The sequence below is a fragment of the Capsicum annuum genome, chromosome 6 (genome assembly GCF_002878395.1).
Source record: "Capsicum annuum cultivar UCD-10X-F1 chromosome 6, UCD10Xv1.1, whole genome shotgun sequence".
NCBI classification, from domain to species: Eukaryota; Viridiplantae; Streptophyta; class Magnoliopsida; order Solanales; family Solanaceae; genus Capsicum; species Capsicum annuum.
In genome coordinates this window covers 83009518-83081606 of record NC_061116.1, presented here as the reverse complement: position 1 = coordinate 83081606, position 72089 = coordinate 83009518, and the positions used below count along the sequence as shown (strand labels likewise).

At 37.7% G+C, this 72089-nt stretch overlaps 2 protein-coding genes and 1 long non-coding RNA gene across 13 annotated transcripts; 2 read left to right on the top strand and 1 right to left on the bottom strand.

Moving 5' to 3' along the window:
- Window positions 1-1792: 1792 nt before the first annotated feature.
- LOC107873306 lies at window positions 1793-11704 on the top strand. Of its 11 annotated transcripts, none has more exons than XR_007057082.1 (12): window positions 1793-2396; window positions 3089-3148; window positions 8932-9059; window positions 9154-9250; window positions 9362-9409; window positions 9496-9566; window positions 9730-9795; window positions 9948-10115; window positions 10241-10669; window positions 10776-10803; window positions 10880-11072; window positions 11372-11704. It is a non-coding gene; the product is annotated as an uncharacterized LOC107873306 (long non-coding RNA). The 11 variants fall into 11 exon arrangements; XR_007057079.1 differs by having other exon boundaries at window positions 1845-2002; XR_007057080.1 differs by lacking the exon at window positions 8932-9059 and having other exon boundaries at window positions 1846-2002.
- Window positions 11705-15594: 3890 nt separating this feature from the next.
- LOC107874266 lies at window positions 15595-27498 on the bottom strand. Its single transcript, XM_047414400.1, has 3 exons — window positions 27344-27498; window positions 26890-27172; window positions 15595-15927 (listed from the first exon to the last, which is right to left on the bottom strand). Exons 1-3 carry the CDS (start codon window positions 27496-27498, stop codon window positions 15595-15597), a joined length of 771 nt encoding a protein of 256 aa, XP_047270356.1.
- A 4443-nt stretch (window positions 27499-31941) lies between these two features.
- On the top strand, window positions 31942-61558 carry LOC107874267 (tRNA (guanine(26)-N(2))-dimethyltransferase). Its single transcript, XM_047414399.1, is given in 8 exon segments — window positions 31942-31957; window positions 36168-36762; window positions 37298-37498; window positions 37583-37640; window positions 42628-42825; window positions 42987-43049; window positions 60281-60531; window positions 61052-61558. Coding segments are annotated over 6 exon segments (1131 nt in total). The 3' UTR covers window positions 60281-60531; window positions 61052-61558.
- Window positions 61559-72089: the final 10531 nt, after the last annotated feature.

The following is a 72089-nucleotide window of genomic DNA, read 5'->3' as shown; positions in this document are numbered from 1 at the left end:
TAATGGGTATTCCACCAGCTATATGTAGTCACAAGATACAGCTTGCACCGAAATGTATTCCCAGCATTGAACATCAGTGACAGTTGAATCCTCTACTGCAGGAGGTAGTGAAGAAATAAATCATAAAGTGGATTGATGCTAGAGTGGTTTACCCTCACTGTAGATAACAAGTGGGTTAGCCTAGTTCAATGCATACCAAAGAAAGGTGGAATCACAGTTATCCCTAATGAAAAAATAAACCTGTGCCCATGAAACCAGTGACCGATTGGAGAGTGTACATGGATTATAGGAAGCTAAACACTTAGTCATAAAAAGACCACTTTCCCATGTCTTTCATGGATCAGACATTGGATAGATTAGTAGGCCGGGCTTGGTACTATTTTCTTGATGGTTACTCGAGCTACAATAAAATTACCATTGCTCCCAAGGACCTAGAAAACATAACATTTACCTACCCCTATGTGACTTTTTATTTCAAGAGGATGCCATTTGGGTTATGCAATACTTCTGCCATCTTCCAGCAATGCTTGATGTTTATATTCTTCCAACATGGCGGAGGATACAATCGAGGTCTTCATGGATGACTTCTCAGTTGTTGGAGGCTCCTTTATAGATTGTTTGCCCATTTAGCCATTGCACTGCAGAGATGTAAAAAGTGCAACTTGGTGCTAAATTTGAAAAAATTTCATTTTATGGGTAAAGAAGGTATCGTTATCGGGCATAAGATTTCAAAATATGGCATTGAGGTAGACAAGGCAAAGATTGAAGTTACTGAAAAGCTACCACCACCATTTCATCAAAGGTCATTCAAAGCTTTATAGGCCATGTTGGGTTTTAAAGACGATTCATTAAGGATTTGCCTCTATGCAAGCTACTTAAGAAAGACGTGAAGTTTTATTTTGATGAAGCATGTCTTATGTTTTTCAAATAACTAAAGGAGAGGCTGGTGTTAGCCCCTATATTGTATTGCCTGATTAGTTTGCTCTATTTGAGGTTATGTGTTATGAGAGTGGAGTATCTTTGGATGTTGTTTTGGGCCAGAGAAGAGAGAAAATCTTGTGTCTAATCTATTATGCTAGTAAGACACCAAACCCCACACAACAAAATTATACTATTATAGAATAAGAATTACTTATGGTGGTTTTTGCCTTCGAAAAATTCTAGACCTATCTGATTAGGAATAAGGTCATAGTTCACACAGATCACGCAACTTTAAGATATTTGTTGGTGAAGAAAGATACAAAATTGATATTGATTTGTTGGGTTCTATTGCTGCAAGTATTTGATTTTAAAGTGAAGGACTGAAAGGGTACTGAAAACCAAGTTGCTGACCATTTGTCTAGGTTGGAAAAAGAAGCAATGCAGAAATTAGGGGGTAGGCTTAAAATAGATGATACTTTTCTGGACGAGTAGGTGTTGGCAGCATCTCAAGACCTAATCCCCTGGTTTGCTGATTTTGCCAACTATTTGGCAAGTGATGTTGTCCCAGAAGACTTATCCTTCCACTAGTCACTATCAGAAATTGGGCCTACGACAACAGACTTTTTGGCGACGGTTGCAAATTCATTGCGATAGATATTCTATAGCAACTCTTTAAATCGTTGCCAAAAATAATAATTCTATTAGCACTATGATCATCGCTACTGAAAATGAACCGTTGCAATAGTTATATGTATAGCAACGTTTTTTAAAATTATTACAATAGAAGCACCTATTGCAACACTTAATAGAGAAAAATTATCTATTGCATCGCTTATTAATTCCCTCCACAATATTTCACGTCTGACAAAAAACATTTATTTTCTTTGTCAATAAAAAATATCAAACCCCCCCCCCCCCCCCCTCTTTCTTTCTCATCAAAAACGTAACCTGTCTCTTTCATATCAATGAAAAACCCCATTTCTCATCAATTAAAAACCCAGATAAATTAAATTTTAGGGGTGAATTTGTAGCTCCAATTGTCTTGGGAATTTTGGGGGTGTAAGGGAGATGCTCCAAATCTGTGAGTAGTTTCTCTAAAATCCTTCACGGTTGGATATGCATAGAATGCTAACACTGACACCATCTCCAACAATTTGGATATGCATGAACTTATTAGTTAGTCATTTTATGCACCTGTTGCTATTTTGATGCTGTATCATTATAAGTATCCTAAATATTTTTCTCATCTACAGCGCTGATAGATTACATTTACAAAAGAAATTAGATCTTGAATTCTAACCTGAAGAGGAAAAGATATCTTTTTAAACGTACTTCCATCTGGATGAGGGATGCTATATTGTTAACAAGGTCTATGGTAGATAATATCTCTCGAACTCAACACTTATTTTATTGTTAACCGGTGAATTAACAATCGCCGAAAAGGAGACAGAAAAGTTAACGGCTATCGGAGCTCAGTAAGTCGGCATTTCAGCATTTTTAAGCATTCTTGTTTCAAAAATCTTTGTTGTTTAGAGCTAATCACTTGAATTTAGGGATTTTAAGGTTAGTGTATTTTTCTAATTGACGATTTTGACCTAATTTTTTCTGTTTTAATATTGGAATATTCCCTCGACATAAGCTTTGTACTGAGTATGATTTCATCCTAATTTCTTCAATTTCGGTAATATTATAAAGATTAATAATGTTATCAGTGCAATTTGAAGGATTAGTAACAATTTTGGTGTTGTCATTTGTGCTATGCAATTTGAAGGATTGTGTTTGTATTTATGATTTAAAATTAGAGATCTATCAAATCATTTAAGTTCTATGGTCCTTCTAATGTAGAGAGCTATCCTTATCATTTGATTTTGCATCTCTATGGTTCATGTTTCTTGTTCTTAACCCCTTTCCTGGGACCTTTTGATCGTGTAAATCCTACACAATCCTACCTCTGACCATTGTTTTCTTCTCTGGAATTGATATTGCAAGAATTGATTTGTTCTTATGAGTGCACCTATTTATATTTTATGCAAATTTGTGTATTTGAAGACAATTATAAACCTTTGAGTGGTTTTGGGTTGATACTCTTTCCATTGTATTTGATGGAAGACACTTATAAACCTTTAAGTGGTTTTGGGTTGATACTCTTTCCATTGTATTTGTGCAGAGTTAACCAATATGCAAGCAGCTGTAACACAAATATCCCTATCATCCCCTGGGTAAAAAGGTAAAAAATAACAACACTATTGAGGCTGCCAAACTGACTAATAGCAAAAAGAGTAAGACAATTTGTCATGTTACAAGAACTATATCAGTAACTTCACAAGGAAATGTCAATGTTACAACATTATCTCTTATCTTTTGTAGGCATACTCACTGCCAGAGAAAGCAAAACACTAACTGGAAGTGAAAAACTTTGAATAAAAAAAAATTAATTTTTTTCCAAGAATATCACTTCTCTCTAATAGAGTTTGCTCTTTTCCTACTTTGGTGTCTTATGGATATTGGATAGTGAAGGATCTTAAACAGTGGTTGTCCCTCACTTGAGATTTGATTAGGATGCAAATGTAAATAATCACTTCTAGGCTGCCAACTAACTATAGCAAGTAAGCAAGTAATGGAAGAAACACAGAAAAAAGAACAATGTTCTGACAATTTATGGCTTGAAGTAAATTGTTGCTTTTAATAAATTGTCATGAGAATTAGTCGAGGCGCATGCAAGTTAACTTGAATGCCACGGTTATAAAAAATGTGCATTACTTTCTGTAACTGATCCACAGTTGAGTGTAAAAATAAAGAAGTAGTGATTGGAGTGTAGGATGTGTTTGCATCTGGATTCTGAGGTAAGACAACCAAATTCTTATCTTTTGGATGAACAAGTCGTTAATTGTGCCTTCATCATGTCATGTAATGTATAAAGAGTTAAGAATTTGTATTAAGTAATCAGAAAATTCCACTTATGCTCATTGTCAGGGGCGTGTGTATTTTTCTACATTCCTGCTTGAAGCATTGAACATTATTTTGGCAATACATGAAAAAAGAATCAAAATTTCTTTTAAGTGAAAATTGCTGTTATATAAGTAAATAATAATCACTGACTTTTTTTTTAGAATGGTAACATATTATTTATTAGCGCACATATTGTTAAATTATCTCTAGTTTTATCTGAATTATAGCTTCTTTTACTCCTTTTCATTCCCTATTAAAACACATACCAATTTTTATTTTTTGGTAAATAAATTTTTTTATAATATTTACTTAACTAGGCAGAGTTGACCAACTGTCTCTCAATGAAATGTAAAACTAATAGAAAGATCAGCAGGACTCACGCTAACATTCCTATGGAGTCGCTACTCTATGTTTTTTAACAATAGAATAGCTATTCTAAGTATCTAATAGAATAAAAAATGCAACTAGTCAAGGCACAGAATTTAGTTGCGTTAAGCATGTAGTCCATTTCTTGTGCTGGATTCCACGGATATGTATGTGCACAGCTATCTCCTTGCAGACTTTATTAGGCATGAAGCTTCCTTGCTTCCTTGCTGGAATCTAATTTGGTTTCTTTCTCTCCATACTATACTGATAATCATAGAAAACATACAACATAGGATAACACCTTTCCCTGAACTTCCTTTTGCCCATCTAATAATCCAGTCTACTACTTGCTCCCAGGTCCCTATGACTCTATGAATTCCCATCTATGAAAGTAATCTGCACCACAGCCCCCTTGTAATTGGAAAGTCAAAAGACAAGTGATCATGTGTTTCTATAGTATTATGACAGAATGTGCAAGCCATATCAACATTAATCCCAAACTTTGCTAGTTGATCAACTGTAGCCAATCTTTTTAAAGTGCAAGCCATGGGATGAAGTTGTGCCTCGGGTGGATGCTTGAGTGAAGTACTATGCTCTTCCAAGAAAATTTTGGCATATCAAGTAGCATAGCTAGGTACAACTTTTTGATGGAAAATTTGCCCTTCCCAATCCGTTGACTTAGTCTTGCTTGAAGATTACCTTGCAATCTAGGTGCTAGCGTGATAGCCTTCCTTGATTCAATCACTTTTCTCATAACTCAAGTACCATTCCTTGGGCTGCAACAATCCTCCACTATATCATCTTTGATATAGTAGGCATGTACCCACCTTATCCACATACTGTCAGCTTTTGTAGCTAGGGCCCATAGTTGTTTTGCAACAACTACTTTATTCCAGTTGCAAATATGCAGGATATTTTTCCCTCCTGCTACCTTTGGCATACAAAGCTTTTCCCAAGAGACTAGTGCTCTTTTTGAAGGGCAAGTTTTACCTGTCCATAAGAAGATTCTACAATGAGAGTTTATGAGCTTCATAATCTTCTTTGGGAGAATAATGATTTGAGCCATTAAGTCTGAATGCCAAAAATAACAGATGTAATCAGCTGAAGCCTGCCTGCATAAGATACCAGTTTTGTTGACCAATATTTCATCCTTTCAAGAATTTTATCTATTAAGGGGTAGCACTGGTCAACAGTTAGTTTCTTGGAAGACAGGGGTACTCCCAAGTATTTGAAAGGTAAGGACCCTTTAGTGTAGCCCAGAGTCTGCAATATTTGTTATTTCTCAGTGTCTTTGACACTTGACATATAAATGAAACTCTTGTCTTGGTTGGCTTGGAGTCATGAAGCTGTAGAGAACTTATTAAAAGCTTATTGTAGTAGTGCTATGGATGCAGTGTTTGCTTTTCAAAAAAATCAATAGATCATCTACAAAGAAGATATGTACAAGACCAAGCTTTTTGCACCTAGGATGAAATTGGAAGTTGGGATGTGAGGTGGCCAAGGCTAATTCTCTGCGTAAATACTCCAGAGCAATCACATAAAGGTAAGGTGACGTAGGGTCACCTTTCCTTATTCCTCTTTTACCTTGAAAAGGCTTAGTAAGTCCACCATTTAACACTAGAGAATAGGACACAATTGTAACACATTCCATAACCTATCTAATAAATTTCTGGGGAAATCCCAATTTTGCAAGCATGCTTTTAAGGAAACACCATTCAACACCTTCATAGGCTTTCCTTAAGTTAACTTTCAATACACATCTAGGAGATAGTCCTTTTCTTGTATACCATTTCAATAATTCATGGCTAAAGATCACATTATCAATGATGGATCTTCCTTCTATAAAAGCTGACTGGGAGGGGATTATAATGGTGTTCATTACTCCCTTCATCCTATTTGTTAACACCTTAGTAATGATCTTGTAGAATGTAGTACAATATGCTATGGGCCTGTAGTCTTTAACTAATGTGGGTGCAGGTACCTTTGGCATAAGTGTTACTGAAGTGCAGCTAAAAGTTTTAAGCACTTTACCTGTGGTAAAGAACTTTTGAACAGCCAGTAATACATCTGATTTCACTATGTTCCATTAACTGGTGTAGAATTCAATAGGGACACCATCCACTCCTGGTGATTTCTCAATTGCCATGTCCTTTATAGTATTCATAACCTCCTCCTCTATAACCTATTGTATAAGTGACATCTTTTGTGGATTAGATAAACAAGGACCTCTTCTGACGACCTATGAGTTTGGTAAGGTCAACTCATCAGCAGCAGTTCCTAGTAGGTTGGTAAAGAAGGATACAAATTCCTGTTCCACTAAGACTGGATCTACAATCTTTAGTCCTTGATCAATATAGATTGATGTAATAGCATTTCTACTTGCCCTGATCCTACATTGTACATGAAAAAATTATAATTAGAGTCCCCACAGGTAATCCAAGTAGCCCTGGATTTTTGTCTTAGTGCTTGCTCTTCCACTAGACTCCATTGGTGCAGTTTCTAAACATAATTCTCTCCTCCTCTATCAAAGTTTGATTTAACAAATCATTGGTCAACTTGTCTGGATTAACTGCTAGCTGTTGTCTGGTAGTATGCAAGTGGATCTCATATAAAGCTAGATAGGATTTTAGCCCCTTTAGGTTTGTCTTTAGTTCTTTCAACTTCTGAGCCAACTGATATATTTTAGTCCCAGTGTATCTTTGACTCCAGGTACTTGCAGCAATTTCTAGGAACTTGTGATGTTGTATGACTGTAGTGTATAACTTGAAAGGCTTTGGTCTACTATTCACTGTAGGATTGCACTATAATAAGATGGAGAATGATTAGAAATGCCTGGTAGTAGGTATTCAGCCTCTACTGCTCCATAGCTTTATAACTATTTATAATTTCCTATAGCCCAGTCAATTCTTGAATATACTCTGTGGTTCTGCTCCTTCTTATTGCAGAAAGAATAATAGCAGCCTCTAGATCTCAGTAGGTGTAATAGGGGAGCCCAACCTGTCATCAAAACTAAATATAGCATCGAAGTCTCCACCCAAGATCCAAATCCAAGGTTCCTGAATGTTTGTACTCAATCCCCTCAGGGCAGACCATAATGTTATTCTTTCAACAGTAGTATTTTTTGCATATATAACAGTAACATAAGCAGCAAAGTACTGGACTCTCCACATAACAATGTATAAACTGTTTATGAGAGATTAATACCTACACCTGCACATGGTTTCTCCATAGTAACCAAATTCGACCATTTGGAGCCATCGGGTAATTGCAACTAGTACTCCAACCTTGTGCAACCTTTGCCAGTATGTTGAGATTTTTGTGCTGATTCACTCTCATTTTTAGACATCTCATTATTTCTATCTTATGTTTCACTATAAAGAGCTTAAACTCTTTCTGCTTAAGGGTTGGTTCAATCCCCTCAAGTTCCAAGTTGCAAAAATCATGTTATGTTGGGTGGTTTGCCAACATCACCTGTCACACCTTCATGATCACCCATACTTTCCAAAGTTGAGAACCTGTTGTCACTCCTAGAAGTGCCTACCCCTCCTTCTAGTGAGGTCTCACCAGTCCCAGTTGCATGTTGGATACTCTACACTTGTAGTTCCTGGTCATTTTCCAAGTTATAGGTCTGCAGATGGTCATCTAGTGGTGGAGGGGTGGTAGTTTCCTTACTTGTAGCATTCCTTGTTTCTTTTTCTTGCCATTCTTCACATGCAGGTTTTCTCTTTCTTTTATTCCTCCTTATTCTTTTTAGTTTCTCTTGGAAGTCCTTCTCCTGATCCTCTACTTTGTCATGTAGTCGGTAATCATCAGTAGAGTGCCCAAAACGTAGACAATGGCTACAAAATTTGGGTTTACAATCATACTCAATAGTCTAATAGAATGTTCCTGATGGAGTCACCATTTCAATGGATTCAATTAAAGGTTGGGATGCATACACTTTAACGCCTACACGAGCATAAGATATACGTTCCATGCTAGCGGTATAATGGTCTGTGCGAAGAGGACGACCAATTTCACTCACTATTTTACTCAATGCATCACCTGACCAGTACACAACAGGAGTACACAACAGGTAGTCCTGGAAGTGTAATCCATAGTGGAATAGTTGTTATGCAATTTGGATCAAATTCAAAGTCAATAACCATGGTTGAACTATGAATGGTTTGTTGTGAAATTTGTAAAGGCCACCTAGAAGTACCTTATCCTTATCAGCAGCTGAGTTGAATCAGAAGATGTAATATCTAGCTGCATGACCCAGAGTTTGGGGTTTTTCAACAAAATTCCATACATTTTCAACAAAATACTCCATAGATTTTTGGTAGGGAGTATCCCCCACCACAAAACTTATTAGGGAATTTTTCCAGTAGTGTGATTGGTCTTTTAAATCATCTTCGACAATAGTGACAACAATTTTCCCATCTAGAGTAACCGGAGGAACGTAGTTCAGGGTCTTTCCAGTACCAGCTTTGCGATTTTCAGTATATTCCTTCTTCACTGGCTGCTGAGGAGATGGTGCTTGCTCTGAGAATTGCAACCCCTTTTTCAGTATAGATACTATGCTTCAAAGATGAATCGATGTCGGCGAATCCGAGTCTGAGTTGGGTTCCTTAACCTCCTCAGGGATAGAACACCTGAGGGGTAGAAAGCTTCCAAACGTTATGGATGCAGTGAATAGCTAATTCCGTCTTGCAGGGTAACCAATTTTGTCGGTGACACCATAGTTTTCGGTAGAAATCATGAGGAATTATAAAGAGTGCACGTTAGCAACCTTGCTAATATGCGCCGGGAGCAGCATTCCTCTTCTGTCAGAACACATACCAGTTGGTAGCTTGTCGATTGAGATTTTTCAAGTCTTTACATATCTCATTAGACGCTGAATGTTCAATAACAAATCTATATAATTTGTTATGGCAGGAACGATGCAGACGAAGCTTTACAGAAGTTGAATGGAACTGCTATTGGCAAGCAAATAGTGCGTCTTTCTTGGGGACGAAACCCAGCAAATTAACACGTATTATCTCTTTCTTTCTCCCATCACCTTTTTATCTGTTCGTTGTTGCTTCTTTAAAGTTCGTCTTTGGAAAAACTCTCAAAGTTATATATTCCTTTATCTGACCTGCAGGGCTTAAAAACTCTCAAAGTCACTTTTTATCATGCTGCCAAGGATGAAGTGAGTGCTGAAAGGCATTCTTTATGTTTTTATGACACATTTTTACCACATCATTCTGTAATATAATCTTGGACTGACATTTTCAGGTGACTATCCGTACTATCAAATTGCAAAAACAAAGTACCATAGGAGATGTTCTTAATGACTTGAAAAAAAGGTACTTTGGAGTTTTCGTGTGCTTTAGAACTGGATGCCTTTGAACTTTATCCCCATATCCACAAATAAGTATTAAGTCTATAAAATATGTTGTGGGAGAGATGTGAAAACTAACCTTGTCTGTTTATTGCAAGATACTCATCTTATCTTATGTTATGATGCAGGTTGGAGTGCCACTTCTAGATACTGAACTAATATTTCTGGATGTGTTTAACCACAAGATATATAAGGTACTATGGTGTTGCGTAACTTTCTTTTATACCGTGGTTTTGCGTCTGCTAAGATGCTTCTCACTTCTCAGTACTCAGATCAGTTCACTGGTTGTAAATTTAATCTCTTTTTACTTATTTTTTTGAAATGACAATGTTATATGGTGCTGAAGATGGTAGAGGATAACCCAAAAAAAATTAGCCTAAGAAAGTGGAGTATCATTCACGTCTCTCAGTGTATGTGCCAGTATGTTTGAAACCTCTTCTCGAGATGAACCCTTTGATGGTCTTAGTCATTTGCTAACAACAAGGGTATGAATGACCCCTAAATATAAGGAAAGGTAAAATTAAGATATTTCGTATAGAGGGGAGGATTTTAAATCCTTTTCCCTTAAGATTTTTCTCATCGTCTCTCACTAAATTCTGCTGCTTAGAACTTATAGTTGTTGGTGATTTTGTGTTAAAGGTCTGGAAATACTCACCAGTTCATGAATGGACTCCGGATGCAGGGGTAGGTGATACTGATGTTAGAAGCTAGTAAAAGCCTACTCTTCTTCAATTTATTTACCAAGGCATCTCTTTTTCGATCTAGTTTCATAGCCAGGGTAAGTATAACATCTTCACTTCATATTATATAATTTTTATTCTATGTGCCCTGCTTTGCAAAATTTTTTGTGGAAAGTTATATCCTAAATTGGTCACATTATTAGACTTTGTGGATTCACCTAGTTAAATGTCCCTGGTCTTAGACTTGCTTTCCCTATTTTTAGATGGTTGTTTTCGGCATTCTGTTTCCTGCCTTGATCAATATTGCTCATACTCAATGCTTTTATTTTGTTTTGTTTGAGTTTTCCTATTGAGGCAGATAACATACATCAATGTCTCAGCTGAAGAGGTAACATTACTTGTTACTGCTACTTTTGCAGAAGCTTTAAGTTCTCGTATTTGAGAGCATAACCAGTGTTTTGGACCTGATTGGAGGTTTTCTTATGTTGTTGCAGCATATCACTGAACATCATCATTCTGAATGTACAACTCAGTTATCTACTCGTTTAGTTCACAAACATCTAAAGATGGTGAAGTTAATTGGTTTTATTGGGTGTAGAAATAATTGTAAGACGGCCTTGCTTTTACTAGAAATTGGAGGCGCCTCTCTTAAAGAGATCATCCTACATCCTACAAATAACATTCACCACTATGAGGTTAAGAGAATTGCATCAATTGAAAAGCGCAGAAAACAACTCGAAGCGAAGTTGCCACCAGGGGTTAAACTAGTGATGATATAGCTTCAATGAAAGGTGTTACATTCATTTCACTCTCTTTGCTTATCCATATTCTACAATTATATGTTAGTTTATTTTTATTTTCATATTGTGAAATTTTTTAAATAAAAAGCCCCCCTTAAACTAGTTAAAAAGTTTTATCTAAACATTAAAACTGCTATCTGATCCTATTGATTGAACACTTAAATACATGACTACAAGTTCTAACTGTATGGTGCTCATAGGTTGTAATTCTGGTTTCTTTAATTAGTCTATGATAATGTTCACAGTGTTTCCCAGAAAAAGTTCCAACTATATATTTCTTGTGCTTACAGGCCGTGATGCCTATAGTACAAGAGGGTGTCACTTTTAGCCTTGGTAAATTGAACGTACCTCCAAATGAGATTGTAAGATTATTCTAACACACCTCAGCAATAACAACAACATATGCAGTGTAATTCCATAACAAGATATGGTGAACCACTTTTTCTAGGAATTCAAGAGAAAGCACAGGAAGGATATGGTGAACCACTTTGTCCAGGAATTCAAAAGAAAGCACAGGAAGGATATTAGTGTATTATAATTTATTATATATGTAAATACTAATTTATATAGTTGCATAAAATTTTAATTTGGATTATTATATTAATGAAAGATTTTACTGTGAATTGTCTATATATATAATTGTATTCATATAATTCTCTCTCTCTGTCTATCATTATCTATATATATATATAGATAGATAGATAGATATTCATCGTTGAATAGGTGACAAAAATCATTGCAATAAGTAGCAAAAAATGTTGCAATAGGTGTCAAAAAGCGTTGCAATAGATAGTTAAAAGTCATTGCAAAAGATCAACAAGTGTTGCAATAGATACTCAAAAATTGTTCCAATAGGGTTATTGCAATGCTGTCCTATCGTTACAATATAGTCTATTGCAATGGTTCTTAACCGTTTCTATTGACAATATAAAACGTCCTAATAGGAGTTAAAATAAACTGCTTTAATAGTTTTATCTATTTCAACAGTTATTGAAATCGTTGCAAAAGTCAGTGATAGCTCTATTGCAATGCTCATTTATGCAACACCTGCCAAACCGTTGTGGTAGCTCTATCACAATGGTTTTTGTATTTATTGCAATAGTTTTTGAACCATTGCCATAGGAGTAATTTCTAGTGAGTGTTAAGAGATTCATGTATGAGATAAGGAAATTCTTTTAGGATGAACCATATCTTTTCAGGTTTTGTGCGGATAGTATGGTATGGAGGTGTATCCTTAAGGTGTAGATGTTTAGTATTCTTGAAGTTTCTCATGCATCACCAGTTGGGGGTCATCACAGTGGAACTCGCACAAATCTATAAAATTCTGCAGTGTGATTTTTACTGGCCTACAATTTATAAGGATGCTCACGATTTTGCATAGGCTTATGATCAGTGTCAGAGATAAGATAATTTCTCGCGACACCATGAACTTCCCATGACACCTATCCTAGAGTTAGCCATTTGATGTATGGGGGATTGACTTCATAGGCCTATTTGTAAGCTTCTATGGTTATAAATATATTTTGGTAGCAGTTGACTATGTGTTGAAATTGGTGGAGGAAATTGTGCTTCCAGATAATAAAGGTAGAAGCGTGTTTTTCTGAAAAGAAACATTTTTTCTTGATTTGGCACTCCCCGAGAGATTATTAGTGATGGTGGGTCACACTTTTGCAACCGGTTTTTCAAAGCCTTGCTTGAAAATATGGTGTAAAGCATAGGGTGGCATCACCCTATCATCCTCAGACAAGCGGGCAGGTTGAGGTCTCCAATAGAGAGATCAAGTCCATATTAGCGAAAACTGAATGCCAACGAGACTAATTGGTTGTGGGCCTACAGAATAGCTTATAAGACTTTCATAAGTGCATCACTATATCATCTTATGTACGGCAAAGCATGCCACTTGCCGGTAGAACTTAAGCATAGGGTACTATGGGTGTTGGAAAAGCTAAACTTGGAGTGGCATGATGCAGCAACATCAAAATTGAATAAGATGAATAAGTTGGATGAATTCTGACTTTGTGCCTATGAGAGTTCTGTTATATACAAAGAAAGGATAAAGCTGTATCATGACAAAAAAATCGAGAAAAAGGTGTTTGAACTCAGTAACTTCATACCACCCAATAGGAGATCGATACCTCCTACCATGCAACACCTCAAAAGGGGCCATGCCAATACTAGAGAGCAAGTCTGATTCAACTCATAGCTTCCTGGAGACACACCACTACTAGCCTGAGTCTAGCCATACACTATTATTTATTCAAGCTTATCCAAAACTTAGAAGTATTTAGCTTAAGACATTGGGCTATATTCCTTACATCCATCCCGAACACTACTCTGGTCCATTACCATTATCATATGCAAACCACAAGTAGACGACATAGGAAAACTATAACCAATTACTATAGCCAAAATCACCAACATAGGATTGAAAATCCAAAACCATAACACAACTATGCCATAAAACAACTCATACACATGCTTTCCTAAACTCCTAAGCACCCAACACGACTATTGGTAAATCTACCAACCGCAACACTTAAGACTACCATTTTTATACCAGCGGTATGATTTATCCTTCCCAAGATCTAGCACCCTCTATTATTTCCCAAAGATTTTCACCATCCACTCTATTCCAAAACCTTAGTTCTAGAAGTCGCCCTAGAATCCCCCCAGTTAAGGACTTCTACGTTTCCCCATTTCAAGACATCACCATGTTCCCCAAGTCACTATTACCCCAATATAAGAAGGGTCACGGAGAAAGCACAGGAAACACTTATGCCACTTAAGGAAAGACCACAAAAAGAGACAAGACACCATAGGTACGAAGGGTTTCATAGCAACCACCTAGGTCATAAATGAGGCCCATCCCAACACAACCTAACCAAGAGGAGTCCTTACACCAAATAACACACCGCCATATATACCAATAGTAATGCAATGTAATGTCAAGACTCATATCCAGGGAACAAAATGTATATAAGATACGAATCTTAGGTGTAAGTGCTCATAGAATGCATTCCACACTAGTAAAGCGCCCTCTCGACCAAGATAGGAGAGAATCACTAGAGTACGCAACCCGACCTTTCCTTGGGGACCACCACTAGAAGAAAATTTAGGATCAACCTTCGACCTCTCTCTCATTATACCAACGAGCACAACATTCCACTCTAATGGGTATCATTGGGGAGGTAAACTAGAGAAACTTGGACTTTCTATACCCAAAACCATTCTATAAAGGAGGAATAAGAGTTGGACAAACATCCAAAACAAGTCCAATCCCACACTTAACTTCCCTATTTATCAAATCAAAAAATGCCTTAGGGGCATTGGTCAACCCAAAGGACATGACTAAGAACTTGTAGTGACCATATCGAGTTCTAAAGATGGCCTTAGGCATATCAGCTTCCCCAACCTTAAGTTGATGATAACCCAACCTAAGATCAATTTTAGGGGAACACCTCACACCTTGAATTTGATTAAACAAATCATCGATTCTAGGGAGAGGACACTTATTTCTTATGGTCGCTTTGTCTCACGGACAATGATCAATGCATATACGAAGCAAGCCATTCTTCTTGCGCACGAACAACACGGGAGCACTTCAAGGAGACATTTTAGGTTGAGTTTCTAGAACAAGATCAACCCCAAAATCAATTTCCCTATCGGGAGGAATACCAAAAGGATCACCGGGGAAAACATCAGGAAAATTATTGTCCATGGGAATGGGCTCTAGGGGAGAACCTTCTAAGTTAGAACCTTTAACTCGGACCAAACGATACAAACGCTTATTTGAGATTACTTATGGACTCGAAGATACAAAATGAATCCCCCCTTATGCACCAAAGAACTACCTTCCCATGCAATGATCGGCTCATTAGGAAATATGAACATGACCCTACTGATCCGACAATCTAAGAAAGCATAACACGAATGTAACTAATCCATCCTCGGGACAACATCAAAATCAACCACACCCAACTCTATTAAGTCTACAAAAGTTTTTCTACCACTAATAGATACCACACACCCTCTATAAACCCTCTTAACAACCAAAGAGTCCCCTATCAGGGTAGAAACCAAAAAAAAAAGAACTGGGAGATTCTTAAGACCAAAAAACAAAATACACATTCATATACTAGGTCACATAAGAAAGAGTAGAGCCTGGGTCAAACAAACATTACACACCACGAGAGAAAAGTTTTGATATACCTGCGTCAGTATCAGAAGGTACCTCGAGCTCCTGAGGGATAGTAAGAGCGTTGAGACGGTCCCGAACAATGTCGGAACTAAAAGTGGCACCCCTAGGTGCAAGAGCTAGAGAAGTGGCAACCGGTACCCTTTTTGCCCAAGCGACAATCATTATGGGATACTCCCATTGCATGTGACCCAATTGACCATATTTAAAACACCAATTCTTTCTTTCCTCACAACAACTACGGTGTGATTCATCGCAAAACTGATAAGGAAGATAGGTGAGTGAGGATTGGACCCCTCTTACCCTATATTCGGCACCTTATGCCCTATGAGCATTAAATGGGTTTGGGTAAGGAGCACTAGCTGCGGAATGGAAGTTAGGACCCACCCAATACTTTTTCTTGGACCACTTTCCACCAACCTGAGCCAACATAGAAAAGAAGTGATGGAACCCAACATTTTGAGGTGATTGAGGAGAAGTGTCACCCCCAAAAGTAGGGTTAGTAGGAACAGGTGGAACCCCTCGAGGACAGTCAGATGTCACGACTCTTGACCGGGTCTGAATCCCAAAAATTGGACGAGCTTTGTCCATATAGCCCTCAGTCAAGACAGAAGATCTTGCCTGAACATCAAATCTTTTTAGATACATGATCTGAAAGATGAGCAAGCAAAAATTAGAGGAATCCAAGACCTTAGACTCTATATAGCTTGAGATTGAAACACAAGAAAGGGAAACATTCCTAAATGTCTCATAGCCCCTCTTTTTTAAGTGTGGCGTGTTATACACCCATAAAAGAAAATCTATTTGACATGGTTTTGTAGACTCCCAACTTACCATAAACCCAGGCTCTGATACCAACATGACATGCCCTGAAACTGCGCTATGTCGTGTGGGCATCTCAAGCCCAACTTGGATCAGATATCGCCCCGTTAACCCAACCTAACCATCTATTCAAATTATAAGCATTAGATGAACTCTGACCAAATATCAAAGTAGCGAAAAGTAAAGCAAGTAGTTAATACTTAAACAATATCTAACATTTCATTAATGACAACAATCTAGCCAATATACCCAAGTCCACAGTCATCCACAAAACCTCTACAATTCTGATGTCTAAAATATATCGGGACATGCCCCCGACAATAGCCAACACTAAGTCAAAATAAATCAAGTCTATGACTTAAAGTAAAAGAATATGAAATGTATGCCTTCCAGAGAATAAAAGCTCACCACTTCAATGTCAACACACGGTCCGCCTGAACACTTGTTCACTGCGTAGAAAAAAAAACTCTGAAACCTATGTCGCATGGGGACTTAGTGTCCGAAGATAATTAGCGGCTGAAGCGCTAGCATGTATCTTGAGGATAAAATAGTGCATCAATTCAATCCAAGTCAAACCATCGTATGAAATCACATATACATTAGCATAGAGATAAATGAAGATAAACATAGATATGTTTATACATAGCATACCAAGTCATGGAAAGAGTCATAACAATTATTCCTAAAGAATTCATTCATGAAACATGGAGTAAAGAACTTCCAACCTTTCACCTTACCAATTCTAGAACCTTAAACTTCTCCGTTACATTAGTCAAGGGGATTTAAACCTCAAACCAACTCACCCTATTCAACAAAATTTATTACGCAAGGGACTCGAACCACAAGCCATTAATTGGACTTGGGACTCGAACCACTAGTCATTTATTGGACTAGGGACTCGAACCACTAGTCATTCCATTGGGCGAGGGACTCGAACCACAAGCCATTCATTAGACTAGGGACTTGAACAACTAGTCATTTCATTGGGTGAGGGACTCAAACCACAAGTCATTCATTGGACTTGAGACTCGAACCACTAGTCATTCCATTGGACGAGGGACTCAAACCACAAGCCATTCATTAGACTAGGGACTCAAACCACTAATCATTTCATTAAGCGAGGGACTCCAACAACAAGCCATCTCTTTGGGCGAGGGACTCCAACCACAAGCCGTTTCATTTCCATTGCTCGTCGACATTTGAGCTCTTAAACCATTTAGTTCATGCCTTAACATCCATACAATTCATTTCAACTCTTAAGGACTTGAACTATTTATCCATAACACCACCACGTGGAACCATAAGGTCTTCATGGGAACATTTATTGATTGAACACTTTATTAGGCCAATTCCTTAACTCAAATCATTATTTAATTCACTCAGTGTTCATCAAGACTCTTACTAAACCAATCATTCTTCATTAGTATTTCTATACAACCAATATGGTCATAATTTAACTAATTACATGGCTAACAACATCCTTACAGTATCATTTATCAACCACTCATACTTATTGGATCATCACACCATATAAAGTCATAAATTAATCCATTACAAGATTAATAAGATTCTTACTAACTATCTACCAAGCATTCACATTTATCATGACACAATACATGGTACACAGTGCCTTTACCAATCATTTACTAAGTACTCACATGCATTACAACAATATCTTATCTCATTCATATTCACTAGACCAATACCCTAGTTTAACACACTATTAACATGTGACTAGAAAATTCATTTAAATATTTTCACAAACACCATATGTACATAACTTTATCAAGACTAAATTCATGGTGGAATTCGTCATTATTAGGGTTATTCAAGACCCATATATTAGACCGTATAAAAAAGTACCCACATATGCAAGCCATCACGAATAACATGTATAATCACAAGCTCAAGCAAGACCAAACACTATTCATCATTGACAACCAAAACCCCTTTCATTTAATTTCAAAACTACTATGTACACTTACTAATCCAAGTGTGAAATACATGGTTTTTGAGTTATTTAACAAGGGAGAGAGATACATGCCTTATACAAGTTGATTCGATGAAGAACTTGACACCTCTTTTGCCTCTAGATGAACCTTCTTCAAACCCTAGCCTCCAAACTTGCTTCAAGGACTTTTGAGAGTGTTTTGGAATATTTGACACACTCAAAATGTGTTTAAGAAGGCCATATACACTTATATAGTGAGGGGACTTAGGGTTTTGGGTGAAGAAAATGACCATAAGTCCTCAACTAAAAGTTGAAAATTGGCCACGATGTTGGGTACGACTCACTTGAGTCAACTGTACTCTCGGGTACGAGTAGTACCCTAACTCATACCATAGGCTTTACCTAGGTCACCTACACTGGTTAGGGTACGACTACACACCTTTGAATAATATCCAAAGGGTACAACTTAGATCTTAAACCATACCCATGACCCGTACCAAAAACAACCCATTTTTTATCAAGTGCCAAGCACCTTACGACTCACCTAGGTACGACCCGTACCTTAGTGTACAACTAAGGGGAGAAAAAGTCGTATTATGGATAGTATGTTACCCTCCTTGGCTGCTCAAGGTACGAGAAGGGAGGTAAGAGAGGGTATGACTCATACATAAGGGTACGAGTGACACACCTAACCGTATCTTGGTCAGAATGTACCATCAACAGACTTTTCCTAAGGTACAAAGCCTAGGTATTTCAAGTGTAAGAACCAACTAAATACATCTAGAAGTAAAAAATATACAATTACTAATCCAAAAGGATCATAATTTGTCTTAGAATAAGAAAATAAGACATAAACTAAATAAGAAGAGGTAGTAGATAAACTCTGGAAGCATAGACCAATGGCTACCTCAAAAATAATACAAACACCACCCGAATCAACTACCATGCGGCATACACATACCTAAATCTGCACCAAAAGGGTGCAGTAGGGGTGAGTACGGTCTACTTGTACTCAGTAGGTATCATAGGCTGATTGAGCAAAGTTGAAAATAAAGAATATAAAATACACATTATGGGCATGTCACCTGCAATCAGAAAATGTCCCAAATGGTATCTCACACCGTCTCCACTAACAGTTTTACGATATACATACATACTAAAACACAAGTATAAGAAAGAGGTACAAATAAATAGATATCAAATCAAGAATAAAAATTCAATATAAAATGTACACAATGTATACAAATGTAATGAAAAAGATGATGATAATGATGTGATGCACGATGTGCTCCATATATAACTATCGAGTTGTGCTCCCTAAGTAGGACCTATAAGGGGTTCATCAACCCGTATACAATCCAATATCCAATACCAATCCAATATTTAAAGATGTCACATTTTTTATTAGAAAAAGGCAGTTGTTCCATAGCGATACCAATGTTTCATGAATATGAATGATATGAGGATGCAATGCTCATAACCAACTAGAATGAGAATTTCCAAATCCAACCAATATACCAACCATATGAGCTACAAATCCACTCAATATGCCAGCCAGCCATGAAATAATATAGTCCATAAACGAATAGAGTAAGATATACAATAATATACCATTTGATACTATACAAATACCAGCTTAGACATTTTTTACTAAGAAGAATACAACAAATTACATAAATACCAGGCCAATAACATCATCTAAGACCCCTCACGGTCACACGTAGAAATGAATATCTCAAAACCACTAAATATAAATTACACAAGCCCACACACAAGCTCAAAACAATAATCCATATCATGATTAGTTCCCACACTCATAACACGATTTTATACCAATATTAACAACCCAGCCTAGTTTGAAAAAAGTTAAGCCATAACCTACTCCGAATGAAGAAAACTGGGTTTAAAAGCCTTCAACACAGAGTCTTTCTCTCATGAACAAACTAAAAAACAACTAAAACACACAAATATAGAATCTACGCATTAAAAGAAAGCCAGTTCATTTTTAGGTCGGGGTCAAAACGCCCTCCGAAATGAACTTTTGAAAAAGAAGGGTAAAACTAAAATTTTAGTTCAAAAATATATTACCTATGATTCAAGAAATCCATAGAATAATACCCAAGTGAAAATGGATTGAAATTGGGGTTTAAATCAAACAATTACTAATTTAGGCCTTTCAAGCCAAATTTCCCAAATTCTACTTTTGAATTCAAGTTTTAACACGATTAAAGTGACATGAATCGAAGAAAAATAATTGAAATAGGGATTTGGAGCTTATCCAAGCTCGAAAATGAAAGAAATCGACAAAAAACTTAAAACCCCCAGCTCCAAGTGTCAAAAATGGTGAAAATAGTGAAAAGGGGGTATGTAAACCACCCAGACATCGCTTAAGCAGTCACTAGGCCACTTAAGCGGTCATCGCTTAAGAGGTCAAGTGTCACTTAAGCGATCCCCGCCAAGGTTGCCTATGCGCTTAAGTGGACCAATAGTCGCTTAAGAGACACTCTCTTAAGCGGACAAAGCCACTTAAGTGATACTCACTACTGTAAGCCAGGTTTCTTAAGCGACCGGTTGGATGCTTAAGCAGACTCCGCTTAATCTACCCAAGTATTTCTTAAGCGGATGCACTAGCTGAGTGGTGCATCAACTGGAGACTTGGAGAATCTCAAGTCTCCGCGAATCCCTTAGGATTCATTTGGAATCCTGAGAACACATACAAACTATGCTACCCAAGTAAATTCGACACTCTAGACTCAATGGTGATATCAAATTTTTTTAAAAATATCACTTTCATAAATTTGACCCTCGAAACCCAATTTCATAACTTTTCGAACTGAGGGTCGAAATGAGATATAAAAGCCGTAAAATAATACCAACCATGTTACCAACCTAAAATCGATGCTTCCAATTTGCTGGCATAGTTTATTTTACTATCCGACGTACAAAACAACAAATATTGATCAAAATCAACTGTAAAGCCTTTTTAACCATAAAAAATAACAACCTCGCACAAATCACACCAAAATGCATTGGAAAATATGCCAATCATTCTCCCGACCCAGAAACACCATAAAGCAACCACAAGGAGGGGTAAAATAATTAAATCATACAGAAATAAATAATTTTTAAAAATCATCGAAAATGAGATTATTACATCTAACTTTGTAATTGCTGGTGAAAACCCTTTGGGAAAGCATGAAATTATTTCTAGGTTGTTAATTAGCATTTCTGTCACAACCCGAACGAGGGCCTGGCCGTGACGGATATCCCGAACCATGAAGGCCCAAAATGCTCTTCTCTATCTGGTAATCATGCACAACATTCATATAATAAAAGAAGATGCAGTAACATAATCTGCTATGAAAACATGGTTAATTCTGAATTCAATACAAGTATGGAAACTGTAAATAACCTACATCTAAATAACATCTGACTCGGTCTGCGAAATCTCTACTACATGAAAATCTGACAACTGTCTGAAACTGGGATAAGGCCTCCAGTAGACCAAAACTAAAATAAGTGACATAATCTGAAAAGATAGGCCTTCTGGAATAGAGAAGGCTTACCACTGCACAATCTGATCAGCTGTCTGAATTATCTACTGCTTATCTGAACCTCTAGACTGAGTCTTAGAACCTGAGAGGTAGGGAGAAGGAAGGGTCAATACAGATGTACTGATACGCAGAGCATATCCAAAATAATCATTTATTATTCAACATATATGAGAGCAATTTAAAACAGTTCATAACTATATCATATAGTAAGAATTCACATGGGCATTTTAAAGACTCTGTAAAAATCATCTCAACTATGAGAAATCTGTGTTACTTCTACGCTAGGTGGTATACCCTACAACTCTGAAAAATTTCATGGGCTATATGGAAACTGCCATTAACTCGCCAGCGAAGCCCCCAACCCAAGTGTGCCGTAAGGGTTGGAGTCTTTGAATCTACTACACCACACGGCCGTTGCCAGCGTATAATAATAATCTACCCGTATCAGCAAATACGATTTCAGGTTAAGAGTTGCTTAAACTCGCGCCTTCTTCGGGTAACCACCTAACCCTCTTTAAGCCCCTTTTTAAAACTCTATCAAAACATAAAGTTTCTAAAATCATACTCTGAAAACATAATCTGTTATGGCATAAATACATATAGTATCGTCATACCATTGACTTGCAAGTCACATCTCTGAGCCATTATTAGTCTTTCGTAAATCTCTGTTTTCAAAACACAAGTTTTAGGACCACCATTTCAATAATTCAATTCAAAGAAACTCTTTCTCAAACCTCATGTAAACACATGCAAGGAGCTTATCTTTGTCAAGCATTTCAGTAGTACAGTACAAGGTGGTCATGTCAAAGTTCTCAATTCACATGCAATTCTTTCTCTTAAACACAAGAACACATTTATTTCAAGAAACACCCTCTCAATAATTTCAAATCATGCTCAAATGCTATAATATTGTGAAAACATCTTTCAAATCACAAAACCATAATCTTTAATTCAATACATGAAAGAGAGTTCATAATTTATGCTCTCAACGATCTTAAATCTCAAATTACATACATATACGTATACATGTAAATCAATTTAGGGGATAGGACCACAAGGTCAAAACAACAGTAACATTAAAACATTCGGAATACGTAATTTAGAACATAGATTTCAAAATCCCTTTGAAATTCATGCATAAAAATCTAAAAATCATGCTCTAATGGTTTTAAGCCCATGTAGTTTTTTTTAGGATAAACCCCGCATACCTCTATCTAGAAATTTAAAGGATGCTTCTTGATGCCCACGGCTTGGGGATTCCAAATCTTTAATTTATTTTGAAAACCCACGGTTGAATCTTGATTTATTTGGATTATCAATATGGAATCCTAGAGAGTGTTCTTGAATATTTTTGGTGAATGTATGAGTAATATGCTCAATTGGGGTTGAAATCTCGTGTTTGGACAGATAAGGGTGTGGGAAAATACCCAATATACCCTTAATGAGACCGGTATTAAAATATAACTGGGAGTCCAATTTCATAGGGCACCGTGATGCGCCACTATCGCGGTGGCTCACTGAAAACTGACGAATGGGAATTTAGCTCACTCCGTGATGCGCCACCATCGCGAAGTCCCACTGGAAATTGACCATCGTCATTTATACCGTCTTCGCAATGCGCCAAGGACTGTAATAATGGTGTTTTACGACTAGAACTTAAATTAACCATAACTTCTTCACCGAGTGTCTATTTTGTATGCATCTTATGTCGACGAAAAACTTATTCAATCATCTACAAAATAAAAAGTTGAAATCTAGGGGATTCCACTGGAAAAAAAGTATAAATCATTCTAGAAGTCAATGCTTAATATTTTAGGGACAAAATTTAGCTAAGAAAAACTTTGGGGCATTACAATATCCCGCCCTTGGGAACATTCATCCCCGAATATTGACGCAGGATACAGACAAGTATAATTTCAAACATACTAAGGCATAGAAAGAATAAGGTAAGGATTGTACCTTTCATTTCATCATCCATTGGATCAAAAAGGTTTGGGTATCTAGCTGTCATGTCAACTTTTGATTCCCAAGTCAATTCTTCAATTTTCTAGTTTCTCCATAACACTTTAACTGAGGCTATCTCTTTGTTCCTCAATCTTCTAACTTGGCGATCCAAAATCTCTACAGGCTCTTCTTCATAGGATAGTGAGTTTGTCACTTTGATTTCTTCGACAGGTAATACTAAAGAATGGTCTCCAATACACTTCTTCAACATATATATATATATGAAATACCAGATTAACCGAACCCAAACTAGCTAGCAATTCTAACTCATACACAACTCCACCTATCCTTCTCACAATCTGATAGGGTTCTATATAGCGAGGACTCAGCTTACCTATCTTTTCGAATCACATGACTCCCTTCATGGGAGAAACCTTGAGAAACACCCTATCTCCAACCTTAAACTCTAGATCTCTTCTCCTAATATTGGCGTAGGACTTCTGACGACTCTGAGCTGTCTTAAGTCATTCTCTAATGACTTTAACATCCTCTATTACCTGATAAACAAGATTAGGCCCAAATATGTGTATCTCACCTACTTCATACCATCCTATCAGGGACCTATATCTTCTCCCATACAATGCCTCAAAAGGTGCCATCTTAATATTGGAATAGAAATTATTATTATATGCGAACTCTATCAATGGCAAGTGCTCTACCCAACTACCATTAAAATCAATCATGCAGGCCCTCAACATATCCTCAAGGGTCTGGATGGTGTGCTCAGCTTGCCCATCTATCTGAGGGTGGAAAGCTATGCTCAAATTTACTTGGGTACCTAAACCCTTTTGAAACGATCTCCAAAACTGTGAAGAAAACTGTGTACCTCTGTCAGATATGATAAACACAGGTGCCCCATGCAAACAAACTATTTCTGCAATGAACAACTTGGCATAATTCTCCCCCGAATAATTTGTCCTGACAGGTAGAAAGTGAGCTGACTTAGTCAACCTATCTATAATCACCCAAATAGAATCATACTGGTTTCGGGACCTCGAAAGTCCTGTAATAAAGTCCATATTAATCATATCCCACTTCCACAAAGGCAAAGCTATCTCTTGAGAAGAACCACCTGGCCTCAAATGTTCCACTTTAACTTGTTGACAATTCAAACACTTGGCAACATAGTTAGCCACATCACGCTTCATATTATTTCACCAATAAATGGTTTTCAAATCCTGATATATCTTAGTAGATCCAAGGTTAACAACATACCTCGACGTGTGAGCTTCGTCAAGGTTTCTCTTCCTCAGACCATCTGCATCTGGCACACACAATCTACCCTGGTATCTCAAAACACCATCACCACCAATTTCAAAAGACAATACCTTTTGTTGACCCACATCTTTCTTGATCTGCATCAATATGGGATCTTCAACCTGCTTCTCTTTAACTTCTGCACAAAGGAAAGATTTAGCTATCTCATGAACAACCACTACTCCATCCTTAAAATCCAAAAGTCCTATTCCTAGATTTGTAAGTCGGTGAATATCCTTCACCATCTCCCTCTTTTCTTTCCCAACATGAGAAAGACTGCCCATAGATAACCTGCTGAGGGCGTCGGCTACTATATTCACCTTGGATGAATAATACTGCAGGCTCATGTCATAGTCTTTTAAAAGTTCCAACCACCTCCTCTTTCTGAGATTCAATTCTTTCTATGAGAAAACATGTTGTAAACTCTTGTGGTCAGTAAATATATCAACGTGTACCCCATACAAATAGTGCCGCTAGATCTTAAGTGCAAAAACCACAGCCGCTAACTCCAAGTCATGAGTAGGGTAGTTCCGCTCATGCACCTTCAATTGCCTAGATGCATAAGCCACTACCTTACCATACTACATAAGAACACACCCAAATCCCACTCGGGACGCATCACATTATATAACAAAACCTTCTGTACCCTTCGGAAGAGTCAGAACAGGAGCAGTAGTCAACTTGTCTTTCAACTTGTCAAAATTATTCTCACAAGAGTCAGACCACAAAAACTTCACCTTTTTCTGAGTCAACTTAGTAAGTGGTGCAGCTATGGAAGAAAAACTCTCGACAAATCTTTTGTAATAACCCGTCAAACCCAAGAAGTTTCGAATGTCGGTTGTAGCCGTAGGTTTGGGCTATTTTATCACTGCCTCAATCTTTTGGGGATTAACCTTAATCCCTTCACTAGACACAAAATGCCCCAAGAAAGCAATAGTATTTAACTAGAATTCACACTTGGAGAATTTTGCATACAACTTATGATCTTTAAGGGTCTGAAGGATGATTCGGAGGTGATTGGCATAGTCCTCTTCGCTCTTAGAATATACCAAAATGTCATTAATGAATACAATGACAAACAGATCCAGAAACTGATGGAAAACCCTATTCATTAGATCTATAAAAGCTGCAGGGGCATTAGTAAACCCGAAGGACATGACTAAGAATTCATAATGGCCGTATCTGGTTTGGAAAGCTATTTTGGGAATATCTGACTCTCTAACTTTCAACTGGTGATATTCCGAACGAAGGTTTATCTTTGAAAAACATTTAGCACCCTGAAGTTGATCAAAAAGATCTTCAATCCTAGGAAGGGGATATTTATTTTTAATTGTGACCTTATTCAACTGGCGGTAATCTATGCACATACAAACGGAATCGTCTTTCTTTCGCACGAAAAGTATAGGTGCACCCTAAGGAGACACACTGAAGCAGATAAAACCTTTATCTAGAAGATCTGCTAACTATTCTTTTAACTCTTTTAGCTCTGCAGGAGCCATCCTATATGGCAGAATAGAAATAGGATGGGTATCTGGCAATAAATCAATACCAAAATCTATCTCCCTATCAGGTGGTATTCTTGGGAGATTATCTGGAAAGACTTTTAGGAATTTATTCACTACGGGGATAGACTGGCGAGGGATGCTTTCAACACTAGAATCTTTAACCCGAATAAATGATACAAGCAACCTTTGGAAATAAGTACGGGCCTTGAGATAAGATATGAAGTGCCCTCTAGGTGCTAGAGAATGTCCCTCCCATTCTATCACAGACTCATTCGGAAAAGAAAAGGTGACTCTTTGGGTCCTACAATCCAAGGTGGTATTTCACGAATGGAGCCATTCCATCCCTAAGATGGTATCAAAATCAACCATATCAAGTTCAATGAGATCTGCCTCAGTATCCCAGCTGAAAATAGACACAACACAATTTTTATACACCCTCCTAGCCACAACAGAATCTCCCACCGCCAACAGCCATGTATGGGGTCACATAAGACAAGGTAGACCTGGGATCAAGTAATACATACACATCACGAGAAAATATTTGCAATATACCGGTGACTACATCTGGTGAGGCCTCTGCCTCCTGGCGATTGGTCAAAGCATACAACCGGTTTCGACCGTTTCCAATGGCTAAAGCAGCACCCTTCTGAGGTGGTGGTGTAGATGAATTCACCTGGGACTTGGCTCCTCCAACATTACTCTTTGCTGCCGGACAGTCTCTCTGGATATGGCCTGGCTGGCCGCATGAATAACACACCAAAGCACCAAACTGACATCTCTCTGAATGATTCCTCCCGCATCTCCTATAGAACGGATAGGACCGAAAGGTCTGGGATACACTTCCCTACGACTACGTATCTTGTATCCTCAGCCCCTGACTAAACTGAAAATTTTGGGTACGCTGCTCAGCTGTAGGTCTGGACACTGGAGCACTAGCTGCCAACTGTGCATTACCCCAATTATTATTTTTTTGCCATTTTCTGTCCCAATTACCGCTATGTTGCTGACTATGACTCTGGTCTATTGCTCTGGCTCTCTTTGCCTGCCTATTCTTTTTCCTAGATTCGGCTGTCTTCTTCTTCTTCTCCTCAACTTGTTGCATGTGGACTGACAGTCTAGCAAAGTCCATATCCCTGTTCAGCATAGCTCCCTGACACTCAAGCACCAGATCATCTGAAAGGACGGAAGCAAACTTCCTCATTCGGACCCTCATATTACTCGTCATCTCAGGAGCATAACGGGCTAGCTGGTTAAACTTTAAAGTATACTCTTGAACACTCATCTTACCCTTCTTAAGGTTCATGAACTCCTCTACTTTAGGTTCCCTCAGCTCCAGAGGAAATAATCGATCAAGAAAAGCTTCCACAAACTCGTCCCAAACTGTGGGCTTAGCACTGTCACCCTTCGCATCTTCTCACTTGTTGTACCATTGGTTCGCTACATCCTTTAGCTGGTATGTTGCTAGATCAACACCCTCCACCTGATCAACATGCATTACATTGAAAATCTTCTCTATTTCATCTACGAGCTCCTGTGGGACCTTTTCTACCTTAGCTCTATAGAACTTGGGCGGGTTTATTCTCATGAACTAGCCCACTCTAGTAACTTCAGAAGTAACAGACGCAGACCCAATATCCTCCGACCTCTGAGTCTATGCGGCTACCAATTATGCCAGCATGTGAATAGACTGTATGAATTCACCATTAGAAACCTCTCATTCACGAGGCTGAGTGCTATTGGCCCCCGTCTGGGGAGCTCTGGGAGGACTGGTTGGTACAGGAGGTACTCCCGGAGTAGGAACAGGTTCTGAGGTATGAGCTCTATTACGGGTCCGTATCCCATGGGTGGGACGGACTTCATCATCCTGAGCATTAACGTTGGTGCTACGGGGAGACATCACTAGTTTTCTGAAAAACAAGAGGTCATTGATTAGGGGATAGATTAGACTCTGAAGCACGAACTAAATCACAAAGAAAAGAAACATTCTTAAACGCCTAGTAGCCTCCTGCTTATAAGTGTGGAGCGCTACACACCCATAAATAAGACTCTACCCAACATAATTTTACGGACACCCTAGGACCATGAATCGTGCTCTGATACCAAGTTTTTCATGACCCGAACAAGGGCCTGGCCATGACGGACATCCTGAACCATGAAGGCCTGGAACACCCTTTTCTATCTGGTAATCATGCACAACATTCATATAATAAAAGAAGATGCGGAAACATAATCTTCTATGAAAACATAGTCAATTCTGAATTCAACACAAGTATGGAAACTGTAAATCAACTGTATCTAAATAACATCTGACTCAGTCTGTGAAATCTCCACTACTTGAAAATTCGACAACTGTCTGAAACTGGGACAAGGTCCCCAGTAGACCAAAACTAAAATAAGTGACATAATCTGAAAAACAGGCCTTCTGGAATAGAGAAGGCTCACTACTGCATAATTCGATCAGCTTTCTAAATTATCCACTGTTTATTTGGACCCCTAGATAGAGTCGTAGAACCTGAGAGGTAGGGGGAAGGGGGGGTCAATACAGAGTACTGGTACGCAAAGTATATCCAAAATAATCATTTATTATTCAACATGAGAGCAATTTAAAACAGTTCATAAGTATATCATATAGTAAGAATTCACATGGGCATTTTAAAGACTGTGTAAAAATCATCTCAACTATGAGAAATCTGTGTTACTTCTGCTCTAGGTGGTATACGCTATAACTCTGAAAAATTCCATGGGCTATATGGAAACTGCCATTAACTCGCCAGCGAAGCCCCCAACCCAAGTTGCTGCAAGGGTCAGAGTCTTTGAATCTACTATGCCACACGGCCGTCACCGGCGTACAATAATAATCTACCTGTATCAGCAAATACAGTTTCAGGCTAAGAGTTGCTTGAACTTAAGCCTTCTTCGGGTAACCACCTAACCCTCTTTAAGCCCCTTTTTAAAACTCTATCAAAACATACAGTCTCTGAAAACATACTCTGAAAACATGTTCTGAAAACATAATTTGTTATGGCATAAATACTTATGGTATCGTCATACCATTGACTTGCAAGTCACATCTCTGAGCCATTATTAGTCTTTCGTAAATCTCTGTTTTCAAAACACAAGTTTTAGGACCAACATTTCAATAATTCAATTCAAAGAAACTCTTTCTCAAACCTCATGTAAACACATGCAAGGAGCTCATCTTTGTCAAGCATTTCAGTAGTACAGTACAAGGTGGTAATGTCAAAGTTCTCAATTCACATGCAATTCTTTCTCTTAAACACAAGAACACATTTATTTCAAGAAACACCCTCTCAATAATTTCAAATCATGCTCAAATGCTATAATATTGTGAAAACATCTTTCAAATCACAAAACCATAATCTTTAATTCAATACACGGGAGAGAGTTCATAATTTATGCTCTCAACGATCTTAAATCTCAAATTCCATACATATACGTATACATGTAAATCAATTTAGGGGATAGGGCCACAAGGTCAAAACAATAGAACATTAAAACATTCGGAGTACGTAATTTAGAACTTAGATTCCAAAACCCCTTTGAAATTCATGCTTAAAAATCTAAAAATCATGCTCTAATGGTTTTAAGCGCATGTAGTTTTTTAAGATAACCCCCACGTACCTCTATCTAGAAATTTAAAGGATGCTTCTTGATGCTCACGGCTTGGGGATTTCAAATCTTCAATTTGTTTTAAAAACCCATAATTGAATCTTGATTTATTTGGATTATCAATATGGAACCCTAGAGAGTGTTCTTGAATATTTTTGGTGAATGTATGAGTAATATGCTCAATTGGGGTTGAAATCTCGTGTTTGGGCTGATAAGGGTGTGGAAAAATACCTAATATACCCTTAATGAGACCAGTCTTAAAATATAACTGAGAGCCCGATTTCATGGGCCACCACGACGCGCCACTATCGTGGTGGCTCACTAGAAACTAATGAATGGGAATTTGGCCCACTCCGCGATATGCCACCATTGCGGAGTCCCACTAGAAATTGACCATCATCATTTACGCCCTCTCTGCGACGTGCCAAGGACAGGAAGGACGGTGTTATGACTAGGACTTAAATTAACCATAACTTCTTCACCGAGTGTTCGTTTTGGATGCATCTTATGTCGATGGAAAACTTATTCAATCATCTACGAAATTAAAAGTTGAAATCTAAGGGATTCCGTCGGGAAAAAGTATAAATTATTATAGAAGACAATGCTTGATATTTTACGGATAAAATTAGCTAAGAAAAACTTCGGGGCGTTACAACTTCTTAGTATAGAAGTTTTCCCCTTGAATATGAATTATGAGGGGCAAGTTAATAATTGGAAAACCTTTGAACTATGATTTAAGATATGGAAAATAGTAAAATCAGTGGAGTTTAATCCCTTAGATTTATAATTGGAGAGTAAGTGATTAATTGCTCTTACATTGTTGTTTTTAGACTTTGAACATACCGAGGTGGTGAGGAAAGAAAAGATCTTGTGGACTATCTTGCTTTTGGGTTCTTCAGTTGAGGTATATTATGGTTTAATTGGAGTTTAGACTTAATTTAATTGTATGTATGCTCGAAAATGATTCTTGTTGATTGATTTTTTGACATGCTTGTAATTAATGATAGTTGATTTTGTTGACACTCGTATGAATAAATTATTGAATATCGAATTTGATCGGAATGTTTTGATTGTATGTGTATTGTAAATTTAGTACATTGTGTTATATCCCGAGAGATAGTATGTTTCATAACATGCATATAATATGGTTATGGAGGATTGGTTGGTACCACGTCTGTATGGATATGAATATTGATATTACTTATATTTTGAAGGATTGGATACCACTTTGTACGGTACATGGGCTTAGATGGCCCCCTGCATGTCATGACTAGATGGGCAAAAGTAAATTCTTTAGCATATGTATACAGAATAGTATGATTGGGTAATTATGTGATTAATAAGTTAATAGTGAACTATGGTGTTCTAATTGTGAGGTTGAGATGGACATAGTTTCTACTTATACTATGATTATTATTTCATGATTGTCTATAATGTGGTTGTTACTCTTGTTGGTTATGTGACTTGTTTATGGGCATTGTTGAACCGTTATTGATGTTTTTTCTGATGGAATGAGTTAATTTCTATGTGTTGATGTTTGTTTGCTTGTTATTTGATTTATATTGTGTACATATTATTAAGTTGAGTTGGCCTATGATACCTACCATCATGTGTTTTTCTTTTGTCATGTGCAGAAAGTGTTTTGCATGCTCAGGAACGACCTTTCATATTACATTTGTCAGTCGATCTCGATCCAACGGTGAGCACTTCACCTTCAGGCTTAGATGAATCATCACTTGGTTCTTGTCATTTTTTCAGACAATGAGACTTTCAGTATTTTATTAATTTTTTAGATATTCTTAGACATGTTTTGATATAGAGTTCTTGTATGATGACTTTCAGATCTTAGGGATTGTAATAGATAGTTATTTGATACTATGTACCTATTATTTTATTTGAGATTTTATGATTAAATTGAGACTGGTTACATTTTATTTTAAAAATGACTGATTGTTTGGGTAATGATTCAGATTAAAAAATTTTATCGGGGAATCAGTGTGGGTGTCATTCACAACCATTTGGATCGTGACAAGGTCTTTTTCTCAATAATCATATTAGTCGTGAAGCATTCACTTTATAGGAGCAGACTTGTAACAACTCATTAATATGCCTGGATCACCCAATTCACATATACTTCAATTTGTGAGGAGTGTTAATTATCGCCTTGTCAATATTTCTATTGCCGTTCCTCTTCAAGCAATATGAATTGGTGACAAAATATTTGGGCAATGTAGCCATCAAAGTTGACATTTGAGGATGATATTCTATTCATTTTTGAATTATTACATTCATACTCCATTTTTAGTTTTTGAAATTTATAAAATTGTTAAATTACTTATTTGTCCGTTTATGCTCTTATATTCATCCCATTTAAAATTCTTAAATTGATTGATTAATTTTCCTATATCACTAGAAATCTACCAAAATTTAAGCACAAAAAGTAAAAGTCTAGAAAATAGTATTATATATAATATAAAAAGTATGAGGCCGTTTGATATGAGAGACAAGAATAATAATTCTAAAATAAAATAACTAATTTCATAAATATCTTAATCCGGGAGATAAATTTATTTTATTGTATCGGCACACCAAATGTGAAACAATCCTAAATAACAGTGATTTCTTTTAGACAAAAAATTTAAAATAAAAAGGCGAAATGAGTAGATGACCCTTTTATTTGTCTGAGTTTGTAATATAGACATCTTTACTTACCTTTTTGTCATCAGAACTCTTAAACGCATCAAAACATAATATTTTAAAACCTTTTGATGCATCTGTGGCATTAAATTGGTGAGCTAGTTTTTCAGCAAGTGAAGTCAAAATTTTTGTCTTAAAAATATGTTTTTAAAAAAAATGAAAAAAATTCCAACTTCATCTTCATTGACCCCTCCCTTCCCTTCCCCCGTCCCCCACTCTGCACCACCACCACCAACTCAACTATTCCCTTCCCCTCTCCTCCGTCCCCCACCTTCACCCAACACCACCACCAGCCAGCCAACCATTCTCATCCCCCCCCCCCCTTCCCGCCCCCCCCCCCCCCCCCCCCCCCCCCCGTCCCCACCTCCCATTCAAGCCTCTTCCCGCTTTCCCCATCCTCTACCCTCCACCCGCAAATAAAAACCCACTTAGACGCCCCTCTTCCCTCTAAATAAATCCCCAACTCCAATATCAACTCCTATAACACAACCATCAATACTATTTTATTTATATTTTATATATATTCTGAATAGGATAAACTACACAAATCCTATACTTAAGAAAGTATATTATTTAATATCCCTTATTTTTTAAAAATTTACATAAAATCCCAAATTTCAACTTTACTCTTAATACATATCAACAAAACCCCATATCATATTTTTACTCCATCATTAACTCATTCAAGCTATTTTTTTTCCAAAGATTTCCTTCCCAAAGGTATCTTCCTAATTATGAACAATTAAGTCATCTTTCTTCCTGATTTTTGCTCTTCCATTAATGCTTAAATCATCTTCCTTCTTGATTTTTTCTCCTCTATTAACTCATGCAACTTTTTTTTTCTCTCCTAAAATCTCTCTCGCTTTTTTTTGTAAATCTATTGATACATATATAAATTTTTTTAGTTATTCATACACGTTTATTCTTTTAATGGTGATTCATATGAATGATAAATATGATATTATTATATGGGTATTATGGTGATTCATACGATAGATACATTTTGTATGATTTTAACGGGTGATACATATTATTTTAATAGGTGATACATATTATATTATGGTGATTCATATGGTAGATACAATTATTTATTTCAATAATTGGGTGGTTCATATGATATTAATGGGTAATATATATAGTAATATGGTAGATACAATTATTTATTTTAATTATTGGGTGATTTATACATATGGTATTATGGTGATTCATATGGTAGATATAATTATTTATTTCAATTATTGGGTGATTAATATGATATTAATGTGTGATATATATGGTATTATGGTGATTGATCTGGTAGATATAATTATTTATTTTAATTATTGGGTGATTCATATGTTATTAATGAAAGGTAATGGTGTAGTCAGTGTAAGAAATAAAAGTAATAATATATTTTTTAAAAAAAGACTAAAAGCAGAATTGAAACATAATTAAAATTAAAGCTAAAAAAAGCAGACTAAAATTAAAGACGAAAAAAGACAAAAAAAATATATCTTTCATTATTAAATACGAAAAAAGAGAAACATAATTAAAACACCTAAATTAAATCTAAAAAAAGAGAAAAATTAGATATCTTTTCTTAAATAAAAGAATACAATGAATAAAAGAGAATATATTATTTTCTTAAATAAATGTCTTTATCAGTTTCAATTGTATCAATTTTTTATATGTATCACCTTATAACATATGTATCACCATTTCAAAAACTGAGATAAAATGTAATTAACAAAATAGTCGAGATTTTATATAACATCACTTAAAGATTCAGGAATTTATGTAAGTTACCCTTCTAAATATTTGATTTTCTATGTCATTTAAAAATGATATGGCATACTACGTGTAGTTAAATGTATTATATTTTGGCAAAAAAAAGATTTAAAATATTATACTTTGATGAATTTAAATTCAAATGACAAAAAGATAAATAGAAATGTGACATTATAAACTCTTACCAAACACAACATCCATCTAAAAAATCAATTAAGCATAAGGTTAAAGGTGTCAAACGGGGCGGGCCGGGCCAACCCGGAACCAGCCCTTCCATTTTAACCGGGTTGAGGGCCGATTAATAGCCGGTTTTGACGTTAATCGGGCCGAGTCGGGCCGGGCCAAATAGTAAAAAAATTAAAACCCACCCTAACCCGACCCACTTAACCAAACCCGGTCAAACCCATCAAAATCCGGTTAAAAACCGGTCAAACCCATTTAAAAAATAAATAAAAAATCCAATATACACTCCAATATACACTATATACACTCCAATATACAACACATATTTTTAAAAAAATATATAAACAATTACACATATATACGTACCATTCAATATATAATTATATATGACTATACATACTACTTTAAATAAAACATATGCTATAATAGTATAATATATATATATACACTACAATATATATATATATATATATATACTAATTTATAAAACATATACACATGTATATGTTAAATATACACTTCTATAGAAGATATATGCATAAATATACAAAACATATGCTACTTAATATAATAAATTAATAATATTTGGTAGTAAATTAATAATATATTAGAAGTAAGTTTTTAATTTAACATAGAAAACTAGAAATTCAATTTAAAATTTTAAATCGTTAAATAAAAAAAATAAAAAACAAGGACTAAGGAGTGAATGAATTTGGGGAATTTTATTGATTGCAAAATGATCCAAAATTTATAATTTACATGAATGAAAAATCTATAAATTATGCATCATTTTTTCTAACTCATTCATGTTAATATTAATGGGAACTTCCATAGGATAGTCGAAGTCAACGGGGGCAAAACCATGCATTGGACTTGATTTTGCTGAGTTCTCCCGTGAAATCATAATTTCTTCAAGTTTCAGCTTGTCGCTCGGCTCCGATTCCATTCCTTGGTTTCTTCTTTCCGCTCTAATCCAATCTTTGAGGTAAACTAGAACATTCATTACATTGCTTCCCAATGAGTGTCGGTTGTCTTCAAGCTGCTGTCGTCCCTGACTAAAGACGCTCTTTGATGCAACGGGTGACATTGGAACATTCAAGATATCTCTAGCTAATCTTGAAAGCACAGGATGTTGTGTTTCATTACTCCTCCACCAATCTAACGTGTTGATTTGTCATCTGCAATCCTCTGGTGCCTCCGAAGATAATATTTCAACTCTTTCCGATAATTTTTTTTTTTTAATAAATGGGCCCAAACTAGCCGTTTGGACCCAAAAATGGCTATATAGCTGTTAGGCCAACGACTAGTTTGGCCCAATATCCAAAATATCTTTTTTTTTTTTTTTAATTTTTTCAGGCCGAGCCGGGCCGATTAACCGACAGGCCTGAACCGAGCTTGGTTCGAACCGAATTAGCCGGGCCCATTTTAACAAAATAACTGACCCGGGACCTAGAACCCTAAAGCCCTAGGGTTTACCGGATTGGATCAAATCGGCCGGGTTACTTGACACCCCTACATAAGGTTCACTTGACCACTTCCCGCCATGTCGTCTCTCTCTCTCAAACCGCTATCCATTTCTACATTCATCTCGCATAAACCAACGGAACATTCCACCGCCCAGTAAATCACACTACCAAACGGAAAGGGCTCACCAATTCGATGTCGGCGACAGCTTATTCCGCAGCGAAAGCGCCACCGCCCGTGACCTCGGTGTTCTCTCCACTGCCCTCTACCGGAATACCACCGGCAGCCTCCGGGTTCTCGACGCCATGTGCGGCTGTGGAATTCGTTCTCTTCGGTACTTAGCAGAGGCTGAGGCTGAATTCGTCATGGCGAATGATGCAAATGAAAACTACAGGGAGATTATTGTGGGAAATCTTTCTCGGGTGTCAAGTGGTTCTGAAGAAGGAAAAAGATGGGAGGTTAACCATTTGCCTGCCACTAGGTTACTGGCTGAGTGTTAATTGCGTAAAGATTACTTTGACCTTATTGATGTGGATTCTTTCGGTAGCGGCTCCAGTTACTTGCGAGTTGCTTTGGATGCTGTGAAATTGGGTGGCTTGCTATACATTACCTCCACTGATGGGGTTTCTTCCGGTGGTCATAGGCCGCAACAGTTGAGTTCTCTGCTCCCCTTAAACTGTTTGCTAATGGCACATCTTCCCCCTTAAGCTATACTTTTGTATGTTTGAGTTTCCCCTCTTGAAACTACAAAAAAATGTAGAATAATGTCCCTTCTTGCAAATTACATGCCAAATACTGACTGTGGGTTTAGAAGGAGAGAACTTGCGCCTATGACTGATAAATTTTCATCAGCACCTTATATAGAACTACAAAGTAAATGTTCAGAAAACGAATTCAAAACTATACACAATTAGGCACTGGTATGACAGAAGGCATTTGCTGTAGATATTTTCCTTGATAAAAATATCTGTGGTGCTTGATTAATTCAGTTAGACTGATACTTATCAAATTTTAAAAATGAAAGGAAATAAACTTTTAGGCTCAGTATGTAGTTACTTGTGGACTGTAGTGCAATTGCAATTTCCTAAATAATTGTTTAAATTTTAGGAAGCCTGTCTTTGTGCTACATGATCATGAACTCTTTTTTTTTTTTGTGAAACTGGTAACTTTCATTTCTTTCTTTGTAGGTCTTTAGCTGCCTATGGAGCATATGTTCGGCCGTTGCCGTACACAAATGAGATAGGTCTCCGGATGCTTATAGGTGGAGCTGTTAGAGAGGCTTCGGTCCTTGGTTATCATGTTGTTCCACTTTTCTCATACTACTCATATCATGGGCCCGTGTTTAGAGTGTTGCTACAAGTCAAGCGTGGAAAGTCTCCGTCTAGCAGGTTAAGTTCAGTTGTGAACCTTTACAGAGTTATTTCATTAGTACTTGGTGATGATGCCTTTGCTTCTTGTGACAAGTATTATAGTTTATCAGCTATTGCAACCGGTGTGGGAGCACTCGAGCATTTTCCTGGAATGAACTTGGTGAGATCGGATGCCCTTGTAGTACAAATGTATGCTTTCGAACCTCATAGGATATCGATTTTGTTATTTTACATCAAGAACTATTTAGCCTGTACTAATGCATTGTCAATTTTAATGGCACTAACTTGCATTCCTAACCCCCTGTTCTAATTGTCATAACATCCTGCAAAAGATTTTATTCCAATCATGTCAGTAAATGTATAGTAAATGTATAGTAGCCTGGGCTAGATCCATGTGGAGGGGTGTGGGTTCATGTTCAACCATGTTCTCCTCGGTTTATTTATAGCAATGCTGTATCTCTTCAAAATTATTAAGAATATATATGTGCACCCAAGCTCAAAGTGTCCTACGGTACAATGGTTATTTGGTGCACTTCTACAAGTGAGATCAAGAGTTCAAATCCCATGCCCTGCTTGTTTTCTCTGCATGGGGATGGGCATGTCCAGTGTCTCTCTTGCTTTTTAATTAACTACTTTATTTTTTCTCTTTGTCTCAGAACATGATAAAATAACATCAGCATCTGTTTTTTTTTTTTTTTTGTGAGAAAGAATGCTTTCGTTTGAAAATTTGTTTCTTGTCAAACTTTGTTAGTCACAAATATCTAACAGTACATATTTATGTTTCCTGCTATATCTATATACTGAACGGCTGTCATCTCTCTCTAACGGCTCTCTCTCTTCCTCCCTACCCCCTCTCTCGCTAGCTCCGGTCACCGGCCCCCTCGCCGTCGCCGACCGTCGGCGCCGACCCGACCCTCTCTCCCTCTCTCCCGCACCGGTCCCCGGTCCCCGGCGCCGCCGCTGTCCTTCGGCGCCGACCCGACTCCACTGCCGGCACCGACCTCCGGTCCGCGGCGCCGACCCCGTCGCCGCTCCCCGCCACCCTCCGGCGCCGACCGCCAGTCCCCCCCTGGTTGTGCAGACCCCCACCCCACCCTTACTTGTCCTGCCCGTACCCCCCCGGCGGGGTACACCAGCCCTCCCCCCAACCGCCACCCGGTCCCCAGCCGCCACCCACCGCTCCGTCTCCAGCAGCCGCAGCCCCAAGCGTAATCCGGTGACCTCTAACCTTTGTTATTTTCGTTATTTCATATTTCATTTTATTTCATTATTGCATATTCCATTCTTAGTATTATTTCAGTATTGCATATTCCATTATTGAGTATAGTTTTGTTTCGGGAGTATTCCTTTGAATTTGTGTGAGCCTTGTATTTCTTTGTTGCTGCTGCTTTGATACTACCACTGTATATATCTGTATATTTTTTTATACTTTCGTGTAGTTGTGGCTGTGGGTGGTAATGGGTGGATAAGGTCATGTCCGAGGGGGTTGGGGCATAGGGCCATGGTGGGGGCGGGGGATGAGGAGAGGGCGGGAGTGGGAGGGAGGCCAAGGTTTGGCCGCGGGGGGGGGGGGCAGTGGAGGGCGGGACGGTAGGCTGAGGGTTGGGTCTTGGAATATAGGGACCCTTCAGGGTAAGTCCATAGAGCTCGTGAAGATTCTTAGGAAGAGGAGGATCAACATTGCGTGTGTCCAAGAGACCAAGTGGGTAGGGTCTAAGGCTAGGGATGTAGATGGTTACAAGCTGTGGTACTCTGGGAGCGACAGGCGTAGGAATGGAGTTGACATCTTAGTAGATGAAGAGTTTAGAGGTCAGGTAGTGGAGGTGAAGAGGATCAACGATAGGTTGATGACTATTAAGTTGGTCATTCGGGGGTTTACCCTGAACGTGTGTAGTGCTTATGCGCCGCAAGTGGGATCGAAGGGTAGGAGAAAACGCGGTTTTGGGAGGCTTTGGAGGAGGTGGTGAGAGGCGTGCCTAGTTCGGAGAAGATTGTTGTAGCAGGGGATTTCAACGGGCACATCGGGGCGCTACCGGGAGGCTTTGGGGATGTGCATGGTGGTTTTGGTTTTGGGGAGAGAAATGAAGAGGGGGCGACCCTATTGGAGTTTGCGAGGGCCTTTGGGCTGGTGGTGGTGAACGCGGGCTTCCCGAAGAAGGACGAGCACCTGATCACCTTTCGAAGCGCGGTAGCCAGGACTCAAATTGACTTTTTGTTGCTTAGGAAAGGGGATAGGGCGTTGTGTAAGGACTGTAAAGTCATGCCGAGTGAGAATCTTTCGACCCAGCATAGGCTCTTGGTTATGGATTTGGGTATAAAGAAGAATAGAAAGAGGAGGAGTAAGGAGGGTAGATCGAGAATTAAGTGGGGCGGCCTGACGCCAGTGAATGCGTGGGAGATAGGGGAGAGGTTGGCGGGAATGGGGGTGTGGGAGTGTAGGGGGGACGTGGATAGTATGTGGGACAGGGCGGCAAGGTGCATCAGGGAGAATGCAAGTGAGGTGTTGGGTGTTTCTAGGGGCCGGGCCGGGCACCATCGGGGGGATTGATGGTGGAATGAAGAGGTGGAGAAGAAAGTGGGGATCAAGAAAGGGGCGTATGCTAAGTTGGTGGAAAGTAAGGACGAAGAGGAGAAGCGGGTGTACAGGAAAGAGTATAAACTAGCGAGGAAGGAGGCGAAGTCAGCAGTCACGGCTGCTAAGACGGCCGCTTTTGAGAGCTTGTATGCAGGGTTACAGGGGAAAGGAGGGGAGAAAAAGTTGTTTAGACTCGCTAAGGCTAGGGAGAGGAAGGGTCGTGACCTCGATCAGGTGAGGTGCATTAAGGGGGAGGACGGTAGAGTGTTGGTGGAGGACGGCCACATCAAGAAGAGATGGCAGTCGTATTTTCATGAGCTCTTGAATGACGAAGGGGATAGAGCTATTGTGTTAGGGGAACTGGAGCACTCAGAAGAGTGTCGGGATTTTAGCTATTGTAGACGTTTTAAGGTAGAAGAGGTTAGACAGGCTGTCCGCAGGATGCGAAGGGGTAGGGCGACGGGGCCGAATGAGATACCGGTGGAGTTTTGGAAGTTCGTTGGAGAGGCTGGTGTAAGGTGATTGACTGGATTGTTCAATGAAATTTTCAGGACGACAAAGATGCCCGAGGCGTGGAGGTGGAGTACCATGATCCCTCTCTATAAGAATAAGGGGGACATTCAGAGTTGCGATAACTATAGGGGGATTAAGTTATTGAGTCACTCGATGAAGATCTGGGAGAGAGTGGTCGAGGTGAGGCTGAGACGGATAGTGTCTATTTCGGAGAACCAGTTCGGATTTATGCCTGGCCGCTCGACGACGGAGGCAATCCACCTGGTACGGAGGTTGGTGGAGCAGTATAGGGAGAGGAAGAAGGATCTGCACATGGTGTTTATCGACCTGGAGAAGGCTTACGACAAAGTCCCTAGGGAGGTGCTTTGGAGATGCTTGGAGGTGAGTGGGGTACCGCTGGCATATATCAGAGTAATTAAGGATATGTATGATGGAGCGAAAACCTAGGTGAGGACGGCGGGAGGAGACTCGGAGCATTTCACTGTCCTGACAGGATTGTATCAGGGATCTACTCTTAGTCCCTTTTTGTTTGCGTTGGTGATGGATGTGTTGACGCGGCGTATTCAAGGGGAGGTGCCGTGGTGTATGCTTTTTGCAGACGATGTAATTCTGATAGATGAGACTCGAGGGGGTGTGAATGACAAATTAGAGGTGTGGAGGCGAACTCTTGAGTCTAAAGGGTTCAGGGTGAGCAGAAGCAAGACAGAGTATGTGGAATGCAAGTTTAATGACGTGAGGCGGGAGAATGAGGTAGTAGTGAAGCTTGAAGCTCAGGAGGTATATGTAAGAGGGACAAGTTCAAGTATCTTGGGTCCGTGATCCAGAGTAACGGTGAGATTGACGAGGATGTCTCGCACCGTATTGGGGCGGGATGGATGAAGTGGAAACTCGCGTCGGGGGTGCTGTGTGATAAGAAGGTGCCGCCCAAGCTTAAAGGCAAATTCTACAGGGTGGTAGTCCGTCCGGCCTTGTTGTATGGAGCGGAGTGTTGGCCAGTTAAGAACTCCCACATCCAAAAAATGAAGGTGGCAGAAATGCGGATGTTGCGCTGGATGTGTGGACTGACTAGAGGGGATAGAGTTCGGAATGAGACTATCCGGGAGAAGGTTGGTGTGACTTCAGTGGAGTGCAAGATGCGGGAAGCACGATTGAGATGGTTCGGACACGTGAAGAGGAGGGGCATGGATGCCCCGGTCCGTAGGTGTGAGAGGCTTGCGTTGGATGGTTTTAGGCGGGGTAGGGGTAGGCCGAAGAAGTACTGGGGTGAGGTGGTTAGGCGGGACATGGAACAGTTACAGCTCACCGAGGACATGACCCTAGATAGGAAGGTCTGGAGGACGCGAATTACGGCAGAGGATTAGGGCCAGTTCGGGTCGCTAGTGTAGGGAATTACTTGGTGGGGGTTTTATTCTTGTCATGATTCCGTGTTCCGTGTTCCATGTTGTATTACGAATCTGTGTGCTTTCCCTTGCTTTCCTCTGCTTTATATTACTTATGGGTGCCGTATTTATGTTATGTAATCTGCTTCTGTGCTGCACTATGTGTTTGTGTGGTATCTCGTGCCTTGAGCCGGGGGTCTATCGGAAACAACCTTTCTACTTCATCAGAGGTAGAGGTATGGACTGCGTACATCTTACCCCCCAGACCCCACTAGGTGGGAATACACTGGGTTTGTTGTTGTTGTTGTATTTTTTCTCTTTGTCTGGATTATTCTTTAAATCTCCAGGTCTGACACATCAAAATCCTTATTTACCTTTTGTTATGGTTGCTTTTTTTGTTAAACCAAATGTCAATTTTAAAACTAGAAGGAACAAAGGAGGTAGCATATAATCAATAGGTTCAACTGATCCCAAGATTTTCAATATGGAGAACAGATATATTGTGAAAAATCACTAAAATGAGTTTTTCAATGATAAGAACCTAAAGGGTTGGAACCAACCAGATATAAATCCTTGGATCTGCCCATGATAGTAACCCTATGAATGAGTGGACTTGTGTCTGGATATAGTCAAACGAAATTATCATCAGGCTCACTTCCAAGTGTTATACTTCTTTTCAGGTTTCACCTTCACTTGTGGTTTCAGGACCCCTCTGGACTGGGCCTCTTCACAGTGCTCCCCATTTAACAGAAATGATGAGTTTGGCGGATCAGTGGGGATGGTTTGGTGATGAAGAAAAAAATCTAGGAAGGCTGTTGAAATTGATGATTGATGAGAGTGACCCCTTATTGCCAGTTGGATATCTCAATGCAGATGAGGTTTTCGCTGAAAGGTTTTTCTATACTATTATTTCATGATTGATTGGGATAATTTGCTTATGTTTTGGATCATCATGCAGTTTCCATTTTTCACACTACTTTAGTTATTGGTTGTCTTTACCATATTCTGAACTTCAAGTCATTTGTCTTATCACTTGCAGATAGCAAGTCGTGCTAAGCTTAATTTGCCTCCCCTAAGTGTGATAATGAACAGCCTGCACTAGGTATGTCATTAGTGTAGGTCTTACGTGGTGGGTTTGGTGTTCTTTCTCTTGGATCATAATTTGCTTTTCCATATTGAGCTCTAAATTTTATGGTTTCATTTATTCTGCAACAGTTAACTCTCTTTTTTTTTTTTTTTTTTCTAAAACAATATTTAAGGTTTGTAGAAAGATAGTCTGACAAACTTTACCTTGTAAACTGTAATAGGTGTTGGCCATTACACAAATGTATAAAGAAATGTGAAAGAGTTGTTTATTTAGCTATTGGTATATTTGACCAGAGTGGCTATGGCCTTCCTCAGGGAAAACTTGTTGCATCCAAACTCACATGCAAGTATACGTGGTCGTAGCAAGTAATAGGACGCTCTCTTGAGACGGTTATCGAACCCACAAGGACTTTGCGATTAGTAATTTACCCAATTAAATTAATACTGATATTTATGACAAGTGTAGTAGAAACCAAATGAGTTGATGAAGTTTTGTATTCTAAATCTAGCAATAATACCTAAAGTAAGGGAATATTTGGATTCTAGGGTTAAGACGTGATTCACAATCCTGCATAACATTACTTTCTCATCAGTTAAGTTGTTTATGTTGCAAAAATGAATTTGCAACAGGTAAAATGTAATGGAACAGTGAAGACTAAAGGAAAAACTAGAAGAAAATTACTTGTAGGCTAAGAAAAAGAAAAGATAAATTAAGCTAAAGGAATTTTCATTCATGTCCTTTCCTGAAACATCTAGTACTATTAATAGACCTTGTCCAAGCACCATCTCTGACACATAGTACTAATTACAACTGAGCCACTTAGGGATTAAAAAGAAATACATAACAAACCAAGAGGACTAAACTGTAAACTTCCTTTCTACTTCTAACTAATTCCTTCTTCAGCCGTTGAGAATTGCAACATTTCTCCCTCCATAAAATTTTCCTTGTCCTCAAGGAAAAAATGTTGGAAACTTGTTTTCATTATGGCAAAATCTTCCCAGGTTGCGTGTTCAGGTGGCATATCCTTCCATTGAATCAGGAGCTGAGATACTGCCTTGTTGCTCCTCTTTATCATCCTTCTTTCCAGTACCTTAGCAGGATCACTACAGTAAGGGCTAGCCATATCCACTATAGGAGGGTGGTTGATAGAGTCAGGGATCACATAGCAAAGTTTAAGCTGGGAAACATGGAATGTAGAATGTATTGCCACCTGTTCAGGCAGTGACGATTCGTAAGCAACTTTTCCCACCTTCTCTCACTTTGCTGAGAGTTTGTTGAAAGCCTAGTTAGACAAAGAAACCTGTCTATAAGGTTGAATTTTTAGATACACCCAATCACCTTCTTGAAACTGCCTGTCACTCCTGTGCTTATTGGCCATATCAGTCATTCTCTGTTGTGCTATAGCAAGATGAAACCTCAGCAGCTGGATTTTGAACTCCTTAGTGATCAACCTCCTATCCACTTCTTTATCTACAGATTCCCCAGGCATATAAGGTAAGTGTAGAAGGGGTTGTTGCCCATATAGAGCCTCATAGGGACGAGTCTGGATAGCTGAATGGAAGGTGGTATTGTACCACCATTCTGCTAGAGGTAAGTACATATTCCAATCCTTTTGGCTATCAGCACAAAAACACCTCAATCTCAAGAGTCCTATTAACCACCTCTGTTTGTCCATCAGACTGAGGGTGGTATGCTGATGAAGTACTCAATTCAACACCTTGTATAGTGAACAATTCTTGCCAGAACCTGCTGAGAAAAATAGGATCTCTGTCACTTACCACATTTTCAGGCATGCCATGTAGCTTAAACACCTGATCCATGAACAATTGGGCCACTATTGAAGCTGTGTAGGGGTGAGTTAATGCCAGAAAATGAGCATATTTTTTCATTCTATCTACTACTACCAGAATGGTAGTCTTTCCTTGTGACTTAGGCAAACCTTCAACAAAATCCATACTTATGCTGGACCAGGCTGTATAGGGAATTTGCAAGGGTTGTAATAGCCCTAGATAAGCTGCATTATCACTTTTACTCCTCTGACAGGTTGCACATTTCCTGATATAGACCACTACGTCTTCTTTGAGACCCTCCGGTAAACAACCTTGCTAGCTTCCTATAAGTGTTATCCATTCCAGAGTGGCCCCCCATAGTTGAATCATGCCAGACTTTAATCAAGTTTTGTCTCAGCTGAGCATCACTTCCTACCTTCAGTTTACCATGCTTCTTTAATGGTTGCTGAATGTAGGAGTAACCCTTATATTCTCCAGTGTGATTTTGTAGCAACTAATTTTTTATCTTTACTCCAGCTTTCTTGGATCCTATGGAATAAAGTAGCTTCAACAGGTGTTGAGTTAGCAAGACTACCTCAGTCATAGGCAGTCTTGACAAGGCATCAACTGCCTTTGTCTCTCTTCCTTCCTTGTACTCAATCTCAAAATCATATTGCATGAGCTTTGCCACCCATTTCATTTGACGGCCAATGTGCAGCTTCTGATCCAAAAGGTATTTGAGAGCCCTTTGATCAGTCCTCACCACAAAGGACCTATCTATGAGATATTGTGACCATTTGGTAATAGCCATGACTAGAGCTAAGAGCTCCTTGTCATATGCTGAGAGAGTCAAATGCTTCCCTGATAACCCTTTAATGATGAAAGCTCTTGCATTAATACAACACTCACTCCCAAGTCACATGCATCTGTCTCCACAATAAACTGCAGACAACTAACAAACATTGCTAATACTGGAGCAGAAGTGAGGGCCAATTTAAGGTCATAAAAAGCCTTGGTAGCTTTTCAGGTCCATTGGAACCATCTTTTTTGAGAAAATCAGTTTAAGGCTTTATAATTCCATAGTGTCTGATAAACCTTCTATAATAGGCCTAAAAAACCCCTCAATTCTTTGATGCTCTTAGGAGTTAGCCATTGTTGCACCACCACTATCTTCTTAGGGTTAGTTTTCACTCCATCAACTGAGATAAAATGGCCTAAGTACTTTACCTTGCTAGCTCAAAAAATACACTTGTTCTTTCTGGCTACCATGTTATGTTGCAGTAATAACTCAAAGGTAAATCTTAAGTGTCTCAAATGATCTTCCAGGCTGCTGCTGAACACTACTGTGTCATCAAAAAATACCAAGGTAAACTTCCTAAGGTGATCCTTAAAGATACGGTTCATCAAGCTTTGAAAACTAGAGGGGGCATTTGTGAGTCCAAAGGGCATCACTAGATACTCATAGTGACCAGAATGGGTTTTGAATACAGTCTTGGGTACATCATCACTGGCCATCCTTATTTGATGATAACATGACCTTAGGTCAATTTTAGAATATATGCTAGACCCTCCAAGCTCTTCTAACAACTCTTCAATGATAGGGATTGGAAATTTTTCCTTCACGATAGCCTTGTTTAGTGCTCTATAATCAACGTATAATCTCCACGACCCATCTTTCTTCCCCACTAAGAGCACAGGAGATGACTGTTGTTTACCAGGGGAATTTTGTGATCAAAAGATCCCCTGGTAGGTGGTAATCCTTTTTGATCAGCAAAAAGTTGGTTATACTCCTTAATCAACTTCACTATCACCATTGGTGTCTCACTGTCATTCACCACTTCCTCTATCTTGGGTGAGACCTTTATCATGAATAACTGAGCTCTATTATCAACAAATTTGTCCAAGTTCTTGGACTCAACTGTCTTGGTCCTTTCCCTGATACCTGTCAAAGTGCATTCCCTGCCTTGATATTGGAACTTCATAGTAAGAGTCTGAAAGTTCATGAACAAGTCACCTAGGGGTTTGAGCCATTGCACCCTCAAAATGATGTCACATGAACCTAAGGTAATGAGAAGAAAGTTGTCCGTAAAAGAGGTACCCCCCATCAGCCAGTTGAACCTCTTAGATGCCTCCACCGTTTGCCTAATCCCCCATCAGCCACATTGATCAGCTGTGGGCTAACAGCCTGACTTATGTCCCATTTCTTGACTAGCTCTTCTTCCATGAAATTGTGTGTGCTACCTGGATCAATGAGGATGTTGAGTGGACCGTGATTACAATAACCTGTCACCCTCATGGTTTGGTAACCAGTTACTCCTTGGAGAGCTTGCAAGGATATTTCACAAACCTCCTTTTCTGCTTCTAATTCCTCCCCTGGCTCAGGTTCTGGATCCTTGCAATCATCCACCACCACCACCTCATAATCTTCATCATCTACCTCAAATAGATGGAGCCTGTTGGATGCCACACATTTGTGACCAGGTACGAACTTTTCATCACAGAAAAAGCATAAGCCCTTCTGCCTCTTGTCACTTATTTCAGCCTGAGTCAACTTCCTACTTCTCTCTCTATTGAAACTGATAGTTGGTTCCTTTTTTGACCCCATAATTCTGACAGAAGCAGCACTATAACCCCCTTTTTGAAATGAACCCCCACCACTAGTCATGGGATTCCTTGATACGCTCACTTGATGCAACTGGGATTCAATGTTCCTAGCCAACTAATATGCCTGAGGTAGTGTGAATGGCCTATGACTCTTCACAACAAATCCAATCTCTGGTTTCAAACCAGTGATGAACCCACTGATGGCATGTTTAGGCAAAATAGTTAATCTAGCCCTAATCCTATCGAATTTTTTCATATATTCCTTCACAGTACCATGTTGCTTTACCAACTTAAACTCTGCCATGGGATCCTCATATTTCACCCCTGAATCTATCCATTAATGCATATGTATACTCTTCCCAGGTTGGAAATGGAAAGTGTAGCGTACTCTTAAGATAAGAGAGGTGCCATTGTGTGGCTGTCATCAAAATGCAGAGAAGCTACTCAAATCTTCTGCAATACAAGGGTATTATCATATGCAAAGAACTGGTCGGCCTTAATACATCCAGGTTCGAAGGTTAGTACCATCAAAGTGAGGGAACTCTACCTTAGTTAGACGAGTCATGGATCCATTATGGTGGCCAGATGAAGGTGGATTTGCAGCATGATGAAATCCTCCTCCTCCTTAACCTGTCCTCCTTAACCTGTCGAAGGTATTTGGCCTGCGGTAGTGAAAAATTGTTGATCTTTGCTGTAACCTTGTTGCTGGTAGAGCTCACCTACTGGAGTTTGGAGTTTGGAATTGCTGGGAATTTTGAGCACCCTATTGATAGCCAGCTGGAGATTGAAACCCTGGTGGATTCCGCGTAGAGTAAAATTGCAATGGAACAATGAAGACTAAAGGAAAAACTAGAAGAAAATTACTTGTAGGCTAAGAAAAAGAGAAGATAAATTAAGCTAAAGGAATTTTCATTCATGTCCTTTCCTGAAACATCTAGTACTATTAATAGACCTTGGCGTGAAATGGTACACATAGTACTAATTACAACTGAGCCACTTAGGGATTAAAAAGAAATACATAACAAACCAAGAGGACTAAACTGTAAACTTCCTTTCTATTTCTAACTAACTCCTTCAGTCATTGAGAATTGCAACAGTTTATCTTGTTGGGTTAAGGCGTGATAATCCTGCATAACATTCTCTCTCATTAATCATATCTTGTTTATCTGGTTGTTGGTTTACCGGGTTAATGCCATGATTATAGTGTTCCGTACCTCTAATTGTCTATTCTGATTGGCCTCACAACTATATTGTTGAGCAGGGATGTGATAACTCAATCCGAACGCATTTATATATCTTCTTGTTTCATAATCAGATGAGGCGTTTTAGGTGTATTTTTATCCTAAACGCTATTCCAGTCTTCAATTTCTTTTAAAGACTTAACTCAAATCGCGTATTCTTTATTCTAACCTAGTGATTCTCCTTCCGAATTCACATTCAGGAAATAAACATATTCTAATATTGGCTAGACACTAAAATAGTGAAAATAAGAATGCACAAACAACTATTATGATAAACCACATTAAACTAAATTGAGAGTGTAAAATACAATCATGCATATTAGCCTCAACCCCAGAACGAGGGTTTTTAGCCACTCATACTTAGAATCAACGTTATAGAATTTAATGTATTTATGCAATAATTGAAATAGAAGAAAGAGTGGAGAATAAACCCTAATACAAGCTTTTTGTCACTATTCCTGCTCCCTAGGAAGTACTTGATAAAACAAAATACCATTAAGTGTCCTATTTATAGTCTCTCAATTGCCGCCAAAATACTCCTCTCCGTGCCACACCTTTATCGCGGAGCTTAAGCTACGTGGAATGCCAATAACACAGGGGTACTTTGTTTTGTAGCCATTTCTGAAGTAATCCCTCTGTGGCATGCCACTATCGCTGGGCTTAACCTGGGTACCATCTATTTTGCATCCACTTGCACTCCTCAACTTGCTTTTGTTCCATGGTCCGAAGTTGCTTTCAAATTCCCATTTTCAGCTCGTCTCGTGTCACATAATCCGGCATATAGCATTCATTATTTAGATCAACTCATTCGTCTTCAAACCAAGCTTAAATAATCTTCACGGAATTTCAACTTTGACACACTAATCAAATCCATTAGTTCATGTACACATTTTGAGGAAAATACACGAGAACATAATTAGATTAGTTCACAAACTAAGTTAAAATATGGGTAATAATTGGCAGTTGGACGTATAAATATGCCCCAGATCATAACCCTAAACTTAAAATCCTGTTTGTCCTCGAACAACCTATTGAACTAGACCACTTACATCCGGATTTGCTAAACACTTTAATCACGGCAACCGCTTCATTCAATCAAGCGTATTTACCACTAGTGGCATCACAGAGTTAATCACAGACTCTTCAAGCAAAAATACAGTCAACATGGCTATGTGTTAGTGATAGAGCTTTCAGTTTACCGAAGTCTTACCATTATATGCCCCTTATTTTTGAGTGGTGCCCCCACCCTCATAATATTTGCGTGTGGTATCAAATTGGGGCACATTCATAACAAACTCACTCACACTCCAACAGAAGTTTCAAATATACATCATATACCATAGGTCTGCTCGTACTGTACAGTCCAATCAAATAAAGGATCAAAAGGACTTTTAAGGCTGTAATGTCAGCTAAGGGACGGATAGGAAGCATTTGGCTAATAGTAATTACTATCCTTATGCACTTTAGGACAATTGCATTTTTCACTTTTATTGATACTCTTCTTCATCACCTTATTCTCCCTCGTTGATTCATACTTTTCTGCATGCACGACTACCTTTCACCCCTTCTTTTATTTCATGTGCACCCGCAACCATTTGTACTCTTATTTCACTTTCTTTTCGTATTTTTTCTTTTACTCACAACTTACTCTTGAGGCCGTTAAGCATACTACTTTTGAAACAATATGGGCATGCACATTCTATTCTTCTTACCTCACTAGTTACTTTCTCCCATGATCACTTTCTTTCGACACTTTTTATCACTAAAGTGCAATCGAGCCTATTTGGATCAAATTAAGGATGAGGCTATTTGAACAAAAAGGGATGAGGCTATTTGAACAAAAAGGGATTAGGCTAGTTAGCTTGGCTTTTCCAAAGAATAGGCATAAAGGCACAATATGGGCTTACTAAGGGTAATGCACGGGTAGGTACAGATGATGAAGAAGAATTCGGCTAACAAAGAAATGCTTTAATCATGTCCCACAAGTTCAAAATTGAGCTTAACTTTTCACACATACAGGACAAGTTCTAGTCTAGAACTAGCATGCTAGAAACAAGGCAAATACACCCCACACATGGAACTCATTGCTCAAAATTGGTCAACTTAGACTAGGTCTATTTAACACACCCATATTGAGTGACAAACACAATTAAGCCATCTTTTATTTTTCAAATCAAATTCAAAGGCTCATGCGACGCCTCTAGGTTTTTCACTTTTTTTTTTTCCTCAAATGAACGACTTGTGAAGTCTAGCCTATCATTAAGTGTAGTAATTTTCGTTCAATTGGCAATGGGTTTGTTTCCTCTTTAACACCCTACGACTAATTTTGCCTTAAGACGGTCGTCATCCACCTATCATAAAGAGAAGTCCCTAACTCTCTAACTATGTCTATTAAGCACACTTACTCCTAAAAAAATACTCTCACACAACCTCTAAATAAACTCTTCAAGCAAAAATATGGCCAACATGGTGATGTGTTTGTGACACACCTTTCAGTTTACCAATGACTTAAATATTATTCATTTTGGAAGATATCCCTTAATATTCTAGGAACGAATTTAAGCTAGAAAAGTTCGGGGTATTATAATATCTCCCCTTTGGAACATTCATCCTCGAATGTGGCTAGCTAAACTGAGATGCTGGAAGCTGAGGCTATAACTAGCATGCATAACTGAAAGCATGACTAAATTGATTTGCAAATGCAAGAACTACCGAATGAATGGCTATATAAAGCTGAAACTTGGAATGAAAAGAGATGATCTGAGGAAACTTGTTACCTTGAGCTGAATCTGAATCTGCAGCAATAAAAAATTATTTTATGTATCAATCCTTACATCTCCAACAATTGGTGGAGTGATAACTAGTTTTGGTATATTAGGGGATATCATTATTGCCGAACCCAATGCCTACATTGCATTTGCTGGTAAAAGAGTAATTGAACAAACATTGAATAAAACAGTAGATGAGGGTATTTGATCCGCATATCTGCTTCTGCTTCCCAAGTGGCTCCCTCAACGGATTGGTTTTACCAAAGAACTTTGACCAAGGGAATTTCTTTGTTCCTTAGTTTACAAATCTGACGGTCAAGGATCTTAACTGGAATCATAAGAGAGGCTATCATGAATCTCTATGCTTTCTAAGGGTACTACGACCGCTGGATCACTAAAACACTTCTTTAACAAAGTCATATGGAATACCGGATGTACGGACGATAAATCTGTAGGCAACTCAAGCTCATATACCACCTTCCCAACACGGCTCAAAATCTGGACGAGACCTATATAGCGGGGACTAAGTTTTCCTTTCTTGTCAAATCTCTTCTCCCCCTTCATGAGTGAAACTTTCAAATAAACTAAATCGCCAACTTCAAACTCAAGATCTCTTCTCCTCACATCCGCATACGATTTATGACGACTCTGAGGTGTTTTCAACCTCTCTCGAATCAACTGTACTTTCTCCATAGCTTCTAACACCATATTTGGCGCTAATAACGCGGCCTTGCCCACTTCAAACCATCCGACAGGTGATCTACATCTCCTCTCATAGAGTGCCTCAAACGGAGCCATCTGAATGCTAGCATGATAACTGTTGTTGTAGGCAAACTCAATCAACGGCAAATGCTCATCCCAACTACCCCTGAAATCAAGCACACACGCTCTCAGCATATCTTCTAGAGTCTAAATGCTCCTCTCTGCCTAACCATCAGTCTGCAGATGGAAAATGGAACTAAGATGAACTTAGGTACCAAGAACCTTCTGAAAAGCTTTCCAAAGCTGAGATGTAAACTGAGTACCCCTATCTGAGATAATCGACAAGGGAATTCCATGCAACCTAACCAACTCTCGGATATACAACTTAGCATAATCTTCTGTCGTATAGGACGTGTGAACTGGCAAGAAATGCGCTGACTTAGTCAATCTGTCCACAATAACCCAAATCGAATCATGATGACGACGCGAATGGGGTAAACCAGTCACAAAGTCCATGTTCACCTCTTCCCACTTCCAAGTAGGAATACTGAACTCTTGCAAAACACCACCAGGCCTTTGGTGCTCTACCTCAACCTGTTGACAAGTTGAACACTTCACTACAAACTCCGCTATATCTCTCTTCATACCGCTCCACCAATAGATTTCTCGCAAATCTCGGTACATTTTAGTAGCACCAGGATGAATGGAGTAATGCGCACCATGTGCCTCAGCCATAATCCGCTCTCTCAACTCATCTACATATGGTACACAGTCTACTTTGGTATCTCAACATGCCATCTCCCCCTTGGGAGAAAACCTCTAATTTCTGATCTTTAACCGACTCCTTTAACTTAACTAAGACGGGATCCTGATCTTGTTTTTTCTTTACTTCCAAAACTAGAGAAGATTCGGCACTACTCTGAACCCAGACATTCCCTTCAGTTGAATCAACCAATCTAACACCCAATCTAGCCAAATGGTGCACTTCCCGAGCTAACTCTTTCTTATCATCCTCCACATGTGCAACACTGCCTATAGACAATCTACTAAGGGCGTTTGCCATTACATTGGCCTTGCTCGGATGATCAAAACGCTTATATCATAATCTTTCAACAATTCTAGCCACCTTCTTTGACGAAGATTTAATTCTCTCTACGTAAACGCATATTGTATACTTTTGTGATCCGTGAACACATCAACGTGCACCCCAAAAGCTAATGTCTCCAGATTTTCAAAGCAAACACAATAACAGCTAATTCAAGATCGTGGGTTGGGTAATTCTTTTCATGAGGCTTAAGCTGCCTAGAGGCATAGGGTATGACCTTACCTCTCTATATCAAAACACAACCCAACCCAACTCTAAAGGCATCATAATACACAACAAACCATCCATACCATCAGGTAATGCTAAGACTGGGGCTGAAGTTAGTCGAGTCTTCAACTCCTAAAAACTCTTCTTGCAGTAATCTGACCACTGAAACTTAACCTTTTTCTGAGTCAATCTAGACATAGGAGACGCAATAAATGAGAAATCTTCAACAAAATGGCGGCAATAGCCAACTAAACCCAAGAAACTCCTAATGTCTGACGGAGAGATAGGTCTAGGCTAATTTCTTACGACGTCTGTCTTTTGAGGATCTACTCTAATGCCATCGGCGGAAACAATATGACCGTGAAAGGCTACTGATCTTAGCCAAAATTCACACTTGCTAAATTTGGCGAACAATTGATGATCTCTAAGAGTTTGCAAGACAATTCTAAGATGATCTACATGGTTGTCCTCACTACGGGAGTATACAAGGATATCATCTATGAATACTATGACAAACATGTCTAGATACTATTTGAACACTCGATTCATGAGGTCCATGAAAGTTGCGGGAGCATTGGTTAACCCGAAAGACCTGACTAGAAATTTAAAATGACCATAACGGGTTCTAAAAGCCGTCTTTGGAATATCACATTCCCTTGCTTTAAGTTGATGATAGCCGAATCTAAGGTCTATCTTTGAGAAATAACTTGCACCTTGGAGTTGATCAAACAAGTCATCAATTCTAGGAAGGGACATTTGTTTTTTACCGTAACTTTATTCAACTGACGATAGTCAATGCACATACGCAAAGAACCATCTTTCTTTCGCACGAATAGGACGGGAGCGCCCCATGGAGAAACACTAGGCCTTATAAAACCTTTATCTAAAAGATGTTTGAGTTGCTCTTTCAACTCTTTAAGCTCGGCGGGAGCCATACGATATGGAGGAATGGAAATAGGCTGAGTATCAGGAAGAAGATCGATTCCAAATTCTATTTCCCTATCGGGAGGTACTATTCGCGAATCTTCGGGAAAAACATCCGGAAACTCACTATGTTGACTGACTGAATTGTTGGAGTCTCAGACTTAGTGTCTTTGACTGGAACTAGATGATAGATGCACTTTTTGGAGATTAACTTTCTGGCTTTAAGATAAGATATGAAATGACTCTTGGGAGACACTGAATTACCTCTCCACTGAAAGGCTGGCTCATTTGGAAATTGAAACTTCACCACTCGAGTGCAACAATCTATCGATGCATAACAAGAATGGAGCTAATCCATACCAAGGATGAGATCAAAGTCAACCATATCTAACTCTATTAAGTCTGCTAATATGACTTTATGAAGGACAGTGATAAGACACTTTTTATACATTTGTTTAGCAACAACTGACTCACCTACTGGGGAAACCAAGAAAGGCTCAGGGATCTTTTCAGAACCTATCTCAAAATTCACAGCAACTAACGGGGTCACATAAGAGAAACTTGACCCAGGGTCTAACAACACATAAATATCAAGATGAACGACACGAAGCATACCAGTAACAACATCTGGTGAATATTCCTGTTCCTAGCGAGATGGTAAAGCATAGAACCAATTTTGGCATTGACCGCCACCAGTACTGGATAAGGCGCCCTGAGGAGAAGTTGGGTGACCTAGAGGAACTGGTGCACTATTAGCCTAAGTCTGAGGACGAACATCTCTATTCCCCCGTCTAGCATGCGGGCACTCTTTGATTCCGTAACCCGGCTGGCCATAACCATAACAACCTTTCTGACCCCACAAACATTCACCTCCATGATTCTTACTATACTTAGTACATGGGGGATGATTAGGCCTATTACTCACACTATTCTGAGACCTAGACATAGAAGACTTACCACACTGTTCCTTCCTATTTCTGGGTATAGGAGCAATGGCTGAAGAAGGTGAAGGCATAGTGAACGATTCTGAAACTGTGAATGATTCCCTCCTCCAGACCTATTTTGACCATAATCAAATTGCCCTGTTCTAGCCTTCTTATTTACTCTCTCTTTCTTTTAACTTCTCTGCCTCTATTTGCTGAGCGTGCATCATCAATCTAGGAGGATCATGTCTCTAATGTGCATAACAGTCCTACACTCTTTAACTACCAACCCAGACACACCGGTCACAAACTTACTCATGCTTGACCTAGGGTCAGCCATCTGATCAGGGGCATACTTAGACAACTGGTTGAACTTGAGGCAATACTCCTTCATAGTCATTGAGCTGCCTCAGGTTTGTGAACTCTTCAACCTTGGCTTCTCGCAACTCACGTGGAAAGAACCTGTCTAGAAAAGCATCTTGAAACACGTGCCAACTCATGGGAGTTGCACCTACCTTTCTTCCACATGACAACCCAATCATACGCAATATCTTTCAACCTATACAAAGCCAATTCTACGCTCTCCTCTTCAGTGACATACATAACTTGGGTGATCTTTTTCACCTCATCAAGATATAATTGGGGGTCTTCACCTACTTTTGACCCAAAGAATTCGGGTGGATTCATCCTCATAAAGTCACGAAGTATGGCTGCAACTAAATCACCCCCTTGTTGACGCAGAACTGCAACCTGATGTCTTGAACATTAGCGGTCATAGCTTGGGCTAACGCCTGAAAGACAACCCGAAATTCGGCATGAAACACATTCTCATTCAGGGGATCAACAGGCTGGGGTGGCTGATTATTATTCCTACGAGCATTAGCTCTACGAGGAGGCATATTCTGTCATGAAAGAGCACGAGTTAATGGCAGATAGAGATAGCTGTAGGCACGATGAATTATGAAAGAAGGAGATGGTTTTCCTAAAACGTTCCATAGCCTCTTGCTCACAGATGTGGCGCGCTTCACACCTATGATCAAGACTCTACGTAACGCGGCTTGTCTGACTCCCTAGGACTCTTTAAATCTTAGGCTCTGATACCAAGTTTGTAATGCCCCGGAATCTGATCCCGAGACGTCACACGATGCTCAAGGCTACGAGTAGCCCCAAGTTAACCCTTTAAGCCGTCTACTAAGTCTGAACCTTACTTCAAGATAAACTAGTCAAGAAATAATGTTGTATCATTCCAAAACTAAACTGAATAAACTGAAGATACTGTCTGAATAGATTCAAGTACTGGAAAAATGTAAATAAACTCGTAGTTCGACAAGCCTCTACTGCTAAGGAACTAGAGAGTCATTGGGACAGACCTCCAACTGACTTAGATTAAACTGAGAACAATAAATCAATTACTATAAAAGTTGGAAATCTGAAGAAGTAGGCCCTCGAATCATGAGGACTCACCAACTGTGAGAGCGTAGATAGAGATGCTCGAACTACTCACGTCGATGATACTGAGCACCTGAACCTACATTATAAGACAATGTAGCACATAGACATATATGTGGATCAACACTTTAAGGATGTACTGAGTATATAGGGGTGTAATGCATAAGTAAGACATCATCATAATTAGAAAGTAAATGCATGCTGGATGTATATGACTCACATAAGCTTGATTATTTAAAATATCGAAATATAAAATCATGTATAACAAATCATACTTGTAAATCTAGTGAGTCATAACACTTATTCTTATAAAAGCTTTTCTATCATTCTTTTCTTTCGAAAGTTAGAAGCTTTGGGGGCTTTGGAAATCTTGGAACTTTGGGAACTTCTCCTAACCGACATAAACCATGTGAGCTGACATGGAGTCCAACTTCTTGCCCACATTGGGGAGAGCTGTTCTACCCTTGCCATCGGAATAAAACCTTAACTTAAGTGATCACTATCTTAGCCCACTATGGGCGTTTAAAACCTACGGTGGCTCGTAGTTCTGGGGCATGAGACCTTGGAATCATACCCAACTTGGTGCTAAATGCTACTCTCATACTTATTGCTCAGAACTTTTAAAAAATCCATCTTAAAATATCACAAGGGTTTGTAATTAAAACCAATTATGCTTCTCATTGTTTTCAATCATAAGCCGTATGAATAATGTGGATTCCTATCTTAACTTAGGATCAAAATATCAATCTTTGTTTTTGAAAGCTCTAATCAAAACTTGTCAATAGGATTTGAGATCATAATCTCCTTATAAAATCATTAATAGTACTTAGGAAAGCGTTAATGCATCAATAATTACATCAATAATCAGATTTAAACTTCATGCTCAACAATCATTTTAAAAGCTTTCAACAATCTCAGTCAAGATAATGGTATATAACTCATAATACGAATCTTATAATTACAAACATGAATATATGTAAATTTCTTGCAATTGGAGCCTTAAATATCATAATAATGTCATAAACTAAAATAATGAGGATTTGGGTATCAACCCTGACTTAAATTTCATGGAAAATCATAGAATATTCAATAAAATTGAAACCATAATTAAGTTTTGGGCACAAGGATGAAAGGTTTATCCTTGTTCAAAGCCCCACATACCTTGGATGATGAACTAGATGAACAAGTTTGCTTTTGAGATTCTATTTGTGCTCTTGAATAATGATTGTTGGAATTCTTGAATTGGGAACTTTGAATCTTGAATTGATTTGGAAAAAGAATGGTGAAATCTTGGGGATTCTTGAAGTTGACTGTTGAAGCTTAGGGTTTTGCTCGAGAGAAACTTTGATGAATATAAGCATAAAATGCTAGTAATAGGCTTAAATCTTGTGTTTGGACGGAATTGGGGGCTTGGGAATTATCCAAAATACCCTTTTTAAACTCCTAAACGAAACTGGAAAAATGAACTGGGGTCCTGATTTAATGGTCCACCGCGACGCGTCACTATCACGGTGGCTCACTGGAATTCGACGATTGGGAAATTGGGGGTCTCCACGACGCGGAGCTATCTCATTGTCCCACTGGATTTTGACAATTAGGACCTGGAACTTCAACGCGATGTGCCACCATCGCGGTGCCTTATAGAGATGTCATTTTAGCCTTCGGCGCGAAGCGCCACTATAGCATTGGACTACTGGAAATTGACAATTGGGAAAATGGACCTTTCCGCGATGCGCCAATATCGCGGAGGTCCACTGGAAAATGACAATTATGAATTTAACCACCTCCGCAACGCGGTGATTGCCCAGGTGGTACACTGCCAAACTTAAAAATGCTCTAACTCCTCAACCGAGTGTCGGAATTGGGCGAATTTGGTATCGATGGAAAACTTATTCATTTTCCCACACAATGGAAAGTCAAAATCTGAAAAATTCTATATGAAACAAATATTATTCATTTTGGAAGATATCCCTTAACATTCTAGGAACGAATTTAAGCTAGAAAAGTTCAGTATATTACAGATTGTCTCCACATACTATCAACCACTTCGGGTGAATCAGTACACACTTCTTCATAGTAGTTAGAACCACTTATATCAATGACATATATCCAAAGTACTTGGAAGAAATAACACAGAAAAGGAGAAATAAAACACCTCACAGTTTCAGACCCAATTTCTTAAAAAGTAAAAATAAATTAATAAGATTTCCAGCATTCTAGAATTGAACGAAATGATGAAACTTACCATATGTAAGCAAAGTTCAATATCTTACTAAGCTTAATTGTTATTTTATTGAACTTTGCGCAAGAACCAAACTTTGGTATGTCTATCAAGTAAGACCTTTAACAGTTAATTGGATTTTGCGCAAGAACCAAGCTTTGACCTATGTACCAAGTAAGAACTTTAACATTTCGATTTTTCAACAATAACTCTATCCAAAGTGAAAAAGAAAACTATTCAATCAACATTTAGCATAATTTATCAAGTACTTAAAGTCAAAACACTCGCAATAGGAGTTTTAGTGTATCAGCTGCTTCTTTTTTTAATAAAATATATTTTATTTGATCATATTGTTATATGCCAAATAAAAAGAGACGAAAGGACAATTGAGACAATGCGGACATGCGGGAACTTAAAGAATCAAAATGTAAGAGGTAGAATTAATGTTGAAATTCTAAATATACACTTATTCATCATTGGTTAGATTACAATTTAAAATGTTTTATCAGTAGTTCTTATCACATATTGGAATGTTCCTTCACTCCTTTGTCTAGCTGATCAAATAAGTGAGTTTCTTTCTTCCTCCTTTCATTCTTGGAGTTATATAACTAATGATTTTTCATACCTTCTCTCTCTTCTACTCTTATAACATCAAAGCCTGTTACTGTCTATGTAAGACAATAAAGAGATAATGCTTTGTATGACAAATATTTGTAGAATTGAATACATAGTTAATGAAAGTTTCTTCACTTATAACAAATTAATTAAATGTGAGTATCTTCTGTTCTCTGCTCATACTACTTGAAAGGAAACGGTGACTTCCCTTATACTTCATTTGGGGTTCCAGAGCTTCAAGGAAAATGTCATTCTTTACTTGAAAACAACATGGAAAGCCATCTCACGGTAGAATTTGAGTAGTACAATTTATAAAAGTTGGTGTTTCATATGCAAGACTATAGTAGAGAATGTCAGAATGTTAATAATTAATGCTTTGAGGAAAACATGTTATGGTGCATTGTGTGGAAGTTGCTTGAAACTGAATGGGTGACATCAACAATGGTTCGGGAGATTCCATTAGGGTGGAAGTTTAGAAGTAAGAGGCTGAGAATGAGATTGTTGAAATTAGTTCCTTTTTTTCATGTAGATAATATGTACAAGAACAAATAGAAGAACATTTGAAGCAGTTAAAAGACCTTTCTAAATAGTTTCAGGTGAGTATTTATTGTTGCATCGGCAAGTTCAGTCATCCCACATGAAAATTGATGGACGATTTGCAATATAATTTGTGTTTGTTAAAGGCTCATTGATATTATTGTAAATCATCTTTAATTAGGCAAGGCTTAGGTGATACCATCGGATATTTGTACTTCACTGGCGCACGTTTGGATAGTTAAATAGGTGCGCCTATCCTTGGACCTAATGTCAAGGTTGTTCACCATGGTAAGTAGCAGTAGCATGCTGTATAAAGTCAAAGCTGGTAGAAGTTGGAAAGTCGGGATAGCAACAGATGTAGGAGAGAAGAATAGAACAGTAGTCGAAGAATGGCTATTACTCAGCGCCATAGAATTGGTCAAAGAAATTTGGGTACGCCTTTGTGGGAATACATTGAGTATATTGTTGTTATTGAGTATATTGTTGTTATTGTTGTTGAATTGCACGTTTTGCTTGAAGCACATATATCAAAATAGTTGATAAAAAACAGTTTGGTCAATCACATTACACACATAACCAAGGTTCTAAAAAGTTGTCACAAAATTTTGCTAGGTCTCGCTTTATCCTTAAGAAGTGTGCAAATATCGAGAGAATATGAAAATATCGAGTGGACGTATTTCAGATCTTCCAAAAGTTTATGTATATATATATATATATATATATGATAAGCATTTATTAGTGATCTGTGTAATAAGAAGATCAACATATTATTATGAGATCATAAAAGAAAGCCTAGGGGAAAAAAGGAAGGAAAAAAGAGATGACATGTAATAACAGAACATGAAAACAGACTACACATAATAAATTCATTGAAACAACCACTGGAAATTTCGTGCCTTTGGAATTAAAGTTCGGAACTAAAGTTTGGAACTAAAGTTATGCTAACCTGCAGGACCAACAACTACTACAACTCCTCAATCTCAACCAAGTTGTACAGCTCCTTAATCTCAACCAAGTTGAAGATAACTATATTGAAAATCATCTTTAATCAGGCAAGGCTTAGGTGATACCATCGGATATATGTGCTTCACTGGTGCGCACTTGGATGGTTAATAGGTGCGCCTATCCTTGGACGTAATGTCAAGGTTGTTCACCATGATAAGTAGCAATAGCATGCTGTTTAAAGTCAAAGCTGGAAAGTCGGGACAGCAACAGATGTAGGAGAGAAGAATAGAACAGTAGTCGAAGAATGGCTTTTACTCAGCACCATAGAATTGGTCAAAAGAAATTTGGGTACGCCTTTGTGGGAAAATATTGAGTATATTGTTGTTGTTGTTGTTAAATTGGACGTTTTGCTTGAAGCACAGAGATCAAATAGTTGATGAAAAATAGTTTGGTCAATCACATGACACACATAACCAAGGTGCTAAATATATATATATATGATAAGCATTCATTAGTGATCTGTGTAATAAGAAGATCAACACATTATTGTGAGATTATTAAAGAAGGCCTGGGGGAAAAAAGGAAGGAAAAAAGAGATGTAATGACATGGAAACAGACTACATATAACAAATGCATTAAAACAGTCAGTCACTGGAAATTTGATGCATTGAAGCATGGCCATTTTGAAACTTTGCTTTGTAAGCAACTCTTTTAGAAGAGCTGTAAATAGATCTTACAAAACCAGACTACTTTCACCCATTCTCAAGGAATTAACCATCACTACATAACACTAATCCAAAATAAAGTTAAAAGAAAGAAGAAACTAAGCTAGTGTTTGGTCATATATTTTGGGAGTCGGACTTTTTGAAAATATTTTCAAGTTATGTTTTTTTGGGACGCCCACACAGAAAACTTCAATTTTTTTGTACTTCTACTTTCAAAATTCACAACTTCAAGAATCAAATTTTCAAGTTTAAAGTTCAAAATCAATCACAAACCTGGAGCTAATACTGCTGCTTAAACACATCTAGTCAGCATAAAATAACAAATCAAGATCACTATCAATTCACTTAAAATTATAACTTTATTACAACCCCATTCAAATTTCAACATTAGGGTAACTACTAAACCCCCTCCTCCGAACAGACATACACTTACATAAAATCTTCCATTCAAGAACTACACAACTCATTCAACTAAACCCCACTAACGTTAAAATGATAAGACATTGGTGCATTATTCAGCTGTTGTATTAGAGAAATAAAGACCTGCGTCCGTAGCCTATTTTCAAAAAATGAAGAAACTTGAGAAGGGTAGAGTTTATGCAAACTTTACCTCTATCCATTGGAGGTAGAGCGACTGCTTCTGAAAAACCCTCGGCTAAAGTGTAGCAAATCAAAGTAGTAATGAAGATGAAGAAAAAGAAAAGAAAAGAAATAGTAGTGAATGGAAGAAAAGAAAAAAATAGTAGTGAATGGAAACATGACAACTAATAGGAATGTAAGGTGGGACAGTAACATAAACAACAAGGTGCGACCTCCTAAACATAATAAACAATAGATGACAACAGATAAAAGTCAAAGACTACGTGAATAAGATAATACTACCACAGACTCAGAGTTCTAAACAACCACCAAACTTAAGACAACAGGAATAGGTTAATATTAATACAACACTCAACCACCTATTTAATTTATGTATAGTTGTAAATTGTAAGATCTAAAAAAAATAAATATGCAGAATATTGTTAAGAAAAATGAGCATATTTAAAGTTAGTTTCATTAAACAAAAAATTAAGAGGGTTGATAGAAGAATAAAGTCAGTACAATGATCTTATTTCTTATGCAGTTGAGAAATCCGAAGAGTTGATATTCCTGAGTAGAAGATGAAGTCCATGAGCTTATTTAAACGTATATATATAGGATACTTTCTATAAAATGCTAGTGATAGACTTTGTGATGGATATTTAGACACGTATAGATAGACTAGTGGACAAATACAATAATATCTGTAGTTAAAAATAAAATAAATCATTGAGTAAAATGACTATTATAGCCTTGGTTGTAATTCTACTCACTACTGCTGGTGAAGATGAAAGCGAGGAGCTGTTGTGCTACTGCGTTTTTTAGGGCTGCCCTACCACTTTCTGGGTGCTTACAATGAATGAAAAAAATTTAATACTCTGCATTTTTTTGTGAAGGAATACGAATAATAATGACTTGAACGATGGGACGATTGATAAAACCATTACAAAATTAGGATGAAAATTAAGTGTAAATCTAACCTAAAATTACAGAACCAAATTAGAAATATTTTTAACCAAAAAGAAAAAAGCAAGGAAATTAAGGTAACAGATAGAAATCCAAGCAAAGAATTGAAAGAAAAGCATACCTTAAGATCAAGATAAGTGTGCGGTAACAACATTAATTACTGAAATGGTTGATTTAGGGGTTTGTCATGCCTATTTCTATCATCTGAAATCTGTTTGCAACTCTTTTAACACTTATTAATCTAAAAAACAAAGAGTTTGAGATAGGGCGAATGGAGAAATAAAAAATTTGGAGATTGAACTTGGACGTAAGGATGATTCTCAAACTACATCGGCAACTTCTAGAATAAAGCAACTCGACAAAACTGAAATTTCGAGAAGAGTTGAGACAACAACGCGAATCTCGAACTATGTTGGTCCTGTAGTAAATGAGAGCATCACTTGTGATATCAATATCCTATTTACCATTTTGCCCTTGAATATATGAGTAAAAAGTCTGTTTTGCCCTTGATCGTGCTAAAGCTCATCTTTCTATATAATTACCATCATTTTTTTTATTTTATTTTTTTCTCTTTTACTTTTTTTTTTTACTTTTTGATTTTTTTTCCTACTTTTGTTTTCTTTTTTCTTTTTTGATTCCTTCTTTTAGTTTTTGTATTGTTCGTGTTTTTTCTTTTTTCTGCTTTTCTTTTATATTTTTTTTTCCATTTTTTGTTTCTTTTTCTTTTTTTTGCTATCTCTATATTCTATTTTTCTTTCTTTTTTTGTTCTTTTCGTTCTTTTTTTCCTTTTTGTACCTTTTTTCTTTTTTTCTATATTATTTTTTGTATTTTTAAAAAATATGGCTACTCGAGTACAAGTCACAAATAATAACAAAAATACCGCAATTGCTTATCGTAATTGTATTCACATCATCGTTTATATTTTTGTATTCGTTGGTACAATTATATTTGTATTTGCATTTTATAGTTCGCGCTTGTTTTTGTATATATATTATAGTTTCACATTTATATTTGTATTTTATAGTTTGCACTTGTATTGGTATGTTATAGTTCACATTTGTATTTGTATTTTATAGTTTACACTTGTATTTGTATGTTAGAGTTCGCATTTATAATTGTATTTTATAGTTCACACTTGTATTTGTATGTTATAGTTCATATTTGTATTTTTATTTTATAGTTTGCACTTGTATTTATATGTTATAGTTTACATATATTTTATAGTTCACACTTATATTTGTGTTTGCTGGTTTGCACCGTCATTTATATTTATACAATTCACACTTGTATTTTAAAGAATTATTTTGTATTTGTATTTTATAATTGATTGGACATTGTATTTATATTTTGTGGTTTCATTTTATTAATATATTATTTTTATCAATGCACTTATATTCTTAAAGAACTATTTTGTATTTATATTTATAAATTGACCACATATTGTATTTTTATTTGTAATTTAATTTGTTTCATTTGCTTGTAGTTGACAAGATCATTTGTATTTTTAAGCAATTGTAAAAGAATTTTTATTTTTATTCTATGAACACTTGTATTTATAAAATGATAAATTAAAAAAATATAAATGTTACATTTGCATGAAATGATTCATATTTACACAACTTGAACCATACACATACAAAATGATACTTGGTTATATACAAATACAAATACTAACGATACATTTGCATTGACTGACACATTGCATATTTATATATTTAAGACCCAAATAAATACAATTAATTCATATACTTTTTTGTATACAAATACAAATGATAAATTGTACATATTCACGATTAAATTATTTAACTACAAATAATAAATTTATTTAAAATATATAGTATGATACAAATAAATATAAAATATATAAAATATATAAAACAAATACAATAACAACAACAACAAAAAAGAGAGAACAAAATACAAAAAAAAGAAGAAAAAAGAAGAAAAAATGAAAAGGAAAAATGAAAAAGGAAAAAACAAAAACAAAAACAAAAACAAAAACAAAAACAAAAAGAAAAAGAAAAAATGAAAAAAAATTGAAAAAGAAAAAAAAAGAGTAATAGAAAATAGAGAAAGAGAGAAAATGAATGAGAGAGTTATTGATTGTAATTAGGGATAATTAATAAGCAAGAGAGGATTATGGATTGTAAATTGCAATTAATTAAAATTTAGGCTAAATAAGATAATTAGGAGCCTATATTTGCTAAACTATGTAGTTATCCCTTTTATTATTCATATTGGCTCTTCATTATTTGGTAGTTGATTAAATCAATTATTTAATGGTCTGAGTCTATAGTTACATGTCATTTTTTCTGTTGATCAGTGATCTTCTAACTCTTTTGAAATAGATGGAGAATTATAAGAATCCTTCTGTTATTCTACTAGTTACAAAACAGTTAGACACGATAGCTATCTGCACACAAAAATAAATAAGCATTCAGCTCATCAATCAAAAAATCTAAACTTTTAGATTAAACACACATACATTTACATGGAAGATAACATGATATTCAAAGGTCAACAATAGCAGATAATATAGACTATAGCAGATAACAGATAGTTAAACTCTAGTTTACCTAATTCTAAATTTCTAATTTCAAAACCAAAAAACTAACGAGGCACAACAACAACACCCCTCTAAGTAGGATGTTAAGATATTTGATTTGTGGACTTCTTGAAAATTTCCTGTTTTCATTATCAACCAACCAAAGAACTGAATATCCAACCAAGTAAATGCATATATTTGTGACATGAATTTGAACTTATAACAACACATTCAAGATGTTTCTATTGAGCAAATGCAAACAACAACACCGATAAAGCTAAAATGCAGCCGTCACATTCAAAGTAGTCAAAACCAGTAATATAATGAACCACTCAACTGAAAATATATCAAATAATATGATGAACCACTGAAATGAAAATATATTAATTATTGACAACTCAAACCTGGGTGTATGGGATCCTTTTTGGTATGCATGACTCTCTAATGAAATATATCTGTCCAATATAAAGGGCACAGGGTTGCAGGCCTCGCTAATGTGCCTAAAAAACTGTTTAACTTAGGTTTGACTGAAAATTAACATTGAAATCATCGTATTGTACTATTTAAGAAACTGTTGGCCTTTCAAAAAATTGTCATAAAAAACACCAAACGTTTGATTAAAATAAAAGTAAATTATTTTGTCTTATAGAAAATAATGTAACTTGAACTCCTATAAATGAGCATGTGTGATAATAATAAAAAGTAAATTTTTTTAATTATTTTAGTTCTTTTTGACATAATTTTGGTTAATATACAAGAAAGAATTAATCTTTTAAACTTTAAACCTTTTTTTTTTTGCCTTTTTTTGTACTTGAATTATTTTTCTTTATACAAACAATTGATGTTTTGATTTAAAATTAACTTTCTTGAAGGCCAAAATTTGTCTTTGAAAATTCAACTTGATACAGTAAAAATTAAAATTTATTCAATCTTATTCAAATATATTTAATTAGGTTAAGCGAACTAATCACAGTTTTTATTCAAACCGTTGAAGTTTTTTACTATGAGGATATATCTTTTGAAGAACCAAAAAATTCATAAAAAATCTTATCTGATAAATAATCATTTAAATTCCAGTCAAACATAATTTAATGAAAATTAATTTAATGTAAAGTAGGGTTTGATTTCTCAAGACACTCAATTAGGTACCATTGGTTAGGCATGCTTGGGCTAACCAAAAACATTAATTTCTACCGTTGATAGTTCATCTCTTTACTTAAAATGTGTGATCAATTAGGGAATGATGTAGTTAATCTAATCAAAGCAATGAAATATATTCCAGTTTCAGTTTCTAAAATTATGAAGGTATGAATTGAAACTATCATCTATTTTTTAGTCTTAACTATTTTGTATTTAATGTGTAGCCCTACCAATTTTGTTTGTTCTCTTTTATTAGGCAAACATTGACACTATGCTCCATCCCCTGTAATACCCCGTACCTTTTCCTAGCTTGAAATCATCTAAAAAATGTTAGGAGCTTTCTTTGAAAGATGAATCCACTTTTGTACATGTGGTATTTTTAAGATTTTCACTTTTTGTCATGTCGAAAATTCAATAAGCTTTCCATCGATATAAAATTCGCCTAAATTCGATAACCAGGTAAGAAGTTATGACTATTTCAAGTTTCCGTCATAAAGCAACACCATATTGGTAAGTGGCGCGCCGCGCCACAAGCTAAAATGGCAATTGTCCTTTTCTAGTGTCTCAGCGTGATTTCCTCCGCGTCGCGCCAAAGTTCCAGGTCGCAAAAGAAGGGGCAACGCGATGGCTCCGCGTCGCGCTATCCCTCAGTTTCTCAACTGTCAAATTTCAGAGACACGACGCGATAGCGCCGCGTTGTGCCAGGGGTCCAATTCGAAAAATTTTACTGAAATTACAAGTCACGTCCAGGGTTAAAATGGTCAATTTCCCTCTCCTATTTAAGTCATTTAACACGTGATTCAGCCATTTTTTTTACCTAAAATACACTCTTTTCTCTCAAAAACCTCTCAAGAACAACCTAGGGCTTTTCATAGAAGATTCAGAATCAAGAATTTCCTTCATCAATCTTCGTGTATTTACGAACCAAGGTATGCATAGTGTTCATTTTCGTCCATGAAGCCCAAGAATCCCTTTTCTAAATTCAAGTTTATGGATTTTCTTATGAATTTCATGATTGGGCTGCTCTTATTTATGTGGATAATGAGAAATTGAATTCTACTCCATGTTGGGTGATAAATTCTATATGGGTTAAATTATTGTAGATATAGATTCATGCAAACCTATGACTAAACCCTTGAATGATGAAATTAGAATTGAACCATGATGTTTAATTATTGTACAATGATGTTTACATGTACCATGCCTATAATATGTTTGATTAAATGCCTAGATGAAGGAAAAGGTCCTAACTAGCATGATACCATGAAATCCCTATGTATGTACAAGTTATGCCTATCATATGTTTTGATGAAATGCTTCTATAAATGTATTATGGATTATGATGTTAGTTATATGTTCAAGTAAGTTATGCTTGGTCAGTTTACTCCCATCGAGTCCTGGGGGTACTCGTACTCGAAACATTAGCTATGTGCCTAGAGCCATGTCATGTTTTCACGATACTCTCAGTCAAGCTATGAATCTTTAGATTTCAGACTGTCTTATAACTCAGGAAATCTCCATGATCTCATGAACTCAGTTAGTTATCAGATATCAATAGTATTCCGTCAGTCAACGAAATTCAGTAACTCAGCCTATGTTCAGTTCAGTAAATCATGTTCAGAGTCTATTCAGATGGGAGTAGGAATTAACACTGAGTGAATCCAAGGATGGGAACACATTCTATCAGATGAGGGTGTGATTCTTAGAAGTCATTCTTACATTCAGAACTATGTAGCCAACATAAGTTGAGACATCAACACTGTTTGATGAGGGTTGATAAGGTCGATAAACACTGTCAGATAAGGGCCCCACCATTCTCTTTTGGGGATACTATCAGATGAGGGTCACCCACAGCTTGTCCTTACCAGTGGCGTGATATTGACACCCTTCCAATTAGGGTTACAGATTGGACCCCAACTCAGCCATAATAGAATATTAAGGGCATGTCGGTTAGATAACTACTTCCCACAGTTTCATGTTACAGAATCAGGACTGTCAGACACAGTCAATCAGTCTCAGTAATAGAACTCAGATAGTTCTTCAAATTTTAGGACTGTCAGATACAGTAAACTCAGATACAATACGGGACTGAGCTAGTTCCATTAGATTCAGGACTGTCAGATACAGTTACTCGTGTTATCAGTTATATCATTTATCAGTATGTCATGTTATTAGTATTCAAATTCAGTAATATATTATCACGGTATCAGTGTTAGTTATTATGTCTCATGCATGTATTATCACGCTCATGATAGTTAGTCTGCTATTGTTATTGTTCATGCATATAAACCCCATGCATTCAGCTTAGCTCACATGCATACCAATACATTCAAAGTACTAGCGCATTTGCGCTATGGTGTCTTATACCATAGGTTCAGAGACACGAGCTCCAGAGCATCAGTAGATTCCAGTCTTAGCTGTCAAAGTTAGCAGTGAGTCCTTATCTTTTGAGGACATGATCATCATTTTATTATCTTAGTAATTAGTTTATTAGTTGGAGTTAGTTGGGAACATGTCCCATCAACTCCTTATTTAGATAGTCACGTTTTAGAGGCTTTCCAGACTACAGTATGTTCAGATAGCTTATTTCAGTTATTTTGGGTATTTCATACCCCTCTTAGATGTTACATTTTTATCAGATACTATGTCTCAATTTTGAACCGTATGTCCTTTCAGTTCATATTTTTGCATTATAAAATATTTTATGTAGTATACAGGTACAAATACCAGTCATGGGTTAGCTTGTGGTCCTTCGGGGTCATGAGCATCGTGTAGCGTTCCGAATATCAGATTTAGGGCGTTACAAACTTGGTATCAGAGCCTAAGGTTCAATAGAGTCCTAAGAAGTCTGAAAGCCGCATCTAGTAGAGTTTTGTACATGAGTGTGTTGCGTGCGACATTTATGTACAGGAGGCTATATGATGTTTTAGGAACAGTTTCCTCTCTTTCAGTATTCATATCGTGCCAGTGAGCATAATCTCAAGTCAATCTCTCAGTCTAATTCGTTTCTCTCTTTCATCTACAAAATATGCCTCCTAAAAGAAGAAATGGGAATCAGCTAGCCCCTCAGCGCGAAGAACCTTTGGGCGAACATGTTTCTCATGCAGAGTTTCGAGCTGTATTCACTACTCTTGCTAACTCAGTTGATGCTTAGAATGAACGACCAGCTGTCGTTCCGGCCAATCCAGTGGCCCATTCAGCTGCATCCAGGATTCAGGATTTCACCCGAATTGAATCCTCCATCCTTTCTCGGGTTTAAGTCAGATGAGGACCCTCAGGAATTCCTAGATCAGGTACAGAAGGTTATAGACATAATGGGGGTTACTTCTAGTGAGAGTGCTGAACTAGCTGCATATCAGTTGCAGGATGTTGCTCACACTTGGTGTAAACAGTGGAAGTCAGAAAGGCCAGATAATGCAGGGCTTGTTGAGTGGGAGGAGTTTGCTTTTTCTTTCCTTGATAGATTCTTTCCCCTAGAGCTTAGAGAAGGTAAGGTGTTAGAATTAATCAACCTTAGGCAGGGCAATATGACGGTGAAAGAGTATTCTCTTAAGTTTACTCAATTAGCCAGATATGCCCCTCATGTGGTTGTAAATAGAAGGGCCAAGATAAGTAAGTTCATTTTCGGGGTAAATGATAGCGTGGTTAATGAGTGCAGATCCGCCATGTTGAATAGTGACATGACTTTAGCCAGGCTCATGACTCATGCTCAACATATAGAGGAGCAGAAGATTTAAGCAGAGGGAGAAGTAGAATAAGAGGGCTAGGACAGGTAGCTTTAATTTTAGTCAGCCTAAGTTAGAGGGAGGCAATCTCTCTCAGATTCATCCTAAGTCATTAGTTCCAGCTCCTTCTTCAGCCAGTGCTCTAGTTCTTAAGTTCAGAGAGGGTAACAAAGATAGAGCGCTAGGCTCTAAGTATCAAGGCAGTGTTAGCATTGCCCGAACTAATCCTTTTTGTCAGACTTATGGTAAGAACCACAAAGTTGTGTACAGAGCTGGCAGCGATGTCTATTTCGGTTATGGCAAGCCAGGCCACAGAGTTAGAAACTGCCCTGAGTCAGGTTATCAGAGTCATCTCCGCTCCTCAGCTCAGTCTACTCGCCCAAATCAGCAGGGTGCCTCCTCTAGTGCTACTTATGGGAAACGCCTAAACAAAATCTATGCTCACCAGTCCCAGCAAGATCAGGAAAATTCTCCTGATGTGGTTACTGGTACGTTATAGATCTTTCATGTGCATGTTTACGCTTTGCTAGATCCAGGTGCTTTCTTCTCTTTTGTTACTCCCTTTATAGTAGTTGATTTCGAAGTTGATCCCAAAATTCTAGCAGAGCTCTTTTCAGTCTCTACCTCAGTGGGTAAAACCATCATAGCCCGGCGGGTATACAGGAACTGCCCGGTTATGATATTTCAAAAAGTCACTTCAGCAGATCTAGTCGAATTAGAGATGACTGATTTTGATATCATTCTCGACATGGATAGGCTTCATTCCTGCTATTCCATAGTCGACTGTAGAAACAGTATAGTCCAGTTTCAGTTCCCAAATGAACCCGTCCTTGAGTGGAAGGGTAGTATATCCGCTTTCAGGGGTCAGTTTGTTTCCTACCTTCGGGCAAGGAAAATGATATCTAAGCGATGTGTCTATCATCTTGTTCATACTAAGGATTCCAGTTTCAAAACTCCCAGTCTTGAATCCATTCCAGTTGTGAATGAATATTCAGATGTTTTTCTCAAAGATCTTCCAAGAATTTCTTTCGAAAGGGAAATAGACTTCAGCAAGGATCTTCTTCCAGATACTCAGCCTATCTCTATTCCACCATACAGAATGGCACCAGCAGAACTTTGAGAATTGAAAGAACAGTTGAAGGATCTCCTAGATAAGGGATTTATCAGGCCCAACATTTCCCCATGGGGCGCACCGGTCTTATTCGTATGTAAGAAAGACAATTCTCTTAGAATGTGTATTTATTACTGTCAGCTCAATAAAGTTACGATCAAGAACAAGTATCTTCTTCCCAGAATCGATGACTTGTTTGACCAACTTCAGGGTGCCAGCTATTTCTCTAAGATATACCTCAGATTTGGCTATC

Coding starts and splice junctions, on each gene's coding strand:
- LOC107874266 (XM_047414400.1), bottom strand. CDS start 27,498: ATGGACTTTGCTAGACTGTCAGTCCACATGCAACAAGTTGAGGAGAAG. Junction 27,173..27,343: donor GGTAATTGGGACAGAAAATG/GCAAAAAAATAA, acceptor TCCGTTCTATAG/GAGATGCGGGAGGAATCATT. Junction 15,928..26,889: donor TATTTTCTCGTGATGTGTAT/GTATTACTTGAT, acceptor CTCATCTTTCAG/ATCATGTATCTAAAAAGATT.